The sequence below is a fragment of the Taudactylus pleione genome, unplaced genomic scaffold, assembly GCF_031769625.1.
Source record: "Taudactylus pleione unplaced genomic scaffold, aTauple2 ptg000089l, whole genome shotgun sequence".
Lineage (NCBI taxonomy): Eukaryota > Metazoa > Chordata > Amphibia > Anura > Myobatrachidae > Taudactylus > Taudactylus pleione.
The window spans coordinates 5,979,307-6,051,395 of NW_028284491.1; the positions used below are offsets into that span (position 1 = coordinate 5,979,307).

The window sequence follows — 72,089 nt, forward strand, 5'->3', positions numbered from 1 at the left end:
TTTGGGGGGGGTTAAAACATCCTTTGTTTTTTTTTGTTGGGTGCTAATTATTTAAATTTTGCAACTCAAATTTTAACATTAAAATGTATTCATTTTTTTATGAGTTGTTTTTTGGTGTTATTAAATTTTGCCGATTGTCTGCATTTTTCATAACAAAATAATTTATTAAAAATCCACATATGCCAGAGCCAAATACAAGTTTAATTGTGCTTTTTAGATTTTTGGTCTAAAATCAAATTGTGTAAGGATTATTTCAGATGCCAAAGTGATTGTTCAACCCACTATTCTCATGTTCATGTTGTTGTAAGTTGTTTTTTAGTGCCAATTGGTAATTTTGGCAAGTTCATGTAACCACTATATTTGTGTTCAAACTTTAGCATGGTATGTTAACTAATTTTCATTGAAAATCATACTGGTTTTTTTTGTGTATATTTTATTTAAAATTTTTATTAAAACACAGATTTTTCTTTCAACAGACCCAAGGAGGCGGGAGCATCACATTTTGGGCCACATTTTAGCCATGAGGGGCCATTTGGTGCAGCTACTTGTTTTAATGGACCATTTAATTTTTTTTTTGCGGCATTAATGTTTTTCTTTTTCGTTTTTGTGAATAAAAATTGTTATTTTGCAAAAATCTTATTTATTGACTCAAACATTACCTCACAAGGTCAATCAATGTGTTTGGTTTTGGTTTTTTTATTGGGTTTTTGAATTTACATATGAAAATGCAAACAATATTCCAGACTAAAAAATTTTTATTCTAAAAATTTTTTTTAAAAATGAAAGGTTTACCAGAAATTGTAGACATTTTTTGTCATTCCAAAAATTGGGAAAATTGACATTAACTCCATAATGTTTCGCTAGAATACCCTTATGTAGTTATTTAATTGTTAAAAATGTATAAATGCAACTCCCAAAATATGAAAATAAAGAGGAAAAAAGGTTGGGCAAACTATGCCAACATGTTGTTAATTTTTAGGTTAAATTTACAAAAATACCAAACCCAAAAAATAAAAAAAAAAACTTGGAAATTAATTTCAAAGGTACTATCCATTTGTGCAAGGCTTTTGTGGTTTTTTCATGTCAAACAAAATTAAATGTTAAAACAAAATTGTTTATTACACAAACCAAAAAATATACACACAAAATTTTGCAAAAGAAAATCAAGAACTGGTTGAAGATAGTGCATGCCAACATGTTGTCCAAAATCAGGTAAGAAACTCATTTGTCCAGGTGTAAAGGTCATTTGTGAGTCAGTATTGTCACAGGCGATCAATTTCAGGAAGTAAGCAGGTTGTTGTTTGGATTTTACCACAAAAAAAAAAGGTTAAAAAGCAAAACATAGGATAGTTAACACACATAATTTTCCTTATTCCCAATATCAACAAATGAAAAAAAAAAAGGAAAATCAAATACCTGAAAAAGCGTGTAACTACCGCATCACGTATGGCCCCCCCTGACACTCTCCTCCGACCAACCTCAGGGGGGCAATCCTCAGGCAAGGCATCCTCTGGCTGCATTGGGACACCACTCCTTATGGCAATGTTGTGAAATATCCCACACAGGACCACAATTTTGGAAACCATAGCCGACAAATACATGAGGTCGCCACCAGAGCGGTGGAGGCATCGAAATTGGCCTTTTAAAAGGCCAATGCAACGCTCCACCACCTGCCTGGTGGCAGTAAGTGCGGAATTATATTGACTTTGTGGCCCTGGTGTAGGAACCAAATAAGGAGTGAGCAGCCAGGGCGTGCAAGGGTAACCACTGTCTCCTGTGAAAATAAAAAACATTCAGTACCATTTCTAAGTCAACAGTGTTTGTTTTAAAAATTAAGGGTACCACTTACCCAGAAGCCACGCATCACCAGCTTGTAGGTTGCTTAATTTGTGCCAAAGCCCTGATTGCCGGATGACAAATGAATCATGTGCACTTCCGGGAAATTTGGCATTCAGGGACAGGATCTGGAGGGAGGCATCACATACCACCATTACATTCATTGAATGGAAATGTTTTCGGTTCCTAAATATTGCTTCCAGCGCTGCTGCAGACTGAAGTGGTATGTGAGTGCCGTCCACAACCCCTATGATGTGTGGGAAACCTGCAATTTTGAAAAAATTCTGCTTCACCACATTAAGGGACCCCATATCCAATGGCATATTAATAAAATGATGGAGGTGCTTAAAGAGTGCATAGTGGGAAATAGTGGAGGAACAGGTATTGGGGTGGTGCAACTTCTTGTTGAATATGCATTTCAAAGAGAAGGCATAGCACACAGTGGCCACAGACTGTTATCGCAAAATAGCGGGCTCTGCGCCTGATTCAGACCCGTTCGCTATATGCGTGCGCTCGCACTGAGCGTATGCAAATTTTAGAAATTTATGTCATGGGATGCGATCGCTCAACAAGGCATAAGCACACCCACTTTGGCTGTGGGAGCAAACGCTCTGTGTATGCAGACACACCTTAGCGTATGTAGAGACGCCCACTGGCACCCGTCATCTCCAGCAAGTGTATGAAAACATTGGTACATCGAGGACCATTGGAGGCGAATGCAGTGCTTGTGGTAGCCTTATCCAATGGCAAACGCAGGATTTCTAGAGGGGGATTTCCAAATGCTTGATTTTAGATTGAGTGTGGCCAGTCCATGAAGAGGGTAGAATTAGCACTTAACCAGCTTTAATATGCATCATACAAACTATACTGTGTATCATAATGCTAGCATATAGAGAACCAGCAATCACAGTAAGCCATTAGATGTGGCAGTAGGACCGTCCTGCCTGAGCTGAATGTTTTTATTTTAGATGTGGGCACCATTCCAGAGTATTAAAGCAAGTCCAGGAGTCTGAGGGAGCAGCAGAATAACCTAGCACTGCCCTGGACAAATATGTACATATTGGGCTCTATAGCAGCACATTCCTAACAGTGAATGTTTTCCAGATCTCCTAGTCGGTGCACAGGTTATTGATTACTGACTGATACATGTTAAAAGATCCACAGGTGATGCTAATTATTTCGTTTGTGATACTAAGAAGAACATGCAGCACCAGTAAAATTATTTTAATTACTATTGCTATTGTAGTCATGGTGTGGACTGGGGAGGGGGGTTTCCAGGCAGATGCCCCCCCCCTGCATTTGCCTATGTTACCCTACCACAAGCTCTGCGAGCATTTCAGTTTAAAAAAAAGCCAGGTGTTGTGTACTGTGACGCTGCCTGTTAATTATGCACGCCCCTGAAACGCACTCAGGCACGCCTGCATTCGCAACTCCATCCTCCCGTTATTACTGGGCTGCCCGTTACCACCCACAGCCTCTCCTGTCACTCATTACACTGGGCTGTCTTTGCACGGCGAGCAAGCGGTATGCGATCAGTGAGTAGTTCACGCACGCGCAGAACGAAGTGTGCACATGCGCATATGCAGAACATCGGGCTGCTTGCGATCGCACGCATATAGCGAACGGGCCTGAATCAGGCCCTCTATCCTTTGATAACTCTACCCCTGCATACAGGTATTGCATATATGAATTAAATAACACGTACTGTATGACAAATTACCCACCTACTGGCTGGAAAGAGCATTAGGTGCATTTTAAGGAACTGTGTTTAGACTGTGTAGCCAGGAGGCCAGTGATTTATCACCTAGGAATCTGACATCCAAATGTCATCTAAAAGAAGGTCACAGCGTGTTTTATCCTGTGTGTAACGTGAGGCAGTGTGACTGAGAGCAGCATGAGTGAGGAGGAGTAGTCTGTGCTCAGTTTGACTCTGCAGCAGTTGTTGTGTGTGTCCCGCATCCACCGCCTCCTCCAGCATCTCCTGCTCAGCCTGTGTGACATCATGGATGTGGCTGTGGCCGTGCTCTGAGTACTCCCCGCCAGTAGCAGGCGAGCTGTAGACATGACGTCACCGCATCTCTATGGCTGCAAGCACGGTGGGCGGGGTCAGCAATTCAAACTTGAGCGGGAGGCAGCCGTTTCGTGACGAGACGTTTGTGTGAGAGTGCGGCGGAGGGCGGTCACCGGGAGCATCCGGGAGCAGCGTTCGGGAACACGGAGCTGCTGCACATGCCGGTGAGTTGGCAGAGCTGTAAGAGTCGGTGATCCGGGGCTATGCCTAACCTCATGGCGGAGCGCGCAGTGATATATGTGCTGCTGTTGGGAAGGAAGAGGGTTTATTTAAAAGACTATGCTGGGACTTCTAGTTCCACAATAGCTGTTGTGAGCCTAAATTGCCCAGTCTGCTATGGGCATGCTCTATTAGTTCCATCCAGGCCCGAGTGCTGCGAGTCCTAGGCCATGCATTGTGCCAGGTGCTGTCTGTGGTTAGTGCTGCCAGTCCCAGGCTAGCTGTACATGGTGTCTGGTGCTGCTCAGGGTTAGTGCCCCCAGTCCCAGCCTAGCTGTGCATGGTGCCAGGTGTTGCTCGGGGTTGGTGCTGCCAGTCCCAGCCTAGCTGTGCATGGTGCCAGGTGTTGCTCGGGGTTGGTGCTGCCAGTCCCAGCCTAGCTGTGCATGGTGCCAGTTGTTGCTCGGGGTTGGTGCTGCCAGTCCCAGCCTAGCTGTGCATTGTGCCAGGTGTTGCTTGGGGTTGGTGCTGCCAGTCTTAGGCTAGCTGTGCATTGTGCCAGGTGTTGCTTGGGGTTGGTGCTGCCAGTCCCAGGCTAGCTGTGCATTGTGCCAGGTGTTGCTTGGGGTTGGTGCTGCCAGTCCCAGGCTAGCTGTGCATGGTGCCAGGTGCTGCTCAGGGTAAATGCTGCCAGTCCCAGGCTAGCTGTGCTTCATGCCAGGTGCTGCTTGGGGGAATACGTTGGGTTAATGTTGCCAGTCACAGGCTAGTTGTGCATTGCTGGGTGGTGCTCATATTAAATCTGCCAGACCAACTGTGCCAGATGCTGCTAAGTAATATGCTGCCAGTTCTAGGCTAGCTGTGCCGTGTGCTCAGGATCAGTACTGCTAGTACCAAGGTAGTTGTGCCAGGTGCAGCTCAAGATTGGTGCTGGCAGTCCCAGGCTAGCTATGTACTATGCCAGCTACTGGCAGTCTCAGGTGGGTTGCACATGGTGCCAGGTGCTGCTAGGTGTTCGTGCTGCCAGTCCCAGACCAGATGTGCAAGGTGCTACTCTGTAATATGCTGCCAGTTCTAGGCTAGCTGTGTGCCAGGTGCTCAGTATCAGTACTGCTAGTACCAAGTTTGTTGTGCCAGGTGCTGTTTGGGGTTTGTGCTGCCAGTCTCTGTCTAGCTGTGTATTGTGCCAGGTGCAGCTCAAGATTGGTGCTGGCAGCTCCAGGCTAGCCATGCATTGTCAGGTGCTACCAGTCTCTGGCTAGTTGCACATGGTGCCAGGTACTGCTTGGGGTTAGTGCTGCCAGTCCCATGCTTGCTGTGCATGGTGCCAAGTGCTGCTTGGGGTTAGTGCTGCCAGTCCCGGGGTAGCTGTGCTTCATTCCAGGTGCTGCTCAGGGGAATACGTTTGGTAAGTGCTGCCAGTCACAGGCTACTTGTGCATTGTCAACTGGTGCACATGTTAATGCTCCCAGACCAGCTGTGCCAGGTGCTACTCTAATATGCTGCCAGTTCTAGGCTAGCTGTGCTAGTACCAAGTTGTGCCAGGTGCTGATCAAGGTTAGAGCTGCAGGTCCCAGGTTAGATGAGCATGGTGTTATTGTAGTCAGTCCTAGGCGAATTGTACATGGGGGTCAGTGCTGTCAGTCCCAGGCTAGCTGTGCCAGGTGCTGCTTGGGATCAGTGCTGTTAGACCCAGGCTAGCTGTACTTGCTGCCTAGTGTTTACTCTGCACATTGTATTTCTGGAAAGAGCAAGCTGGGCCTGCAGTGCAATGTTTGTCATACAGTAAATATATAATCTACTCTGCAATGGGGCAGTGATTTCTCTGTGTTTGTAGAGCTTGTAAGGCGAGGACAAGTACATGTACTAGAGACCGTGTATCACAATGTATAGTGTATTGCTGACCAGTGAGGATTGTATTGCTGCAGTAAACCGCATGACTTTCTTCTTTTTTTTTTTTTTCAAAGTCGTATAATCAAGCATGCTAATTAGTGGGCCCCCGATGGAGCAATATTAACGATATCATCGTTTATATCGTCCTACAAAATCTGACTGTAGTGTGTATGCACCATAACTGTGCACTGAATTGAATAGCTCTGGGAGCTCCCTCCTAGATAGAGATATTTTCTTGTACCTCACACCAGAACCTTGTGGCCTTTTAATCCCATTTAATTGAACTTTCCCCACAGGGTACTTTTTCCAAGTCATTTTATTATTAGTCAGCAGAAAAAAATATCTAGAACAGTATATCTCTGCAACAGAAAATCTTTTCCAGGCCAATTTGCCAGGGCAGCCAGTAGGACTAAAGGTGCGTATCGACTAGGCGATTAAAATGAGCGATAGAACAATCGCTCCTTAATCGTTCACAAATCGGGCATTAAAATTACAAACTACCAGAGATGCGCGCTGTCGCTGGTTGTTTTCGACATCATTTATCGCCTGAACATGCTGGTCAATTTGCCAATAAGATTGCCCATGTTCAGGGATGAGGGAGGGTGCCCCCACTGAATGACATATCGTTCAGTTTAGACACATTACAGGATGAGGAACGACACTACGATTACAATGTTGTAATAGTACTACCGTTCCTCTATCGGCAAGTGGATACGCACCTTAACCCTTTCACCAACAAGTTGAGCTTTCGCAGTGGCACTAAAAGAATGGGCTTCGGTTTCCAATTTAATTTTTTTGCTGAAAATGAATTGTATAATAGATCTATTGTATTTTATTTTCTTTAATATTGCCACTTTAGGGTGAGTGAGATGCTTTATTTGAATAAAATGTTTTCCCATTACATCTGAAAAAGTGGTGTTTTGCCATACGCTTAATACGTGGGATAGTTTGTATACCCCCGAAGTAATAAAATTCTGCATTGTATTCTTCGTTAGGAGAGTTAAATTTTGTCAACATGCATAATTTTGACATTGATTCATATGTCGACAAAACATCTTGGTGGTCTAGTGGTAACTTACCTGATATGGCGACTCCACCGGTATCTTCTGGGTCAAAAGGTGGTGTCAGGATGACTCTGGTGGATCCTGCGCAACTTCCGGCAGTGAGTATTACTAATCCTAACCTCTCCTTCTGTTACCTAACCGTACCCCTTGTGCCTAACGCAAACCCTCCCCTTCCTACAGCCTTAAGGTGCGTACACACTAGACGATTTGCTCCATGAGCGATATCGTCTAGTGGGGTGTGCACAATGTCAGGAGCATGCTTCGTTCGTCTATATCGTTCGTCGTTTTAGCATACACACTGGCCGATATAGTGAACGATAACTATATCGTTCAGTCGTTCAAAATATCGGCAAGAGTGTACGCATCTTAACCCTAAACCTCCTCTGCCGGTCCTTGTAGAATGTTGACATTATGACTACACGCACAGAATTCAAAATTGCCTTTCATCTATACAACTGGTCTACAGTTCTGTTACCTGCTTTAGCTGAAATAGACGTTTCTTAAACTTTGTGCTTGATAAATGATAGACAACTATTTAAGTGCCATTACTACTTAGAGGGGTATTCAATATGAAACGTTAACTTCACTGTCGAAGTTAACGTTTCATATCAGATTTTTTACCTGCGTTAAAGTATCGGGCGTGCTCCCGCTTATACCCGTATTCAATATAAAATTAACTGTAAACTCCGAAGTTGGATTTGCGTAAAGTTACACATTTTTTCCTTAAAAAAATTGTAAGACCTCCCCTAAAGTAGTAAAAACATGGGAGAACACTATGGGTACCCCAGTTTTAGCCTTTAATTGAAAGTCGGGGATTTAAATAGCCGCAGCAGGTGTTTTTTTTTTTTCCGACATTGAAGAAGTGTTGCAGAAGAGCACTTAAGTTATTTTTTTAGTTTTTTTAAGTGGTCCCATCAAATTTGGGGTACATGAAAATGGGTACTATCATATTTTTATGCATTTGTGCACCTGCCGCTATAATTCTATTCTAGAAAACATCTGCCGCATACTTGCAGAATAGCCCTGAACCTATTTCCCTATTGTTAAACAATTTTTTCCCATTTTTTTTTCACCCCAATTTTTACATTTTTTTGGGGTGTCCCTATATATTTTTTTTTTTTTTTGACAGTTCTTTTTTAAATGTCAGTCCCAGGGGTGCAGGCTATTTTTTTTAAGCCTGCACCCCCTAAACCCCAATTCTGCACTTTTTCGACACCTATTCAATGGTGAAAAGTTATCCCCGTTTTTTTATCAGACTTTTCAAAACTGTGATAAGTCTTTGAAATTGAATACGGTGTTAAACTAAAACCTGCGATAATGATGTCATACCTCCGGTATTAATGCAAAAACGATGTTATCGCACCCATATTGAATACCCCTGTTAGTGTTTTGTTGGAGGGAGTGGAACAGATACTGTATCACTGAGGGGTCTATTTATTAACAATACTACTAGCCGTTCTTGTTGGATTCCAGCAAAAAAATTGAGTGCCCCTGAATGTATGTGGCAACAGGTGTCTGCGATCTGCTGTGGTCCCTCCACTTTCGATCGGAAAAGCAGCTGCCTTAGGTTTCAATCAGACCCCCACATGCACTTTAAAGGTCAGTCAAGCCTCTTATGGGAACCCTGAATACCCCTGAAAGACAGATTGTTTTGCTGCTCATTGCTAAGGGGGCTATTAACAAATTTGCTGGGGTAGCTGACCAATGATCAGTTGTAATGAGCATGGCTGACCTTTCATAGCCAACTAACAGGCTTCCAGGTGCAGATTTGTGAAAAAGAAAATATATATATATACACAGCAGGGGGTAATGGTATTGCTGATATTTTTGATAAATAGGCACCTAGTATAATCTCTATGCATAGGGAAGCTTTCTCATGCAGAGCTGGATTAAATCATTGTGCGGCCCTAGGCAAGGTTTTGGTTCGGGGCCTCCTTTGTGATAAGTTTGGTAATGGAGATTTTTGCCGTTTGACAATCATAGTTTAATGTATGAGGAGTCCCGCATTGGCATGGTCTCAAAACCCCATTATGGAATTTACTATTGGGAATTTGAGTCTGATAAATAGGACCCATAATTTATTAATCTACCTATTGTATACCTCAGCAAAACATTTTAAAATCAAGACTTGCCTGACATATTCAACTATTTAGGGACCTATTCAATTCAGCACGCTGTTGATAGTGTCGGTAAGGAGTTCCCGGACCTATTTAATTCAGCGCGCTGTTAGGTCAACTTTAAGTTAAGTAATTATATTTTTGGTGCGAAAAAGAAAAAAGTGGGGGGATGAGCATAAAAACTAGTGAAATAGACTTCTTTGGGTCTGCAAGGATGGGTCAGGTGTTTTTGGGATTGCAGGTCCATGTAGTGGGTGAGTTTTTTAATTTTTTTTTAAAAAGTTCACATTAGGAACATTAAAAAATGCTAGCACCCATTTTCAAGTACCCCAAATTTGACTGGACTATTTTCACCAAAAAATACTGCATTATGGCATTCTTCACCACTTTTGCATAGACGCTAATAAGAAGCAATTTTAAACGACTTAAGTACCCCAAACACTTTTATTAGGGGTATTAGTACACATGTACATTGATTTCTTATGTTACTGCTTCCTTTTTGGGGGTACAGACTGATTTCTCCACTTCGACAGTATTTTTCACCTGTTCCGCATTCGTCACTTTGTTTTCGTGTGGCTTGGAATTGAGTAGGGCGAAATCGGGGACGTGCACGAAAAGTTTTCGCCTCTGAAACAGACAAAGGACGGGGAAAGCTGCACAGGCAAAACCTTTCCCACTTTTCGCCTCTAATTGAATACGGGCCTTAAGTTGTTAGTCTGACTAAACTGCGAGGTAAATTGAATAGCTCTGGAACCAATTTTCCCGGCGGTGTTCATCTTGCTCTGGGGGCAATTCAATTCGGTGGGAATTTAATAGCGCCGTGAGGGAGCTCCTGGAGCTATTCAATTGACAGCGCTGTTTGGTCCGACTAATTTCTCTGGGAGGGGGTAACTGATATAGATAGATGTATATATTTTTTTTCATACATATACACGGGCATTCCTAAGGAGATGTGTGGTAGCATTTTGGGAGCTCGAAAGCATATATTATGATGGGACCCATAAATTGTCAGGTAGGACCCATTTTTTTTTTTTTTTTTTTTTTTTTAAAGTGGAGGGTACTTGGGACTCTCATATTATGTCACTCACCGCGATCGCTGCCTGGATGATCTACTTATACCTCCAACCTAAAACCTCACCTGCACAGCTGTTGAAGTTTAATTACCAATGCAGTAAGTTAACTTGTGTTAATCCCTATCACCATGATTTGCTGGTCCTGCGTGTTGCTGTATTATAGCATGTGGATCACATCAAAAGCTCAATCTGTATATCTGATTTATTTGGTATGCTTGTAAAGGTGGGTACACATTGCAAAAATATATCTGCAGATCGAGTGATGTGTAGATAATGGTCGTTCATATACACTAAACGGCCATCGTCTTCAGGAAGCTGTGGATCCTGCTGGTCGGGGGTCGCGCTTCGAGCCCCTCCCCGTGGCTGCCGCTGCGAGTGTACGGGCGATCGGCTGATCACCCGTACACGCTTGCCGATGGACAGAGATATATGCAGATATATCTATCCATCAGCTGTGCATCACAGCCGACGCAATATGTCTGCGAACAACGTCGTTCAGACGTATCACTGGTACACACTGGCCGATGTGCACCAGATATATTGGCCAATCAATTGATCAACCGATATGTCAGTGTACCCAGCTTAATGCCAGTTGGAGGATGGTTACGATCTCTCGTTCTTCTGCAGAGAGCACTAACTGATTATGTTGGTGTATCATTTTGGAGCACAGAAGCTACGTTTTCATGGACGGTGAACCAGTCACACTGCAATGCGCATGACTAGCATTAATGTACTCTTTGATCACTTTGGCCACGCATGTGCCAAATGGACTGCTGTGATGCAGTATGCTCAGATGGCTATGAAAGTTGGATACGCTCACTTCTGAATTTTATGGTTTGCCAAAGATGCCCAGTGCATGTTCAGGCGCTGAGTCTGCTAGCCTGATAATTATTATTATTTATGCTAGTATAGACAGCATGTTGTTCAATGGCTAGTTAAATAAACTAAAGTGGCTCATCTTACTATGTGTTGGCAGCTTTACAGGTAGTACACTTCCTCTCTGTATTGCAAGCTTGGAATGCAGACCACCAATAAGTAGTTAGTGTTAAGAATGTGCATTAAAATTTCTTAATTCTGTAACCTAAAATTAGTTGATGGCTAATACTAGTTAATGTTAACTGTATTATCACTCTGAGTTGCCTGTGTGTGGGAAGTGTTAATGCTCTTTTTTTTTTTTTTTTTTTATAGCATGTTTGACTTAAATGAACAGTTTCAGTTTCTGTATGTATATATAAATAATGTAAGGTAATATAGACATGCATTTTTATTTTTGTATTTAGAGCAATGGCGACCACAGTGATGAATGTGCGTAATCTCTTTGAGCAGTTAATGCGCCATGTGGATGGGCTAAATGAGGGGATAGAGCCACGTAAGTAGGAGTCTTGGATGTTTTTATTTCTGTTTTATAGAGGCTAATGTACTTAAATACATTAGTAATTAGGCCTTTCTAGTATTTGTTTTAATTAAAGCGAAGCTATTTCTACAATACATTTACTAATGATCCTGAATTGTGCTCTTTTGCAACAGATCTGAAAGCATAGATTTGACAAGTGTTTAAAATTTCCTTCTAGGAAGTGTTTGTGGATCACTGTCCTCTATAAGGCAGGGTTTCCCAAACTCCACTATAACAGTCCAAGTTGTAAGGATATCCATACTTTAGTCCAGATGGTTACATCAAATTGACACAGTACTAATTACTGTGCTCATGCATGAATATTCTTAAAATTTGGACTGTAATGGCAGAGTTTGGAAACCTCAGCTCTAGTCATGTTGAACTGAAGCAAAAAAAAAAAATATATATATATAATATAAAAAATTTTTTTTTTTTTTTTCAATCCATATTTAACATTAGAGTGCAGCTGGCATTGATCAGACATCTAATATGAAACTACATTTAATTGTAAAGGCCATCGCTGTTACATTAAACTTGCCTTCCCGTAGCTTTATTGATTGTCTGCAAAGAAAAAGCACTCTGCATTGACATTAGAGTCCACAGGTAAGATCACCCTGGATTTAGTAACAGACAACTTTTATACCAATATTCTGAATTCCTGAGTACTAAATAGTAATTGGCCTGGAGTAAGTTTAGAGAGGGTGGTGCCATGGAAGGTGACATACCTTGAGTGCCTTTGTCCTTTTTAAACTTCAAGCCAATCCCTATGAAAAGAAGCCACCAGTGTTTAACGCAAAGGGGGTGTAAACCTTCTGTCATCATTTTCTGTGCCTTAGAATTCATTCAACTTGCTAAGAATTTTGAAGATTTCCGGAGGAAATGGCAAAAGACAGAGCACGAGCTGGTGAAAAGCAGGGAGCTGCTGATGAAGACGGAGACTGAGCGTAGCGCACTTGACGTGAAGTTGAAACATGCTCGCAATCAGGTGGATGTGGAGATTAAGAGGAGGCAGCGGGCGGAGGCTGAATGTGAAAAACTGGTGAGGCAATCTGCAGAGGCTTTTACACTTTTGCACTACAATGACTGGACCATGTTTGATTTTGTGCCTTTCTGCATCAGGAACGTCAGATTCAGTTGATAAGAGAGCTGCTGATGTGTGATACATCTGGCAGCATTCAGCTGAGCGAACAGCAGAAAAGTGCTTTAGCCTTTCTTAACAACAGAACTCAAATGTCTACTGATGGCAATGGGACTCGAAGGTAAGATTACATATCTGTTCAAATGTGTTCTCTCTATCCTGCAGTTTATAATGCCACTTGTGGAACAGGCTTGTGCTGTATTGTCACGCACAATCTCCTGTCGATGCAGTTGTCAGTCTTTATGGCTATCAGAATGCAAAGTGTCAGGGAGCAGAAGCCATTGGGCACATCCATTAGTAGCTGTTTTAGATTACTCTTTCCAGGGTTGGGAAAAGTTTTTAAAAAAGGTTATTTTGCATTAATGTTTTAATGGAAAAAAAATTTAATCTTATTATATTAATACTGTAAAACATTACTATGTATTAGAAACCTTGATAATCCATGTTTTTAATGCTTTCTGATAGTAACAGTCCAAATATTAGGTTTTGTTTTCTTTCTCCTCAAGAGAGCCAGACTAATTCCGGGTACACACTGAGATAAGAAGCAATCTTGACTATGTTCAGGGTGATTTGCCTTCTCCCTGGACATTGCATGATTGCCAGAACATACTGCAGTGATTAATGAACAACTGAACGATCACTCGTTCTGTCCATTAATATGCACAGCACCGCATGCAAAATTGTCAGGTTTGATGTGCTGCACATCAAACCTGACAACATCGCATGCGAGGAGCGTGCATACACCTTGCACAATTTCATTCCGATTTGGCCAAATTGGAACGACATAGATCCAGTGTGTATCCACTCATTTCAATTTAAAACCTTAAGTCAAAGTGAGATAAGCATGAAGGAGATTAAACCACAAGGTTTTTCTGTGTATTTTTTCTTCAGGGTCCATAGGGGGATATACAGTGATATCATGGGGGGGTTGGATTGATACAGGCACTAAACCATTAAGCTTTAGCTCCCAGGAAGCATTGGCCATCTGCATCAGCCGAAGGCAAACAGTTTTTAATTTTGTGCTGGACAGGATCAGTTGCACCTTTTTGATAACCGGGTGAAGCTTCCTTGGATGTGTTTCGTGCTCTTCGGATCTACGTGGATTGTTCTAATTCCTTGAGGAAATCTGATTCTTCTTGTGTTGTATGGCTTTCACAAGCAAGGCTGGCCAGCTAACAAACAGACTCTGGTCGATGGCTTCGCATGACAATCTCTCAGGCCTACCCGCAAGCTGATTTTCCTGTTCCAAACAGGGTTACAGCTCATTCTACTTTGTCTGTGGGACCCTCGTGGGTGGTTCGACGTGGCGCTTCTGAACAATTCTGCAAGGTGGCCACATGGTCTTCCATCCACACCTTTCTCAGGTTCTATGTTTTTGATCCCTTTGCCTCTCAGGATGCTTCCTTTGGGCATCTGATTCTCCTTTCTGCTCAGGAGTGTCCCCACCCTTAGGGAAACTACTATGGGACATCCCTATGGCATCCCTGTGGACCCTGAAAAAGAAATTGGGAGTTATGGTAGACTTAAATTTGTTAACTCTAATTCTTTAAAGTCCATAGGATCCACAGGGTGCCCATCCTGACGCATCTGCCCTCAATAGGTTGTTTTTTTTTTTTTTTCTTCTTATTCCCTGTTTCCTTCATCTTCTGGGAGTTTTTCTTGAGTGGTGGTCTTCCTTCTGCTCTTTTCTGCTCCTGTCTTGAGCTTGTTTACAAAACTGTCTGCCTGTGGCTGGGGGCGGGCTATATGTGGAGGAGAACCAATGCATCCTGGGAGCTAAAACTTAACTGTTTGGTGCCTGGACCACTCCAACCACATACACCCACCATGGTATCCCTGTGGATCCTATGGACGTTGAAGAAATGGAGTTAACAAAGCGAAGTCTGCCATAACTATTAATTTAATGTTTTGAGTTGTTTACCCTTTAAGACTGAGAATGCTAGCTCTGGTTTTCTCCTGTCCCACAGCATTGCTAGGGGAGGAGTATGTGGCGTCTTAGCTGATGCTAGGCAGATTTAGTTCCTCTGATCTGGTTCACCCACTCTATTTCTCTGTATGTGAATTTACTGTATTGGTTCAGCTAACTTAAATGAAGACCACAAGCAGCAAGAATATGGCATAATACTAGAGGGTTTCCCTTTATAATAGGCTTTGTTTATTATTTTATTTTTTTATAAATAAGTCACGATGCCGTGCCTGTAGTCACAGCATAATAAAAAAAATATATATATTTGGTTTAAACCAGTTAACCCTGAGTCTGTCCCTGCAGGTTACATTTAGTCTATTGTATTTGCTCCTTGCTGCTAGATAATCTCTAGCTTTGCTGGTGGTCTTGTATCTACAGTTATATAAATTGCAGAGAGTAGAAGCAAACTTATTTCACTGTGGCGTACAGTCTGTATTGGTAAACCTTGATAAGCTTTGATTATGTTTTGGAGATTGACTCTTCTTGCACCGAGAACAGATGAGACCTTTTTGTGTACATTGTGCATAGTGCTTGCAGGTACAATATCTTATTTTACTGCTATGGGGAAGATTCAATTAGCTAGGGGTTGATATACCCAGTCTGTTCCTGAGGGTAAAATGTCTGGGACTATTACAGACCTGCGAAGGGTTCCTCCCAGTTGTTTTCCAAAAGAATTTTGTTATAAAAGATCTGAGAATGTTTCCATAGTTCTCTAATATATGGAGACAATATATTGTGCTCGCTCTGGCGGCAGGCAGGGCGCCGGAGCTAGAGAAGGCACCTTTGTGCTTGCGAGCCTGAAAAGATGCATGGCCATTGAAAAGGGGGCTTGTTTATAAGACGCATCCCCCTTTTCGCCACCCTTGGGGATGTGCCAGGCACTTAAACACACCGGGCAGCCCCCAAGCGCTGCAGACAGGGAGAATAGATGCCGGGCGCATGCGCCCGGCGTCTATTCTCCGACGATGACCAGGTCACCACACATTTCTCCACCCGCAGGACACTGCGACCCGCGGGTGTGAGGGCAGGGCACTTTTTGCCCTCCAGCGCGGCGCCCCTCTAAAACCGCCTAATGGGAACGCTATATTGATACTGTATATACAGAATACCAACTATTAGTATCAAAGGAGTAATGACTTGCCAGCAGATGGTCATATGACCACTACACTCAGAACATTGGTAACTATGTTGAACCTTCTAACTTTCCCCATTTTTGTGTTTTAGATTATCTACAATAGATGAATCTGGATCTATTCTGTCTGACATCAGCTTTGACAAAACAGAGGAATCGCTGGTAAAGAGCTTTATTGTAGAATATACAGACATGCAATGCGTCGTACTGCACTTCCCCATTTATCTTTTTAAACCCCATAAATGACCACTAAAATGTTAAGGAGTTGAGGCTTTGATTCCACGACAATACTACTTCATGTTTAGTAAACTTCATGTTTAGTAAACTTCATGTTGTAATATCCATCTTCTTAGTGCAGTCCTTTTAATTGGCCATATCCTTTAAGCTAAACAAACCTGACCTAGACTATTTCAACTTCTGCATGAGGCCAAGAAATCTGATCTCTGGCTCTACGGATAAGTATAATATTACAAATGTTATGTACAGAGTCCTCCAGCACAGAGCAGCAGGAGAATCAGACTTTAGGCGGCTTCAGGTGATGGGTCTTCTAGGGTGTACTGCATGCTTTTTTCACCTGGTTGGAATCATAGTTTCTACTTCAGGGTCCATAGGGGGTCCACAGGGTTGACCTTGGGGTATAGGTTGGGAACCAAATCCGGGCACCACACAGTTAAAGCTTTTAGCTCCCAGGATGCACTGGGTCCACTCTCCCTATAACCCCACCCCCAAGCCAGAGGCACCTCAGTTTAAGTTGGTGCCCGGCCGGAGTCGGGTCACCGTTAGCGCAGGGGGAGCTGATTAGCAGCCCCTAAGCTTATTTTATTTTTTTAGGGACAAAGTTTTTTCATGGACTTTGGACTCTTCAGAGCGGCAGCGTCGGACTGTCCATAGGACGTCTAAGCTGCCGCTCCGTCACCCCGCTGGCGCTGAGACGCCAGTACAGATCTGGGGATCTCAGCGGGACCCCAGAGTCTGTACTAGCCGGACTCTGCGGGCGCCCAGGACTGCTGCCGGATCCACGGGGAGCAGGTAAGGTCGCGGATCACCGCTTGCGGTGATCCGCGCATTTCAAATGCAGTCCTGTGCCTCCGGTCTCAGGGGACAGACCGGAGGCGCCGGCAGTGGCGGCGGGCCCCCCATACCCCGTGTGTCCACTAGACCACCAGGGACTTAACGATCGGTGCAGGGAGCCGGCGTCCCGGGGGTTAATAGCCGGCCAGGGGAGGCAGCCTTCCCTGTTACAGCGGCTCCTCCCCTCAGCTCAGCGCGCCTTTCAGTATCGTCTGGCGTCGCTGAGCTGCTTCCTCCGCGGGCCACGCTTCCTCTGAGGTCTCCAGCGGCCATTTTATCTCTGTGGTGCAGCAGAAATCTCTCAGGATGGCAGTGAGTCCAGTCCCCCTGCGTACCTCACCATCAGGTCAGTGTACACAGCGCTGTAGCCTTCCCAGACACTGAATCTGGGCAGTTGAATGCAGTGTAATAGTGCAGTATATTATATGACATGTTTATGTATATATCTGCATTGTATGTGACTTATGCTAGTGCTGACTGTACTTTATTCTCTCACCTGTCAGTGTATATCTATCCCTTTTCTTTATCTGCCCTAATACAGCTGTACTTAGGGTGGTTCTGAGACCTCACATTTATATACTTGTTAATATTTGTGTGGTTTGTCACATACTGTTGCGTGCTGCACGTTGCCATATTTTAGATGGAACTGTGTGTTGCATACGCTGAAAATGGGTCCCTGCAGCTAATTTTTGGCATCAGTCAGGACCAGTATAGTGCTGCTTAATATTTCCGCCAAGATTGGTCAGATATGTCTGACCAGGAGATAGAGCGTTATACTGCACCCATTTTTACTATCCTGCAAGTCATGTGCTGCAGGTGTTAGTGCGGAGGATTTGACTCATAAAGGGTTCTGTATGTGGCGTCATCTGGTGCCGGCCTCTTTCACGACCCCCTTGGGCGGTTTGTTTTCTCGGGATCCCCTCAATTGCGGATCGCCGGGCGGGCCCCATTGTTGTACCTCACTTGGGGTTACTTCACCATACTGGCCTTTTCATCTCAGGGTATCTCGCAGCTTCTTGCACTCTTCCCCTGTGACACAGACTACCGCTCCCTGCAGGGGTTTTTCGCAGTATATGAATTCCCCCTGGTGCCACAATAGTCTGTCATTCCCCTTGCAGGGATTACCACAACAGCCACCCTGGGTGGATGTCGTTTTCTACGAAACGCTAATTGGCGTGGTTGACGCCCTGTGGTTACTTCCCAGTTGGCTCTGCCGTGAACTGGGTACTGTTCGGGGCTCTTTCCCTCTTACACGGGGGGAAGCCTATTTCAGGTATTATTATCCCTGCTTTAGGGCTTGTAGCAGGTCCATTCTGGTTAGAGTGAATGTTGACCTACACCTGTATCATACACCCTCAGTATTGCGTGCCTTCGGGTTCCCTGTTGCTGACTAGCGGGTGGATCGCATAGCGGGACTCTGGCTGTTGCCAGATAGGAGGTGTTACAACAGTGTTTGGCCTCCTGTTCCAAATTCCCTGAGGGTCATCACGAGCCCCTCCTGGGGGGGATGGGCGTGTTACTCGTCTGATTACAGACGTTACTACACCTCCCATTCCTGCGTGGTCGGATTCTTCGGATCCGTAGGTGGTAACTCTGCCTGAAATCAGTATACTTGCTTTCAGGAGTTGTTACCCATCCTACCATGGCTATAGCATGGTTGGTTAATACTATTGCATATTGGGTTGATGCATTTGTAACGTTTTTTCCCCTCCAACACGTCGGGGGTTCAAATGTATTTGGGCGCTCACGTAATATATGCTGTTGTCATAGGTGGAAATGCCTATATTGGATACCAGTCTCCTAACTTTCAGAGTTCCGGCTGCGACTGTATCCTCCGTAATACCCTATGGCTGCGCTCTGGGAATGCAGAGGTGCAGATACCATCTTTAGGGTTGATATTGTTTGGTCCTGACCTTGACAAGATTGTAGTAACATTGGCAGTATTACTAACGACAAGTTTACCGCTTTCAGCTATGCCCACTACAAGGCCTCAGACTAAGTCTGTTAAGTCTTTTTTGTCCTCTGGGTCAGCCTAAAGGTCTGTTTCTTCGTAGACTGTCGGCATCTACAAGGGCCGACATATCCAGTACCGAGCAGGCCTGGACTGCCAGCCGATCCTGCTTCTGAACCTACGGATATCTCTTCAGTCTGACGGGACAGGCCTACAACTGGGAGATACCGATTTTCTCAGTTCGCCCGGTATTAGTGTCAAGTTGCCGCGGCTACGTGGGTAGGAGGGTACGCCCTCTTTACAAGGGCCTTACAGATCCAGAAAGCTATGCAGTTGTTGCGGTAAGCGGAGCTAATTAGGCCATCCCCACTATCTCAGTGAGGGACTGGTTGTTCTGTTTTCTTTCTGGTGCGGTGGCTGAATGGTCCTCTTTGGCCTATTCTCTGTCTCAATTCCCTGAACCAGTTCCTAAAGCTACCTGGGCTCAGGAGGAAATCCCTATGCTCCATCATACGATGTTTGGAACCTGGGGACTTTAGGGTATCACTGGATATACAGGACGCGTGCCTACGGGTACTTACAGAGACCTTTCCTCAGCATGGGCTGAGGTTTGCTGTATCACAGCAACACTTACAATTTTTCGGGCTCTGCCTGTTGGGACTGTCCTCAGCCCCAGAGGGGTTTACCAGCGTTTTGGATTTTCTGACAGTTCTTCTGTTCAGTATATCCCAATGCTCCTGTACCTGGACGGCCTCCTGCTCTTAGCGGGATCACCGGGGTACTTTACGGCCAGGTCAGGATGACTGTGGCTTCTTCAGGGTGCAGACGTTTAATCAACGGGGAAAAAGTCCTCCCTGCATCCCTCTCTGGGTATTCTTCATCTAGGATCCCTGCTGGATTCTCAGAATCTGAGAATTCTTCTGGCGTAAGACGGAATCTCCTCTCTTCCATTAGGAGTACATGGTTGTCTGCGCAGTCGACAGATGTCTTTACACTCTGGGATGCATGGTGGAATGGGCTCAGTTCCATTCCAGGCCTTTCCATAATTGGCTCATCTCCAGATGGAATGAGTTTTTTCTGTCTGATAACTGTTCAAACGATGATGCTCTCTCCGGAGGCAAGTCGGTCCCTGTCCGGGTGGCTATGGCCATCTCGTCCAGGGTTTTCTTTGCTAGGGACAGTGTCTGGATCGAATCCTTTTCAGTGCAGTTGGACGTCTGTCGATTCCACCCTGTCAATTAACTTACTCTGGCATAACTCTTGTTTCCCGGTGAACCTGAAAAGGTTCAGTCCGACAGGGTCAGGACAGTGGCTTCCTTTTTAGCAACACTGTTCGTTGGGTGGCAATGACAGGTATGTCACATATTCGGACATAGTCCGAGGGTCTCCTCCCGACCATCTCGGCAGCGTTCATTTCAGGAGCTCTCCATTGGGAAGCGGGAGTCCTCAGCCGTCACGACATGCATCCCGGGGACTAGTCTCTTCCCCAAGAGAGGTTTCATCTCCTGGTGAGCAGGGGGGGCCCCCCTGAGGTGACCCTCATGGCCTTCTGACTTTATCACACTATGGTGTTACAGTTCAGCTCTGGGGATTCTGAAGCAAACTTCAGCGACTCTTTGTCGGTGAAGTGGTCCTTCCACTTTGTGTACCTGTGTTCTCCGGTCTCCCTTCTTCCTCGAGGGCTTTGGAAGTGTTTTCAATCGAGACGGAGATGCTTTCCTGCTGGTGGCTCCTGATTGCCCCAGATGTCAGGGGTACTTGGATCTTCGGAGTCTCTACATCGATACTCCATCCCTGATGCTTCACTGCCCGGACCTGTTGTCTCAGGGTCCTTGGTTTTGCCTTGGACCTGGGTCGTTTGTCTTTGACTGTGTCCTTACAGTGGTCTTATGGCTTCCCTGGCTTTGTCATCGTTGGAATGATTAGAGCACATGGATCAGCTTTTGCTGGGACCTACCACAAACTGTGGCAGCCATAAATCTTATGGTATTGTACCTGTCGATACAATCCTCCGGTGTCCAGGATTTCCAGATATTCTGGCATTCCTTCCGGCTGGCTTGGGTTTCACACTTGGCCTGGTCTTCCTGACAGTGCGGATCTCTACACTGTCAGTATGGTTAAGATATGGAATTGCTTCACTCTGGTATCCAGTTCATCCTTTGGAGTGTTTTCTTGATTATGCCTCCATTTGTCCTCCCTAGGGACTCCTTGGGAGTAAGTAGTGGTTCTTCGTTACCTCCGGGGACAGTCAATGGAACCGCTGGTTGTGATAGCCATTACATGGTCTATTGCTTAGGCTCTCTCTTTCTCTCAGGGTGTTTATATCAACCAGGAGAGTGTCTGAATTGGGAGCGTTCTCATGTGGCTCCCTCTTCTGGAGGGCATCATGTCAGGGTGGGAGTTGCTCTCGCCCTGTGTTTCTTCTTGGTGGTTTTCAGGTTCCATATTATTCTGGAACTTATGGTACGGCCATTCTGTCCCCAGTCCTCTCGGCTGGTGTGGCCTCATTGACTGTGGTCTGGCCTCTTTGGATTTATGTGATCCGTTCAGGTTCCTTACGGAAATCGGACTCCTTATTGGTGGTCTGAGATTTCTGGTTTTCACAGGAAAGGATGGCCGGCCTATAACCAAATGTTGGCTTGGATGGCCTCGTAGGTCTTCCTCAGGGGCCTACCCATGGGTAGGCCTTCCTGTTGTTGATGCTTGTTTTTTCTCGGGCCATGTGACCCTCGTGTGCGGCTCGCTGTGGCGCCTCGGCTGTTTTGCCTTACTAGGTGGCCACGTGGTCTTCTGTCCACACCTTTTTAAGGTTCTAGGCATTGGTTTCCTTTGCCTCTCAGGATGCTTCCTTTTTGGCGACGGATTCTCCTCTCAGCACAGGAGCGTCCCCACCCTTGGTTGAACTGCTTTGGGACATCCCCAAGGTCAACCCTGTGGACCCCCTATGGACCCTGAAGTAGAAAACAAGAGATATGGTAAGAACTTACCTTTGTTATCTCTGTTTCTACGAAGTCCATAGGGTCCACAGGGCGCCCGCCCTGACGCACCTGGCTTCATATGGGCTGTGTGGCTGGTCACCGGTTTTCCGTCTCCCATTTCGGTGAGTATGGTTATTGAGTGTTCCAGTTTTCTCTCTCTTTTTCTCTCCTCCTCCGGCCTTTGGCTACTTACAAACTGAGGTGCCTCTGGCTTGGGGGTGGGGTTATAGGGAGAGTGGACCCAGTGCATCCTGGGAGCTAAAAGCTTTAACTGCGTGGTGCCCGGATTTGGTTCCCAACCTATACCCCAAGGTCAACCCTGTGGACCCTATGGACTTCGTAGAAACAGAGATAACAAAGGTAAGTTCTTACCATATCTCTTGTTTTTTTTTAAGTCCATGGGGGGGGGGGGGGGGACACGGACGACTCCGACTCCAATAGTTTTTGCCTACAAAATTGAGTTGTTGCTCTGTTCATGCTTGTACAGTCACTGTTCGCAGCCCCTAGGGCAGGCAAGCAGAAGTGTGCAGTAAGTCGGCACTTTGGGTGCCCAAAGCAGGGATTTAGAATGTTTGTGGGTGCCAATGCATATTGCGCATGTCACTCCCAAAACCCATCTAATATTGCACCCCGATCTCCCGTCACTTTGGACGGGAGATAGTGTGCAATGCAACAATTTAATGCCCCCCCCCCTCCATTGGGTGACGTTGTTGCATTCATGCTAGAACAGGACAATAAATGACTTGTACTTTTTATTACGCATGTATACTACTAAAGGGTTGCTGTTATTGTTTGATACTGATTCTGGTAACGTTACAATTTTTGGTATTTTAAATAGGATTGGGATTCATCTTTTGTGAGAAATGTGAGACTGAAGAAAAGAGAAAAGCGGGTATGTTAAACAGAATTAAATGGTCTGTCCACTTTATTTGACCTTCTCTTAATTTTGATAACTTGTGTATTGTAGCGCTCGTCCAGGCAGCAGCCAGATGGGCCTCCTGTTCCGTCAAAGAGAACCCGCTCCTTTGGATTAGCTGTGGATCCGGTTAGTTACTTTCCACTCATATTATTTATGTGTAATTTTTTAATGGTACTTTACAGGGAAAAAAGTGTATTTCTTCAGGGTCCATAGGGATCCACAGGGATACCATGGAATAATGTGGATGGAGTGACAAGGCACCAAACAGTTAAGCTTTCAGCTCCCAGGATGCCCAGGTCCTCCTCCACATATACCCTTCCCCTGGCCACAGGCATTCAGTTGTTGTTCGTTATGTGCGGCAGTACTCAGACGCACCTTTTGTAACAGGGGGGCTGCTCAGGCAGTCCCAAGCTTTTATTTTAGGTTTTCTTTTATTCTATGTTTTTGAGTTAGCAGTGCTGAGCATCTGAATTAAGACTCCTGCACTGTGATTGTCTACCTCCACAAGGCCACAACACCAGTAATGTCTCTGATTTCGGCGGGTAGCAGCAGAGCTTGCTAGCAGCGATGCTGGGGCCCGGACTGCAACTGGATGTCGGGTAAGGCGATTCCTCGCTTATGGGGAATCTCGCGCGGCAGTCCTTCCGGAGCTGGAGACACCGGAAGTCGCTGCAGTGAGGGGCTGTCCGCTCCCTCACTAGACCACCAGGCCTTATTGTCTGACGCCGGCGATCGTTGGCAAACTCCTGCTGCCATGAGGCCGGATTAAGCGGCCACCCGGCTGGTTTGACGCAGCTTAAGGTAGGTAGGCTCTTCCCCGACCCAGTCACAGATTCATCAAAGGTTTTCCAGCATCTGGGTCGCTTCCCCTACTCTCCTCGTGCATATGAGACTCGGGGCCTGATTCAGAGCCGGACGCTCTGACCAGAGCGCTCGCTCTGAATCAGTGCCCTCCTACCTAAAAATGGAGCGGCCTCCTGGCCGCTCTCATAGCTGTGGGTGACCACCCACAGCTTATGCGAGCGGCCAAAAAGATGGTCGCGATCGTCAAGACCATCGCGACCATCGGGCTTGCGACGAGACCCTGCGCTAGGGTCTCGCTGCCGCCAGCCCAAGAGTGCTTTTGGCTCTATCAAAGCCAAAAGCAATCCTACTGACATCGCTAGTGATGTCAGTGGGGCCGGCTCCAGACAGAAGGCTTTCCGTCTGTCACCATCGACAGCACGCCCCCTTTGGTGCGAGACCCATAGCGACAGCTTGGCTGTCGCTATGCGGGTCTCACGCATGCGCACGACGGAGCTCGCTTCGTCATGCGCATTAGAGCACCATTGACCTGCTTGCGAGCGGGTCTGAATTAGGCCCTCAGTCCACTATCTGTGCTCTGCTGAAGCGGTTTGGTCTCAGGAGGTCTTGGGTCAGTCTCCCTGTATAGCTCTCCTCTGGGTCAGGTATATAGTGCTCTATCCTACCAAACCTTGTGTTTGAGTAGTTGATTCAGAGTCTATTGCAACTAAATTACATATGCATTGTATGTGACTGTTTTGACAGTGTTGTGTTGCTGCCTTTTTATTTCTGAATGTCGGTTATAACTATCACTACATCTTCTTCTTTTTTTTTTTTTTTTTTTTCCTTCCATCCCTCTGTTACAGGTGGGTGGCGGTTTTCCTTTGTACTTCACATTTATTAGTTATTTGTGAAGGCTATTACATTGCATTGTTGCCTTTTTAGAATTGATATATCAAATGGTAAAGGGAAACGGGAGTTTCAGGCCCCTATGCTGGTTTCATTTAAATCCTGTTTGGCAGGCTTGTCCCTCAAGAATTTTATACAGGATCGTTATGTGCCGCCTGTTTATAAAGAACCAGCTCACCAGTCTAGTCTACCAGCCCCTGTACAGGAACTGTCTCAGGTGATGATGCAGCAAGTGGATCGTTTGGCTACTCCCACGCTGCCCCCTTTTATGGGATACCCACAGCTTTCTATGTTTGTTTCTCCCCCCCCCCCTTATACATCCTTCCTGGATGGATGTCTTTGCTCAGTCGCATGTTGCGAACAGTCCAGTAGTCACTAAGGTGTGTAGATTCAGACGAATCATCTGAGGAATTGGGTGATGCACCGGGTTCTTCTTCAGTGTATATCTTGGGAAAGGAGGACCATCCTTCTACAGTGGATGCCCCTTATTCAGTCAGGGCAGTCAAATCAATCCTAAATATTCAAGATGATGAACCAGCTCCTAGACAGAAGCCTCCAGTGTTTAAACACCATAAGGTGGTAAAAGCTGAGTTTTCCTAACTGAGCAGCTCACTGAACTTATGGAAGAGGCAGGGAGTAACCAGTTCCATGTTACGAAAAGATTAGCATCTTTGTATCCTTTCCCAACTACTGAATGTACTAAATTAAAAATACCTCCTACTGTGGATGTTCATGTGACACATTTAGTCAGGGATGCTGCGTTGCCTATTCCGTCAGCATCTGCTCTACAGATTGAAAATACTGCTTTAAGACATGTTTACATTGTTCTATGTATGGAGCTGTTACTTGACCAGCTGGGGCTTGGTTATCCAAGGTTGTTGAAGAAAGGATGGGGGCATTGAAAAGAGATGCTACCGGAGAACGGCTAACATATCTCCCACATTCGGGAATTGGCCTCCTAGCTAAAGCATCGGCAACCTTGGTTGTGGCTCATAGAGCCCTTTTTGGTTAAGGTCCTGGTAAGCAGATACAAGGTCAAGAGGGCTCTGGAATTTTTTACCTTTTTATGGAAACATACTTTTTTAGAGCAGAATTGGATAAGACTCTGGTAGCCTCAGGTCTTTTTGCCCTCAGGGAAGAGCAAAGCACAGTTCCTCTCAGGGGTATGCCTTCACTTTCTGGAGGCATCCTCCTCAGAAGTTTTTTTTTTTTTTTTTTTTTGCACTACTTCCACCCCCACCCCCTCCCTTCCCCATTGGATTCAATCAAGGCATTGGCTCTCCAGAAGGCCATTTACTACCTGCTGCAGGCAGGGGTGGTGATCCCAATTCCTATGTTTCATAAAGGAAGTGGTGGTTTTCTACTTCAGGGTCCATAGGGGGTCCACAGGGTTGACCTTGGGGGGTATAGGTTGGGAACCAAATCCGGGCACCACGCAGTTAAAGCTTTTAGCTCCCAGGATGCACTTGGGTCCACTCTCCCTATAACCCCGCCCCCCAGCCAGAGGCACCTCAGTTTAAGTTGGTGCCCGGCCGGAGTCGGGTCACCGTTACTGCAAGGGGGCTGCTTAGCAGCCCCTAAGCTTAAAAGAGTTTTATTTTATTATTTTTTTTTTTTTTACTACTCTTCAGAGCGGCAGCATCAGACTGTCCAATGGACGTCTGAGCTGCCGCTCCTACACCCCGCCGGCGCTGCGACGCCAGTACAGATCTGGGGATCGCAGCGGGACCCCAGAGTCTGTACTAGCCGGGCTCTGGAGGAATCCCTGGGCTGCTGCCGGATCGACGGGGACAGGTAAGTCGCGTGGTCACCGCTTGCGGTGACCCGCGTGTACATGCAGCCTTATGCCTCCGGTCTCTGGGGACAGACCGGAGGCGCTAGCGGTGGCGGCGGGCTTCCCCTCCATGGAGGCATACCCCGCGTGTCCACAGCCCACCAGGGATTGTAGCGGCAGCGGGAGCCGGCATCCCGGGGGGTTAATTGCTAGCCAGGGGAGGAAGCCTTCCCTGTCTAGCGGCTCCTCCCCTCAGCTCAGCGCGCCTTTCAATAATACAGTCTGGCGTCGCTGAGCTGCTTCCTCCGCGGGCCGCGCTTCTTCTGAGGTCTCCAGTGGCCATTTTCTCTCTGTGGTGCTGCAGAACTCTTAGGATGTCAGTGAGCCCAGTCCCCCTGCGTACCTGGCCATTTTGGGTGAGTGTACACAGCGCTATAGCCTTCCCAGACACTGAATCTGGGCAGTTGAATGTAGCGACATTGTGCAGTATATTATATGTCATGCTTATGTATGTATATATATTTTTCTGCATTGTATGTGACTTATGCTAGTGCTGACTGTCTGCTTTTTCTCTCACCTGTCAGTGTATATCTATCCCTTTTCTTTATCTGCCCTAATACAGGTGTACCTGGGGTGGTTCTGAGACCTCACATATATATATTTGTTAATATCTGTGAGGTTTGTCACATACTGTTGCGTGCTGCACGTTGCCATATTTTAGATGGAACTGTGAGTTGCGTACGCTGATAATGGGTTCCTGCAGCTAATCTTAGCGTCAGTCAGGACCGGTATGGCGCTGCTTAATATTTCCGTCAAGATAGTCAGATATATCTGACCAGGAGATTGCACACGATACTGCACCCATTATTGCTATCCTGCAAGTCATAGCCTGCAGGAATTAGTGCGGAGGATTTTAACTCAGAAAGGTTTTCGTATGCGGCACCATCTGGTGCGGGGCCCCTTGCACGACCCCCTTAAAGGGCGTTGTTTCTCAGGATCCTCTCCTTTGAGGATCGCCGGGCGGGCCCCATTGTCGTCACTCGCTTGGAGTTACTTCACCATACTGCCCTTTTGAACTCGGGGTATCTCGCAATTTCTTGCAATTTACCCCTGTGTCACAGACTATCGCTCCCTGCCGGGGTTTTTCACAGTACATGAATTACCTCCGATACCACATCGGTCTGTCATTCCCCTTGCAGGGATTACCACAACGGCCACCCTGGTGGATGTCGTTTTATACGAAATACTAATTGGCGTGATATACGCCCTGTGGTTACTGACCAGTGGCTCTGCCGTGAACTGGATGGTATATTCGGCTCTTTCCCTCTCACATGGGGGGGAGCCGATCTCAAGTATTATTATCCCTGCTTTGGGGCTGGTAGCCAGGCTCATTCTGGATATAGAGAATGTCGATCCTGCACCAGTATCATACATCTCCCGTTTTCTGCCCAGCGGGTGGATCTCATAGCGGGAGTCTGGCTGTCCCCAGATACGAGGAGTCACAAAGGCCTCCTGTTTCCCATTCCCTGAGGGTCCTCACAAGTAATGGAAATCCCCTTCTGGGATGGATTTGTATGTTAATCATCGGGTTACAGGCATTAATACGCCTCCCATCCCGGCCTGGACGAATTTTACGGATCCGTAGGTGGTAACTTTGCCTGAAATCAATGTACTCGTTTTCAGGGCCTGTTGCCCGTCCTACCATGGCCATCGCATGGTGATGCTTTTGTGACGTTTTTCCCCTCCAACACGTCTGAGGTTCAAATATCTTTTTGCCGCTCACAAAATATGCAGTGGTCATATGTGGGATTACCTCATGGGATGCCGGTCTTCTAACTTTCAGGGTTTCGGCGGCGACTGTATCCGCCGCAGTACCCTATGGCTGCGTTATGGGAAAGCAGAGGTGCACACTCCTTCCATGGGGAAGATCTTGTTTGGTCCTGACCTTGACAAGATCGTTGCATCATTGGCAGTATCACTAATGGGGAGATACCGTCTTTAGCTACTCCCACTACATTCGGACTAACTCTGTTAAGTCTTTGTCCTCAGGGTCAGCCTAAAGGCCTGTTTTTTCCTAGGCTGTCGGCCTCCACGGGGGCCACCTTATCCAGTACCGAGCAGTCCTGGACTTCCGGACGACCCTGTTTCTACACCTGAGGATATACCCTCAGCCTGACGGGACAGGTCTACATCTGGGGAATTTCCAGAGTGAGGTACTGATTCTCAACGGCCTCTCATTGCTCATGCAGCCTCCTCACAGGCATTGTTACACGGGCCCTTCTTCAGAACTGATCAGGGCCTTACAATCCCAGAAAGCTATACAGTCTTTGTGGTAAGCAGAGCTATTTCGGCCAACCTCACTATCTCAGTGAGGGACTGGTTGTTCTACTTTCTTTTTGGGGCGGTGACCGACTGGTCCTCCTTTGCCTATACTCTGTCTCAAATCCCTGAATCAGATTCCAACGGTGCCTTGACTCAGGTGGAATCGTCCATGCTCCATCATCCGATGTTTGGAACCTGGGGATTTTATGGTATATCCGAGTATTCAGGATACGTACCTACGGGTACATACAGAGCCCTCTCATCAGCATGGGTTCAGGTTTGCTGTGCCACAGCAACACTTGTAAGTTTCGGGCTCTGCCTTTTGGGGCTGTCCTCAACTCCACCGGGGTTTACCAGCTTTATGGATTTTCTGACAGTTCACCTGTTCAGTGTATCCGAATGCTCCTTTCTCTGGACGGTCTCCTACTTTTAGCAGGATCACCAAGGTACTTTACCGCCAGGTCAGGATAACCGGGGCTTCTTCTCGTCACAGAAAAGTCCTCCCTGCATCCCTCACAGGGTTTTCTTCATCTGGGAGCACTGCTGGATTCTCAGAATCTGAGAATTTTTCTGGCGTAAGACAAGATCTCCACTCTTCAACTTCGAGTGTGCGGATATCTACGCAGTCGACATATGTCATTACTCTTTGTGATGCGCGGTCTACCAGAGTGTCTACCTTTTGGTAGGGTGGAATGTGCTCAGTTCCATTCCAGGCCTTGCCATAATTGACTCCCCTCCAGATGGATCGAGTTTTTTCCATCGGATCGCTGTTCGAACGATGATACTTTCTACGGAGGCGAGTTGGTCTCTGTCCGGGTGGCTATGGCCATCTCGTCCAGGGTGTTCTTTGCTAAAGACAGTGTCTGGTCCGCATTCATTTCGGGGCAGTTGGACGTCTGTCGCTTCTGCCCTGCCACTTACCTTGTTGATACTTTAAGCTGTCTTGGACTTTCACTCTGGCCTAACCCATTTGTCACGGTAAACCTGAATAGGTTCAGTCCGACAGTGTCACAACAGTGGCTTCCATCTAGGCAACACTGGTAGTTGGGTGGCAATGTTAGGAATGTCACCCATTCTGACATAGTCCAAGGGTCTTCTCCTGGCCAACTCTGCGGTGTTTATTCCCGGAGCTCTCCATTGGGAAGCGGGCTTCCTCAGCCGTCACGGCGTGCATCCCGGGGACTAGTCTCTTCTCCAAGAGAGGTTTCAACTCCTGGTGAGCAGAGGGGGCCTCCCTGAGGGGATTGATCCCCATGGCCTTCTGACTCGATCACACATTACCGGTGTTACAGTCCAGCTCTAGGAGTACTGAAGCTACCTTCAGTGACTCTTTGTCAGTGAAGTGGTCCTTCCACTTTGTGTACCTGTGTCCTCCGGTCTCCCTTCTTCCTCGAGGTCTTCGGAAGTTTAATTCGAGACGGAGGGGCTTTCCTTCTGGGGGCTCCAGGTCGTCCCAGACATCACTGGTACTAAGATTTTCGGAGTCTCCTCCTCGATGCTCCGTTCCTACTGCTTCACTATCTGGACCTGTTGTCTCAGGGTCCTTGTTTTTCCCTGGATCTGGATCGCTTGTCTTTAACTGCGCCCCTACTGTGGTCCTCGGGCTTCCCTGGCTCTGTCTTCATTGAGATGTTTAGAGCAGATAGGCCAGACTTTGCTGGGATCTGCCACGGACTGTGGCATACATAATTCTTATGGTATCGTACCTGTCGATACGATCCTCCGGTGTCCAGGATTTCCAGATATTCTGGCATTCCTTCCAGCTGGCTTGGGTTTCACCCTTGGCCTGGCCTTCCTGACAGTGCGGATCTCTACACTGTCGGTATGGTTAAGATATGGAATTGCTCCGCTCTGGTATCCAGTTCATCCTTTGGAGTGTTTTCTGGATTATGTCTCCACTTGTCCTCCCTAGGGACTCCTGGGGAGTTAGTAGTGGTTCTTTGTTCCCTCCGGGGACAGTCAATGGAACCGCTGGTTGTGATAGCCATTACATGGTCTATTGTTTAATCTCTCTCTCTCTCTCTCTCTCTCTCTCTCTCTCTCTCTCTCTCTCTCTCTCTCTCTCTCTCTCTCTCTCTCTCTCTCTCTCTCTCTCTCTCTCTCTCTCTCTCTCTCTCTCTCCTCCTCTCTCTCTCTCTCTCTCTCTCTCTCTCTCTCTCTCTCTCTCTCCTCTCTCTCTCTCTCTCTCTTCTGGAGGGCATCATGTCAGGGTGTGAGTTGCTCTCGCCCTGTGTTTCTTCTTAAAGTGGTTTTTAGGTTCCATATTATTCTGGAACTTATGGTATGGCCATTCAGTTCCCAGTCCTCTCGGCTGTTGTGGCCTCATGGACTGTGGTCCGGCCTCTTTGGCTTTATGTGATCCGTTCAAGTTCCTTATGGTAAGCGGACTCCTTATTGGTGGTCTGCGGTTTCTGGTTTTAACAGGAAACGATGGCCGGCCTATAATGAAATGTTGACTGGATGGCCTCGTATGTCTTCCTCAGGGGCCTACCCATGGGTGGGCATTTCTGTCGTTGAGGCTTGTTTTTTTCTCGGGCCGTGTAACCCTCGTGGGCGGCTCGTCGTGGCGCCTCGGCTGTTTTGCCTTACTAGGTGTCTACGTGGTCTTCTGTCCATACCTTTTTAAGGTTCTAGGCATTGGTTTCCTTTGCCTCTCAGGATGCTTCCTTTTTGGCGACGGATTCTCCTCTCAGCACAGGAGCGTCCCCACCCTTGGTTGAACTGCTTTGGGACATCCCCAAGGTCAACCCTGTGGACCCCCTATGGACCCTGAAGTAGAAAACAAGAGATATGGTAAGAACTTACCTTTGTTATCTCTGTTTCTACGAAGTCCATAGGGTCCACAGGGCGCCCGCCCTGACGCACCTGGCTTCATATGGGCTGTGTTACTGGTCACCGGCTTCCCGTCTCCTTTTCTGTGAGTATGGTTCTAGAGTGTTCCAGTTTTCTCTCTCTTTTTCTCTCCTCCTCCGGCCTTTGGCTACTTACAATCTGAGGTGCCTCTGGCTGGGGGGCGGGGTTATAGGGAGAGTGGACCCAAGTGCATCCTGGGAGCTAAAAGCTTTAACTGCGTGGTGCCCGGATTTGGTTCCCAACCTATACCCCCCAAGGTCAACCCTGTGGACCCTATGGACTTCGTAGAAACAGAGATAACAAAGGTAAGTTCTTACCATATCTCTTGTTATTCCAATCTATTTTTGGTTTAGAAACCGAATGGGTCTCGGGGGTCCTATTCTAAATCTGAAATCCCTAAACAAATTTATGCGTGACCCAAGTTTTGTATGGAAACTCTTCAGTCAATTATTTTGGGGGTGGAACCTGGGGATTTTATGGCTTCCCTGGACATTCAGGATGCGTATCTGCATGTGCTTATTATGCCATCCCACCAACAATTTGTAACGGTTTGCTGTCCTGCAACAACATTACTAATTTCAGGAATTGCACTTTGGTCTATCAACGGCCCCTCGGGTCTTCACCAAAATAATGGTGGTTATGATGGCCTAACTCAGGCTTCAGGGAATCTGAATACTACCATACCTGGGTGAAATTCTGATATTGGCACAGTCTCCAGCTGTTCTACAACACAATCTCCAACTGACCATTGCCTGCCTACAGACGCACGGCTGGGTCATAAATTGGAAGAAATCATTTTTCTCCAACGCTGCGAATGATACATCTGGGGGCACTTCTGGATACTCGGGCACAAAGAGTGTTTCTGCCAGAGGACAAGACTGTGGCCCTACCATTGCGAGTACGTAAATTGCTATGCAATTGAAGGGTATCTATTCTATCAGCGATGCAAGTCCTGGGGTCAATGGTATCCACCTTTGACATGGTGGAATATGCTCAGTTCCACTCCAGGCCTCTGCAACAATTTGATTCTCTCCTGATGGAACTGACAGTATCATCTAATAAGGTCCCAGAGGATCTTTCTCACTCCGGAGGTCGTCCTTTTGGGGTGGCTACAAAAGGATCATCTGGACAGAGGTCGCCCATTCAGGATTCCGACTTTGGTGCTTTTCACCACGGATGCCAGTCTTCGCAGATGGGGGGGGGGTAGTGACAGGTCATCAAGAAAGTAATCTGCCCATATACATTCTGGAGCTTTGAGCAGTATACAAAGCACTTATGGCATAGGACCTGCTCCAGGGCAGGCCAGTCCAGATCCCATCTCAATCATTAAAGAGGCACGCAGAGTCATGAGGGAAGTGACAAACATTCTGATCGTGGCAGAACGTCATCTTCTGGCTCTCAGCAATATTCATCCCGGGAGTCCTCAACTGGAAAGTGATCTTTGGTCAATGTTACCACAGAAACTATGACACTAGATTTTTTTTTAGGGTTTCCCAAGTACTTGCCTTTCTCCCGCCTGGCCACCCTGAGAGTAAAGGTTTCTGTGGTGTCAGCTTGGTTCCAGCAAAGCAAAGGACTGTGTAGAACTTTTTGTACAGAGTGTTCTGAGTTCAGCCACCCTTTGTCCCACCGGTGGCACCGTGGGATTTGTCCTTGGTTCCCAAGTAGCTGCATATCCAACATTTGTACCTCTGGACTTAGTAGATTTGAAATGGTTGACAGTGAAGTCCACTTTTTTTTTTTTTTTTTTTCTTCGCTGTTTTTTCTGCACGCAGCATGTCTGATTTAGCAGCGCTCTCTTGTAGCTCCTCCTTTTTGATGTTTCACCAGGATAAAGCTGTTCTCCGTACACTGGCGGGTTACCTTCCTAAGGTAGCATCCTGTTTTCATGTGAATGAAGATTGTGGTTCCAGCTTTTCAGTCTTCAGACCTTTTCTGAAGGTGAAACCTCCCTGGATGTGGTTCATGCTCTCCGTATCTGTGGATCGTTCAGACTCTTAGACAATCGGAAACACACTTTGTTTATATGGTTTCACAAACTAGGATGGCCAACTTACAAACAAACTCTGGCTCAATGGTTACTTATGACTATCTCTCAGGCTTACAAGCAGGCTGATCTCTCTGTTACAAACATGGCGACAGCACATTCTACCCAGTCTGTGGGCCCATCGTGGGGTTTTCATTGTGGTGTTTCTGCTGAGCAATTATGCAAGGCAGCCAAGTGGTCTTCTGTCCACACTTTTCTTAGGTTCTGCGTCTTTGATACTTCTTCCTCTAAGGATGCTTCCTTTGGGCGACGAGTCCTCCTTTTCTGCTCAGGAGTGTCCCCACCCTTAGGGGACCTGCTTTTAGGACATCCACATGGTATTCCTGTGGATCCCTATGGACTCTGAAGAAGAAAATGAGTTATGGTAGACTTACCTTTTTTTGATAACTTTCTTCAAGGTCCACAGGGCTCCCCCACCCTGATGCACCTTTTCTTCTCCGGCCTTGGGCTTCTTTACTAAACTCAATGCCTGTAGCCAGGGGCGGGTTATATGTGGAGGAGGACCTGGGGCATCCTGGGAGCTGAATCCACATTATCCCGTGGTATCCCTGGGACCCTATGGACCTCGAAGAAAGTTATCAAAGGTAAGTCTACCATAACTCCATTTTTCACAATGTGTGCAGCAGTTTACATTTTACCATATCTTTTTCCTCTCTTTTTCTGAAACCTTTTGTATGTTAGACCAACGAGTCCATAGTAACTAAAACAACCGTGACTGTCCCAAACAATGGAGGTGTTATTGAAGCTGTATCGACTATTGAGACTGTACCATATTACACACGTAGCCGAAGGACTGGTGAGTGTGCCTGACTGGTGGTAGATATTTAGTTTATTTCAGTTCTTTGAGCTAATATTTAAATTTTCTACATTATTCCTCTCCTTACAGCACAGTTGCAGCCCTGGAATAGTGACTCCAGTTTGATGAGCAGACAATTTGATGATCGCAATGAGACGGACGGCTGCAGGACTCCACAGAATCAGGGCATAAGACTTCATGATTTTGTGTCAAAAACCGTAAGTTTTTAACCTGTAAAAAGTATCTTCTATTTTATTTTTTTTCTCTTTTCACTGTAGTATTTCTCACTTCCATTCTCAGGTGATAAAACCAGAAACCTGTGTCCCTTGTGGTAAAAGGATCAAATTTGGAAAACTTTCATTGAAGTGTCGTGATTGTCGTGTTGTGGCCCACCCAGAATGCCGTGAGCGTTGCCCTCTTCCATGCATCCCTACTTCAGGAAACACTCCTGTCCGTATTGGAGAGGTACAGCGTCTTTTTCTCTTCAGGATGTATTCTTTAAATGTTCCTGTGGTTTTTTTTTTTTAAATCTTAGTAAGGCAAACCCTGCTGTCACAGCCTCCAACTGGCTGCTGCTTGTGCTCTCTGAGCTTGTCTGCTTGCACTGGATGACAGTCTGGAGGGGTGGGCTGCACTTAGTCCTGGGTATCAGGGCAGCACTTAGTCCTGGGCACCTCCGGAGTCCACACACCAGTCTGTGGAGCCCTGCCCCCTGTCTCTCCCTGTGTACAGGTAGGCTGTTGGCTTGTCAGAGGAAGTGCCAGTGATATTGGGAGAGACTACTAAAGACCTCCCTCTTGTTATTTGAATGGTGCATGGCACACATCCAGGATGCTGGGGTTGTGGGCGGGCACCAGGTCATTCGCTGTTCCTGCTCCCAGACTGTTGGCTTGCTCTGAGGGAAGTGCAAGCACAAACCAGCACTCGGAAACTGGGCATGGAGCATTTCAAAATGTAGAAAAAACAGGCAGGGTATGGCGCACCACTAAAACAGCAAGGAAATTAGCCCTTCCCAACCCCCCCCCCTCGATCAGTTTTAATTTTCTCCTTGCCAGGCTTATTCTCACAGGAAAGCACGTCTGTGTTGCTTGCTCCAGAAAAGCTAGAGTGAGTCTTTTTGTTCTGTCTTTGTAGTCTCACTCTCTGCATCTGATCGCTATAGATCTCTTTTTTTTTTTTTTTTTTTTTAAAGAGAAAAATCTCAGGGCCACAATCTGCTGTGTGTGTATATATTACCAAGTTGCCATGCAAAATTCTCCAGTGGTCAGTTGGGGATATGCGCCTTTGTGTGTGCAGTGAGGCTGTCGAACATGGCCGTAGTTGTTGCAACTGATATGACAGTGTCAGATTTAATTAGCTGATTTCTGCTCGCACCTTCCATAGGCAGTGTTCAGAAATAGACAGGCACATCACGTGAAGCCTCCAGTGCGGCTTCCACTGGCAGCTTATATCTAATTGAATTTGGCCCAGTCTTTCCATCCAGAATTGTTCCAGCAGTTCACTGATACACAGTATGCAGTCAGCTAGATGACTACATGGCACCTCTGAATCACAAGATAGAGCACTATATTGCTCCAGAAAACGTGATTTGGAGAAGTTTTAGGTAAACACCCTTTCTGTCCCATCAAATTTTCATCTAATTTATTTGTCCGTGAGGTCTGTTTAAGATTAAAAGGGCGTTTTCAGCCAAGTTCTAATATCCTGGAAAATAGATCTCCTGGTGTGGGAAGAAAAGATGACCCATCACTGCTCTTCATTTAGTCGAGTTACTTCTGTGTTTGAAAGGTTTGAACATTTGGTTTGAGACTGCTCATTAAATTTCAGCTCTCAGCCTTGTCAGTCTTAAAGAAGATGGCGCTTTTGCTGGAAGTACAGAATTTATTTTTTTTTTTTTCGAAGAGTGCTCCATGCTCAAGCTCCTTGAAGCCTTTACTTCCTTTAAACAGCCTTACATGCTGCTTTTTGAAGTAATTGTTTAAATGAAAGACCACTTTTCTTTTTCATCTCAGCAGCAAGGAGAGTTTTGCTGCTTGGGGTTTTATCTTGGAGGCATCCATATATTATATATAAATTTTTTTAAATTATTATTTTTTTTTTATGAAGACTAGGCTGTTTTTAGAAATAAGGTATTGTCCAAATTCCACTTGAATCAGGATGTTGTCATTCCAACCTTAAGGTGCGTACACACTGGACGATTCGCTCCATGAACTAAATCTTCCAGTGTGTCCCTGGCAGGTGTGTGCCGAGTGTCATTAATGACTCTGAGCATAAACATTGAACGAAATCAAGAACTATTTAGTTCAGTGCCGGCCACCCACCCTCGTCCCCGAACATGTTCAACCTGACATTATCGTCGGGATGGACGGGAGGGTCGGACGATTAACAGTAACTACAAACTGGTGCGCGCATTGGTAGTTATGGGCCCTGATTCAGACCCACTCGCGAGCGGCTGTCCGTTCGCAAGTGGGTCGATGTTCTGCACTGAGCATGCGCACGACGGAGGGAGCTCCGTCGTGCGCATGCGCCAGACACGACGAGCGAAGGAAAGTCCTTCGCTCGTTGTCTGATCAAAGGGGGCGTGCTGTCGATGTTGATTGACAGCACGCCCCCTTTGGTGGGCGTGCCGGGGGCGTGCCTCCCTGACGGGGGCGTTCCCACGGGAACGCCTCTCGTCAGAAGCCGGCCCACTGACATCACTAGTGATGTCAGTGGGAGTGATTTTGGCTCTGATAGAGCCAAAATCACTCCGGGGCTTGCGGTTGAAAACCTCAACCGCAGGCTCCGGCTCGCAGTTTCGATGGTCGCAATGGTCACGACCATCGCTGCCTTCAAACTACACGCTCGTATAGGCTGTGGGTGGTGACCCACAGCTATACGAGCGTCCAGGAGGACGCTCCATTTTTATGGAGGGCGGCCCTCATTCAGAGCGTGCGCTCTGCTCAGAGCGTACGGCTCTGAATGAGGGCCTTGGTTCATAGTTTTCAGGCAGAAATTGGACTACTTTTTTTTTTTTTTTTTTTTTTTTGAACGATGACCAATTGTTGAAAAATCGTCCCGTGTGTATGCACCTTGAGTCAGTGGTAAGTCTGTGGAAGATGAATGTCCCCTTAACTTGTATGTTATCGGAGCTCTGAGGACCTATGTTTTATAGAACTCTGGTGCTTTTGTATAATGGATGACAATTTTGTCTTCTGATGCCCACTTTAGAGGTTGGCCTGTGTCTAAGCCGACTATTGTTTTTTGGATACAGTCTTTAGACCACCTCCTGGTCAGGTGGCATAGGACCTAGACTCTCTTCATACATTAGTTTTATGAAGTCAATGTTTTGGCATCTAAAGATGCTACTTTTAGGCACACTGTTGTGCACTGCAACTTCAAGGGACTGTTACAATTCATTAGGATGCCGTGTGTGGTGGTGTGGGTTTTATTTTTTTTTTTTAATTTTATCTCTGAGCACCAGTCATTATGATCCTTTACCTTCTGTGCTTTGAAGGGTACGCTTGCTGATTTTGTTCCACCAACCTCTCCAATGATACCCCCTGTAGTGGTCCACTGTGTCAGTGAAATTGAGCAACGAGGGCTTCATGAGGTAAGATGCTGTGATTATTTTTTTTTTTTGTTAAATATGTGACTGAAGATCCTCAGTTGTGGGTGAATGCCTATTAAAATATTTTACAAAGCTCCGTTTTGGTTTGGAATTCAAGGAGAAATATTGATATGGTGATTCTCCTGACTATATACTAACGTGTGTGTGTGTGTATAGATGTAAGTTAGTGCATCAAAGATGGATGTGAATCAGGTTGTAAGAGTGGCGGAATGAAAAGAGATCATGAAACGCATCTTGCCAGCTGCATCTAAAGGAGTGACACTAAGGGCCTCATTTACTACAATCCGCATTTAAAATGCTGTTGTGTGAAATTTTTAGCCTTGCGAATTTAGGAAATCACAGGTATTTTTGAAAAATGCTTGAATTAAGGCTCAGTCCCTGCGAAACCCACCTCCGCAGGCTTCTCACTGTATTGTATTTGTTATTTTTATTTGCACTGATCTGTTTGTGGTTTAGTAAAAGTAATGTTAATAAATAGAGCCATAAATGGTTCCTGTAGAACAGCCATGTGATAAAGCACACTGGTGCAGACTTAGGAATTATGTCTTCCTACACTCCATGCTGTTTTGTTACAATGTTAATTGCTGATGTAAACAAAATGGCGCAGCAAGAGATGGCTGCCAGACTATGTTCCCCTTGAATGTAAATGAAAATCAGCAAGTCCCATTCTTAAGGGTGCACTGTTCTGTTTTATGGACCTGTGTAAATTGATTCTGGCTGGGGAGGATATGGGTATCCGTGTGCGGGTGTACAGCATTTGTGGAACATATATTGAGATATATAGGAATATTTGACATTTGTATTGTTTTTCTCATAACTCAGACTGGCTTATACAGAATTTCTGGCTGTGATCGTACAGTGAAAGATCTGAAGGAAAAGTTTTTGAGGGGGAAGAGTGTTCCCTTGCTTAGTAAAGTAGATGACATTCATGCGGTCTGTGGATTTCTCAAGGACTTTTTGCGTAACCTGAAGGAACCGCTGCTCACCTTCCGCCTCAATAAAACCTTTATGGCAGCAGCTGGTGAGTGATTTACGTTTTGATGTCTTAAGGCTTTCTTTAAGGTGGACCTTTTGGGTGCCCCCCCACCCCCAACTACTTGCTGAATGTTGTAGGGATGACCACCAAAGTACAAATTTTGGGAAGGGGTTTTAACAAACTATAAAGTTTTAAACAAAATTTTTCAATCAGGTGGTATTCACGTCTTTGCAGTGAGGCAGGTTTTTTTTTTTTTTTTTTTTTTTAATTTTCAGGCTTTAAGTATATTAATTAAAAAAAAATGAAAAACAATCCTTTTTCTTTACCAGAAATATCAGATGAAGGTAACAGCATTGCTGCCATTTTTCAAGCAGTTGATGAGCTTCCTGCAGCAAACAGAGACACGTTGGCTTTCTTAATGATGCATCTCCAAAGGTTAGTACAAGTTTTATTTTTGTTCTGTCTTCTGTATTGCAGAGATTTTCAAAAATTATATGTGTTGTACAGAGTGTCGGAGAGTCCAGACTGTAAGATGAATGTGTCTAACCTGGCTAAGGTGTTTGGTCCAACGCTAGTCGGTCATGCAGTCCCTGATCCTGAGCCCATGACAATCCTACAGGATACAAAGCGGCAGCCACAGGTATTGTTTGAAGACTTTTGAGCAAATACTGCATGTGTCACAAATGGATATATAATCGTTCTTGCATATGTAAATTAGGTCGTGGAACGATTAATGTCACTACCAGGAGATTTCTGGAACCAGTTCATGATGGTGGAAAACATGGACCCCTCTCACATCATTGAAAATTCAAATGTTTTTAACACTCCACAGACCCCTGATGTTAAAGGTAAACTCAGTCATGAGTGTCTCTTGTTGAAGCCTGTTTTGTTAGTCACTTCCTCACTTACTAAAATTTCTATGACCAACAACCAAGCATCTGAATATTAAGGTGTATATATGCAGCAATAAGTAGAAAGAGGTAATTGCTAACCTCGCATGTAGACAATATATAGAAAAATCACTGCGCTGACATATATTCATATATTCTCTATAAAGACATATAGCAATATAACTTTATAATTAAAAATCTAAAATAAACCAATTTCAGCATAACATGGTGTTAATATTAGTATCGATGGTGTTGGTAAACAAGTAACCTAAAAACCGAAGTCAGCATGCAAAAATGGTTTATCTGCCAAAAAGTTCTAGAATGTTGGTATATGGACCCTGATATACTTGAGCTGGGTACACACTAGATCAGTAGTTCTCAAACTCTGTCCTCAGGACCCCACACAGGTCACACTTTCCAAGTCACCCAGCAGCTGCGCAGGTGTATTCATTACTCACTGACACATTTTAAAAGATTCACAGATGGAGCTAATTATTTCACTGATTCTGTGAGGAGACCAGGAAAACATGCACTGTTTGGGGTCCTGAGGACCGAGTTTAAGAACCTGTGCACTAGATGAATTAACTAATTGTTTTCCGAAGGATAGGAACGACAAATAGTCTAGTGTGTGTGCTCCCACGGCATCTTTCACATCCTCAGAACTGCTGTATATGCTGATCAATCTGAAGATGTGACTGATGGTCCCATGCATTTGAATGTGGTGTGGGAGTGATATATCGTGCGGTCGTTCACCAAATTGTGTGGGGTGTACAGACCGCACAGTATGTACTCTGGATTCACAGGTCCTCTAGTGTGTACCCAACTTAAGACCAAATAGCATACTTGGTTATTATAAGGCAAACCAAACTGCATCTTTATGTGAAGATTTCACCGATCCGGAGGGTTCCTTAGCTAGATGGTATGGACCATCTAGTGTTGTCTTCCTCCAAAACGACCACAACTCTGAAGTCTTTACATAAGGACGCAGTTTCTAATTCGAACCATGGATACCGGGGACTTTCAAATGAATGTTACCATATATATTTAACTCTCTCCTGTTTACTAGTATCTGTTGCGCTTGGCGCTAGTGACTTACCTGCTTGCATGCTAATTAAACTGCTGTTATTTCTACTTTTTCATCTATTTCTGATGCATTCTACAAATAAGAACAATTCATGTTTTTTTTTTTTTTTTTTAATGGCTTCCACATCTCCCCTCGACCCCATCCCCCTCCCGCCTCCTCCGCTACCTCTCTTCTGCCCACTCCCATCTTGCCCACCTCCTTAATCTCTCCCTCTCTTATGGCACTGTTCCTTCTGCATTCAAGCATGCACTTGTCTCCCCCCATTCTTACAAAATCTAACCTTGATCCTAACATTCTCTCTAACTACCGACCAATCTTTTCCCTTTTGCCTCCAAACTCCTTGAGCGTATTGTTTACAACCACCTCACCACATTTCTTTCCTCCCACTCCCTCCTTGACCCTTTTTCCGTCTGGCTTCCATTCCCTTCACTCCACTGAAACTGCCCTCACGAAAGTCATCAACGACAACCTTGCTTTCAAATCCAAAGGCCACTACTCCCTGCTCATTCTTATTGACCCTTCTGCTGCTTTTGACACTGTGGACCACCCTCTACTGCTGCATATCCTTCACTCCCTTGGTCTACTGCTGTCTTCTGGCTGTCGTCCTACCTCTCTCACCGTTCCTTCTGTTTCCTCTCATGACGACTCCTTCCTCCCACCCCCCCTCCCCACAGCCTCTTACAGTAGGTGTTCCCCAAGGTTCTGTTCTTTTGACCTCTCCTTTTCTCTCTCTATACGTCCTCTATAGATAAACTTATCCGCTCTTTTGACCACCATTATCTCTATGCTGATGATACTCAGATCTACCTTTCCTCACCTGACCTTTCCGTCTCTCTACTGACTGTATATCCAACTCTTTGCTGTCTCTTTCTGGATGTCCTAGCAATTTCTCAAACTTAATATGTCTAAGACTGAGCTGATTAGTCTTCTCACCCTCCCACATAACCTCAGTTCCCACTATTTCTTTATGAATAGATGGCATAACTATCTAATCTAGTCCCAAAGTGCGTTGTCTTGGAGTCATCCTGGATTCTTCTCTTTCAAACCACATATTCAGAACCTCTGTCCTGTCGTTTCAATCTCAAGAATATTTCCAAGATCAGACCCTTTCTCACCCAGGATGCCACCAAAACCCTCATACATTCACTGGTCACTTCCAGATTGGACTACTGTAACCTCCTTACTATCTGGCCTCCCCAAATCCCATCTCTCTCCTCTCCAGTCTGTGCTCAGTGCTGCTGCTCGGCTCATCTTCCTCTCAAAAACGCTCTACATCTGCCCTCCCCTCTCTTACAAACCCTTCACTGGCTCTCCTTTCCTTTCAGAATCCAACTCAAGGTTCTCGCACTCACTTACAAATCCCTCTCCAATTTACATCTCTGATCTCATCTCCCTTCACTCTTATGTCCGCCCTCTTCGTTCACATAATACACGCCGCCTTTCATGCCAATTGATCACTTCCTCCCACTCTCGACCTCCGAGATTGTGCCCTTGCTGCTCCCCACCTTTGGAACTCCCTCCCTCTCCCCATCAGATTCTGCACCTCTCTACAATCATTCAAACAGCTCTTAAGACCCACTACTTCATTAAGACCTTCCAGCTCTCATCCTAACTTGAAGCTACATCATCCATCTTCCCCGCCTACCCCATCTGTCACTCCTGTTTGTCTGCCCCTCCCTTAAAGAATGTAAGCTCTTTCGAGCAGGGCCCTCTACCCTCTTGTGCTTCTCCCTACTGTAATTTAATTTATCTTACTCTCCACTAGGGCAACTAGCACTTGGCTGCTTATGTGGTCATATGAGGTCGCTAATATAACAATGTTTATTATACATGTCCGTGTCCTGTATTGTAAGTCACTGGTTACTACTTTGTTTATGTATCTTGCGAGGCTCTGCGGAACACTTGTGGTGCCAAATAAATTGATGATCATCGCCTTATAAGAACGAAGTACGACATTTGGTATTAGAATGTATATCAGGATCCATATACCAACATTTATAGAACTTTTTGGCATATGAACTATTTTTGCATGCTGACTGTTTTTAGGTTACTTGTTTACTAACACTACTGATTCCAATAACACCATTGTATGTTTTTTGGTTTATACATAATTTTATATTTCTATAGCAGTCTTTATATACAGGTATGTATATAAATTAATACCAAAATATTCCTTACTGAAGACCATGCTCAAAAGTAATTGCTTTTGGACCAGATATAAATAAGTTTAGTTCAAAGTGCCTTACATAAAAGTTAAGGATTGGGGTGGAATGCTTTTGAGGAATACTGGGTATTAATAGTTTGGGTTAACTTGCACAATGAAATTTTAAACAAATATATATTCTATAAAAAGATGACTTGTAGTGGATTACTAAGGGACTGTAGTATGTAGGTTAATGAGATGTATTGCTTTTAATGGTCTGCCATATACTTTGCTATTTTATATCATTTATATAGTCCTAATTACCACACTTTATGTACAATCATACACAAACAAGAGCAAACACATTTATCATTTTTGTTATCTTCCTCATGATCTAGAATTATGTAATACAAAGGGCCATAATAAGTATATGCTTGTCATATTGATAGAATTTTATTGCAATATATCTTACAACGTTCATAATTTTTATGATTCTCTGCATTTTATTCTTGACTCTATGAATGAGGTTATCAAGAGCAAAACTTGTGATTTTTAGAGAACCTTTATTTGAAAAGCGTTTTTTTTTGTTTTGTTTTTTTTCCCCTTGAAATAGATCCACGTTCACTTATCAATAAAATGTTATCAAGGAGGTCTTCTGAGAATAGGGTTCAGTGGTTTTGAAACAAAGTTGAATCAATATAAACTGGGGGAAAGCCTGGTTTTTTATTTGTCTGCACGAAGATCCAAGTGTACACTGTATCTAATAAAGCTGATCCTGTCTTAATATTCCAGTTAGCATGTTGGGACCTCTTACCACTCCTGAGCAACAAATTACCAAAACTCCTTCCTCAAGCTCTCTCTCTCAGAAAGTTCGTTCTACTCTTGGGAAGAACACACCAAAGTGAGTAACAATCATCCCAAAATATCTCTGGGTCTACTTATGCTTGGGTGTTTAACTAATATACCTCCTCGTCTGTTTTGTTTCAGATTTGGAAGCAAAAGTAAATCTGTCACCAATGTTACACGACAAGGGAACTTCTTTGCCTCTCCTCTACTGAAATGAACACACTAACAGCAAATTTGCACAACTTTTTATTTTGCACAAAGGGATATGAGTGGCGCTTGTCAGTCAGCAGCTATAAGAGGAGAGTGTTGGGCTCCTCAAGATTATACCATATAAAACCACAACAAGATACAGCGCTTGTGGAGATTCTTACCATAAACGCATGGCTGGGTTGCACAGAAAAATGTATCAAAACAGAAAAAGAGAAAAAGCAAAACCAATCTATATTTTGCAATCAAAAGCATCTAGTATTCCAAATGTGATTAAAATAGTGGTAGCTTAAACAGTAATAAGAGTCATTGAGTCCTGCAGCAATAATGTATCAGTCCTGGTTATAATTCCCAGTAGGGTTAACGTTACCAAGATGACATTAGGCAAGAACTCCTCGCATTTGGTGATGTCCTTTTAGCTTGTAAAGATTTATCTATGTCCCAAACTCCAACTTCCTGGTCCGGGGTGCTGTGTTCGTAATCCTCCAGGTACTATGGATTATGGGGGGGTCCACTGTAGTAATGCTCAACGCGTTTCCGTGTGGCAACAGCCCACACCTTTGTCAGGAGCAGATGGTTTTTATTTTAATGCTTTTTAATCAGCGTTTTTGGTTTTATCAATGGTTATAAAACAAAAAACCTGCAAAACTGTAACATATAGGTAAACTGCATAACTAAATATTTTATATGAAGTGCTTTTTTTAAAAAAAAAATTGAATATTCAATTTGCCTTTTTTTTTTTTTTTTTTTTGCATAAACTTTTTAGTAAAATGGAGAGTAGCTTAATATCAGACTAGAGTGGCCAATCCTTTTCTATACTGGGGTGTTAATGAAACTACCCTCTTCATGTATACAAATATTGTTTTATTTTACTTATTTTTGCATGAAATATGCTTGTTATCCCAGGAAATCTGTCTTTAAAGGGAAGGATCACCAGCTGTCAGGACTACTTTTTTTTTGCCCTGTCAGCTTAGTCTTTTTAAATGTGTTTTAAGACATATTTTGTAAATACAGCACTGATAAATGATCTCTAACCTCAAATGTCACTAAAATGATTAGTCTGTGGTTTCTTCCTCTACTTTCTCTTAAATAAAGGGAAATGTATTACTCTTCATATATGCAAACTTGTGTCGCAAGCACACATCCATGTAAGTGTTGGTTGTACATTAACTCTACTCCTTATTTGTATTCATCACATAAGAATAATCTGTACATAAATTATGGACATGAAGTATTTCTGACTTTGTGCTAATCTGTATTTGAAACTTGCTTCATTGAAGCAAAACGTTCATGACTGGATATTGTTTACGATGGCTTTGGCTATTTATACAAATGTGTTAATGATGATGAATTTACATGTAAAATATTTTACACTTTACATTTTTCCCATGGAAACAGGAGCTTGGACACTAAATTAACCTCATAGGAATCTGAACTCCTCCCCCTCTGTCCTATTACTATTATGCTGCCTATGGTAGCTCTAGTTTACGAGTTTTTATTTATTGAGTACTATATAGCAGCCAGAGAAAAGGTATGTGGCTGTCGGGCATTTTAGTATACTGAATCTTATGCGTTCACCCATTCACAGTAACAGACCTGATTTGAGGGAAAGCAAGTACTACGGACTTGGCCACATCAAAGGGTCATTAAAACACCTGGGATATGTGGTTCTTTTATAGGAGCCAGAATCTGATTCTGTTTTTGGGATGTGAGTTTTGTACTGAGTTAAGACTTGTGGGGCTAATGCAAAATCTAGGACGACTGTCCCTTCAGTTTGTAGGTAATGTCTGGTTTGATCCCAACCTTGGGCCTGATTCAGCATTGTACGGAATGCAGCTGCAAAAATATGTACGCTGCTGCTTTCTCATAGCCGTCCAACCTCTCCCTCCTGCGTATACATCTGTACCATTGGCCTGTCACGCAGTATTTACACCAGGTCTGACCATCGCGTGCAGTGAGTACTCAAGCTGCATATGCAGTGGCTAATTTTATGCACGCCCATGAAACTGTTCAAACGGACAGGCACGCTTGTGTCTTTCCAACCGCTCCCCTGTCACCACCCCAAATGCTCACAGCCTGTCACTCACTCTGCAGTGGATTCCTCTGTGCTTCCGTAATCAGTGTGGTACATGCGCAGTGGCTAACTTTTGCTCGATCTGTGTCTGTAATTGTGTACACTGCTGAATCAGGCCCCTTGTACAAATAGCAATCGGAAACAGCATTAATGGGAAGGAAAGATCTCTCCCACTGTGGCTCAAGTCTAGAGGCCTAAAATTGTGTTCCTTTTAGCTAAGGAGGCTAAATCTAGTACCGAGCTATACAAGAAGGACAGAACAGCAGCGAGGAAATAGGATAACAAAATCTATTGGGGCTCATAAGGATACTTTGTATAGATTCAAAAAGGACAAATCTAAAAAGGTCCCAGACGCCTTAATTTTTCCAACTTGTTGAGTTCCTATCAAGTAAGTTACAGAGCAAACGCTTAGTTGTTTCATTACTTGTCCAGTCAGGTTGTCTGCAAGAGTGTGATTATCTCTGCTCTGGTAGCACAGGCATGACCATCTCAACAAAGGTCATTTCATTATTTGTGATTTGGACAATCTTGATTAGCCACCAATCTTGGGTAGTGCTCTAGTCCCCTTTACAGGGCTTGTGCTCCCCATCAATGGTAAACACTGCCTCTCCTAAGAAGGGTTATAAGGTAGTCTGACAATGTAGCATAATTCACTCCCAATGGAGTTGTCAGTGTCTGAGCTGAAATTCCATGAAATTTCAGCTTGGTCTTCTATGAAAGTTTGTTTTTCTCTTGTAGAGATTGCTAAGAGTTTTAGAACTTAGGGTCTCTATTAATGTTCTACCATGTTTCATGAAAACAGTACTGGTTTGTGAACAAAGGGCCTGATTTTGAGATGTACGCTAATACCACCACTGTTGCGAATTGGTACGCAGCGTCTGTGCGAAGTTATGCAATTGTTACTGTCACAGATATTTGTAATGAAACGACTACCTGCAGCTTTGCAAATCCAAGCAACCGCATGAAAGACTATCATTTAATTTGTCATCTGAGTAACCCTATGCTTAAACAGAATAGTTGAGATGCCAGAGCCATTTTGATTGCGTACAGGATCGCAGTCTGTGGCACACCTCTAAAGCGGTCATGACACCCCTATGTTGAAACCACCGCTCCACCATTACCTCTGTCAAACAGTCCCTGCTTCTCAATCCCTTTCTGAATAAATCCTTTTAGGAATGCATAGCAACTTATTGGTCCTCCTATGAAGCTGGGAAAATAAAGGTTCCCTGTGGAAAAGTAGTGTATTGCTAGAGGGATTAAGGGTTTGATTTAGAGACTGTTGCAATACTGTTGATTTTTTTGTAAAAGCATTGACAATCTGGGACTGTATGGGGGAGTGGCAGAAAACGCAAGTGTGTCATGACCATTGCAGGAGCATGTCAGTCTGTGATCCCATACACAGTTGTTCAGGGTACCGTCGATCATCGGACTTGAGTAAACCGGATGGCTTGCAATTGGCGGATTTATGAAGTCACCGGTGGGTGTCTCAATACAAATTTGGTGACTGCTACATATGAATATTTTCGCACAGCCACTGAGTACAAAGATGCAGTTTTGACGCCATTTGCGTCCATCTCTGAATCTGGATCTGTAGTTAGATAGGTGTACTTTCGGGTGAAGATTATTAGTTGCCTCAGTTTCAGCAATGCTGAAATAGTAATAGACAAAGCCCAAAATGAAAGTACAATAGATAATCAAAGCATATGTATGAAATATTACTATAAAATCATATGGTAGGTGGGTAATGGCTGTACAAGATGACCAAAAGACATGCATAACAATTACAGCTATTCAAAATTAAAAATGAATGGATGCACTTTCAAACAAATTGCTTGGCACACAGAAGAATTTGGCACAAAAAAACATGGAGAGTAGATTGACATGCACATTCATTATGTAGAATAAGATGAAATTATGAAGTGTCATCAAAATGCATACAGAAACAATTCAGACATGGCGTGGTCAGATGTGAAGTGTATGCTAGAGAAGGGATAATAAGATTCACGAGGAGTCGGACAGATAATAGTCATAGTGGGGGACAGCTGAAGTTTGCAATGTGTGAAGATGGCCATTTAGACTAGTACGAGGTTTGGATAAGCCAAGGCATAGACCTAGATTATTATCCTTTATTTATATGTGTGCCACAAGTGTTCTGCAGTGCTGTACATAAAACTAGATGGTGAAAAAGGTCATGACCTGCCCTGATGAAGTTGAGCAAATACTGGCTCTATCCACCTTTGCTAAATCCGTTACATCCAGGTGTAAGGACATGCAGTGCAACTTGCCATATGAGTTTTCCTTATATGTGCAGGCCAAAGGAGTTATTAGTGCTCAGCAGCTGGATGAGGGCAATGACTTCAAGTCCTCATCTGCTGTCTTGAGAAGCAGCAGATGGAGCTGCACAATGACTAGGTGCAAGTGCAGATACAGGCTTTGTACGGCTGCACCAGCAAGCTCTAAGATGGTTGAGCCATTTGGTGACATGGGGACAGCTAGAACCATCTCATCACACACCAGGTTGGCAATACAACTGAACCACAAAGTGGAAGATTAAGAGGCAGCAGACTACTGCATAGAGCCCTCCAATGGAGCAGTGGTGCCCAGGTGAATTTGGATGATGACCGGACTGGAAGAGCAGGACACGAAGCCTTATCCAGGAGGGCATGGCGGAAGGGGAGGCTGAATCCACTGCCTCCAACTTCCTTTTTTTTGGCAAAAGCAATCCAGGGCTGTGCAGAACTGGGCCTTAGCTGATTACCTGTGTTGGATGCCCCATTGGTGAATTTACAAAGTTTTACTTGTTTAATCTATTCATAGCTAACAATTCTAGTTTTGAATGGAAGGTATTTTTTCATTTTATTAAGTTATTTGTACAGCCAACACAAATGGGGGAGAACATAGGCAATGTAACTAACCTCATGATCTCAGTGCCATGAGGCAGTATTGCTAACCACTCTGACACCATGCTTACCATTGCCTGTGCTGCTTTTGGATGTTCCAATGTCTGCCCAAATGGATGTATGAGAAAATGGGATTTTGTACTAGCATTAAACTTTTTTTTCTTGAAATCCAGTGGAGATGATGGATACCTACCCTTCTTGCTCCACTTCTTCCCCGATCACTTTAATTTGTCTGCTGTGGGAGGACATTGTCTTTTAAGCTCCCTACTTGACATGCAGAGTCAGATGCTTTTCAACATGCTTTCTGACAGTATACACTGATTAACCACTGACAGGAGAAGTGAATAACACTGATTATCGTGTTACAATGACATCTGTCAAGTGCTGGGATATATTAGGCAACAAGTGAACAGTCTGTTCTTGAAGTTGATGTGTTGAAAGCAGGAAAAATTGGCAAGTGACCGGATCTGAATGACACCACAGAGGCTGCTGATTGCCCTGTCTTAACGGGTAGATTTGGTAGACACTGCAGACCTGCCAGAGCAACCAGGGGTGCGAGCTGAATTGGTGCACCAGCAGCTGTTCGCGCCCAACGAGTAACAATTGAATAGCTCCTGTCCGGTGCTTAGGAGGGCAAAACAATTGAATTCCATCCTTAGAATACTGATAAATATTTATAATTAACTAGCAATTAACATGAAGTTTCAATAAGGTTCTTAGTAGATTTTTTGCCAAAAATGTATGCCCACCTACCATGTGAAGGTGATCCTCATCAGGTGGGTCCCTAACATGTCTCATTATGACACATTGATATATCCAGGACCGATAATAGTGCCCATTCCAATGTGTAGACTGCAAAACAAGGACCTAATGTATACTAATTAAAATTGCCTAGGGCAGAGGTTCCCAAACGCGGTCCTCAAGGCCCTCCTACAGTTAAGGTTTTTAGAGATGTCCATAGTTAAGCACAGGTGATTCAATTAGTACCTCAGTCAATTTGATTTAACCACATGTGCTTAGCAATGGATATCTCTAAAACCTGAACTGTTTGGGGAGCCTTGAGGACCGCGGTTGGGAACCTCTGGCCTAGGGGCTGCTGAGAAGGTGCCATTCCAGGCAGGGGTCTCTCCTTCAAGTGTACATCAGTGCTAAGTGTGCATCTGCATTTTCTTTTGCATGACACTACAAATTTGGGTGTGCAGTCCAGCCCCCCTTTTTCCTATAATACACTTTGTGCTCTGGCACCGTTCTATTGCAGCTTGTTGTATAGCTGCAGACCTATCAGATTGCCAATGCTGTCCTCTGTCCACTGCCAAAAGCACCTGAAAGGAGCATGTGAGTGTCAGAACTGGACTATGGAGCAATGAAAGAAGTTAGCCTGGTCTGATGAATCACGGTTTCTTTTATTTCATGTGGATGTTTGGCTGTAGGTTGCATTGTTTACCTGGGGAAGAGATGTCACAGGGATGCACTAGGAAAAGGAGGCAGTGATGCTCTGGACAATGTTCTGCTGGGAAACCTTGGGTGCTGACATTCATGTGGATGTTGCTTTCACTTGTACAGCTTACCTAAACATTGTTGTGGACCATGTACATCCCTTCACGGTAACTGTATTCTCTGTAGGCAGTGGCCTCTTTCAGCAGGATAATATGTCCTGACACACTCCAAAAATTGTTGTTTGAGGAACTTAACAAAGAGTTCAAGATATTGGCTTGGCCTCCATAATTCCCCAGATCTCAATCCGATTAAGCATCTGTGGGGATGTCCTGGAAATACAATTACAAGGAATGGAGGCCCCACCTGGCAACTTACAAGACTTAAAGGATCTGCTGTTAACGTCTTGGTGCCATATTCCACAGGACACCTTCAGGGGTCTTTTGGAGTCCATGTCTCAACGGGTCAGAGCTGTTTTGGTGGCATAAGGGGGACTTCCACAATATTAGGCAGGTGGTTTTAATGTTCTGGCTGATTAGTGTATGTAAGAGCTCTCCTCTTTCCCAGTGTCTTGTTTAGCTAGTGCAAGCAGGTAAATATATGTTTTTGGGATGTTGATGTAGGGGCTTACCTTCTATCATAAATGCAAGGAGGGAACATTTATGTTACTGAAAGCAGAGGTTGGGCTGGCTACTGAGATCACTTTAAGTCTATTATTTTTGACAATTTCAGACAGCAGAAAAGTGTTTGAATCTCCTTAGCTCATGAGTGGATCCCTCCATGCATATACACACACATAGGAGTATAATTACTAAAGTGTGTGGTTCTAGAGTCCAAATAGCTATAGAAATTTCCTCTTCTATATTTTTAGATGGAAGGATACTAATATACTGCATTTCACAGGTCATTTTCCTATAACGTGTTAAGATTTTAACCAGCAAATGATGAAAACATGCTGTAAATATTTATCCAAACTTAGGTCCGTATTCAATTACAGACGCAAAGCCATTTTTGCCTGTTTTTTGGATATGTTTTCGACTGAAAACTATCTCCAAACTATTCCAGGTGGTTTTCGCCTAAGCCGAAACTCAGTGCATTTAAATAGGAGAAAAAGTTTCTCCATTGAATAGCAGGAGATAAAAAGTGCAAAATCTTTATTTTGTGGTGCAAACATGGGGAAACGACTCATAAGCCTTGGGACACCCCCCCCCCCAAAGGACAAATCGTCCCAAAAATAAAAAAAATACCTCAAACAACCCAAAAAACGCATGCCATTTTTAAAGCAAAAATGTAAAAAGTGGTGGGACAAGTATAAAAACTAGTGAAATAGGGCTCTTGGGGTGCTGTAAGGAGAGGCCAAGTGTTTTTGAGATTGCAGGTGCATGTAAGGGTGGTTTTTTTACATTTTTTAAAAGCTCACTTTAGAGACCTAAAAATATGCTAGCACCCATTTTCAAGTACCCCAAATTTGACTGGACTATTTTCACACAAAAAAACTTTTATGCCATTCTTCACCACTTTTCCAAAGACGTTAATAGCAAGCAATTAACACCACTTAAGTACCCTAAATAGTTCAATTAGGGCTATTAGTACACATCCTCAATGATTTCTTATGTCAGCCCATCTTTTCCTGGGGTACAGAGCGATTCCCCCAATTCCTCCTGCACTTTCCGCCGATTCTGCTTTCGCCGATTCCCGATTTTGCCTAATTCCGGACTGAATTAGGTGGAAAACGGGAACCCGCTCGGAGAGATTACACCTCTGAAAACATGCGAAGGAGGCGGAAAGTAGGACAGGCGAAACCTTTCCGACTTTCCGCCGCTAATTGAATATGGGCCTTAGACTGAAAATTCAGCTTCCAAATCAATTTAAGAAATGTACTTTGTTACTGGCACAGATATTTTTAACAAGGAAGGTATAACTATTAAGGGGGCCTAAAATACCAAGGTCCACACGCAGAGGATGAAAATTAATATGCTCATTTAGAAGGGCATATGTAAAATGTCTTTATGGCAGAATCTGGATAAATTGAGACAGCCCCTGCAAAAGTTGAATTTGATAATTGTGACTATCTTATAATACAGGGTTTTTCCCCTCCTGGCTAAAGACATAATTTTAAGAGTGTACATAATTGGTGGAATGTCAGTATGACACTAAGAACATATGTATTTTTTTATTTCAGGTGGATATACTGTATGGTTACTAATTTAGATGCAGCAGTGGCAAGTAGGTCTACTATTACTGGAAATGGGGTGAGGTTGTTAAAGATCTCATGAATAAGAACATTATTTGGATCAACTATCTACAGCTAGTACATTAAAAGCTGGTAAAATCATAGCCTCAGTATCCAAGCCCTTTACATTATGGGGAGAGGAATTCAGACTGATGTTGAAGAAAAATAAATTTATATAGACAATATCTAATAAAGTATTTTGCAAAAGGTCATTTACCTCTTGTGTGAGGTGGTTTCCACAATAGTGACTAGAAAAGCCATTTTAGCTATATCCCTGGATGGTAGCTCAATCTAAATAAAGCTTTACTATGCCTTATGAAGGGGGTTTTATTTTTGGAGAAAAAATAGATATTACAATACACAAATCGTTTGGAGCAAGATCTAATTGCCAAAAGGACAGGTTAATTTAATCTTCCTCACATCAGCAGTTCAAAGATGCAAGACTTCATAAATGAGGAAAACAATACAACATACTCCTGTCCCGATGGTCTGGATAGGGATACTAGACCAGGCTGCCTGTGGTCATCTGTTTTTTTGTTCTGGCTATAAGTCAATTGCAATATTGATTAATGCTCCCCTAATGGTCAGGTTTTCCTAATAGGTGAAGCCACAGACACCATCAAGTTTGTTCTTGTCTTGAACAGATGGCTCAATGGACAATCTTCTCTGGAGTGTTGATATTTTTGGACAATTTTTTTATTTAAAAGGAATCCGACAGGGACTTTCCCTTCACCGCACTTGGAGGAACTTCTGTGTGACGTGTGGGCTCATCCTGATGGAAAATTCCACGTTTCTAGCAGACTGCTGTCTTTTTATCCTCTCCCTTCTGCTTAAGGACCAAAGTAGATTCTTCTGTAACTCCTCTATGTAATAAGACAATAATTCCTTTTCCCGGTACAGCTTTACATAGGAACAGCACTAACCGTAACTTGGAGACCACCCTGATGAATACTTTTACAGTGGCAGAAGCTTCCCTTAGGCCCATTCTTGTCTCTGCATGAACCAAGGCAGTTGAAAGGTGGAATATATCTGGGAGTCTGATGAGTACTTAGGGAGGCGTCTGTAGATACAGGCTCGTCAGGGCTCGAGTTTCGCTTCAGCAGTAGTGACTTGTAGAGACTATTGGCTGCATTCCTGGCAGGTGGTCTCTGAATCAATGAAATTAAAGTTTTATTTGATGGCCCTGTCCTTTGGGGGTGAAATTAAAGGAAACATCAGCGGTGCTAATAATTAAATGTAAATACAGTGAAGTAAAATAATATAAATATAATACAATACATTCCTTATTGGTCTCTCCTGCAAGGAATCTAACATTAAATGGATAAATAATAGCCCTGCCCACTTTGGGTAAGAGCTCTATTCTTCCCTCTTCTGCTTTAAAGAAAAATGTTCCTTCCTTTCCTGGAATGCCAAGGAATCAGCCAACAGGATTGGTCAATCCAGAGATAAACAAGCTTGGATGCAGCACCATCCAGATGCCAGATCTGCTGACAAGCCTATAGCATGAAGGGGTCCCCTCACACCTCATGGATTCTGCAGTGGTAGCCTGTCTCCTTTTTTGGGACAGGTGCTTTAAAACTATTTACGATGCCTAAGTGAGGGTTATTGTTTTTACCTGGTACAAAATAGACCTCTTGGGCCTTCCCCAAGAAGATTCTGTATCATGCGTCTGCCAGCAGATCACCAGAAGCATTGTGCCCTGATGGTCCTAATCAAACTTTCTTCTGGTCCAGAAACTTTACAGATTCTACTTGCCCATTCTCAACTTATGCTCTCTTATTGTACAACTCAGGATAAGGATTTTCAAGATGGATTCCCTGAAGTTCGTGGTCTCCATCTTGCAGCTGGGAGAATTCTTAGTGTTCATGAAGATAAAAGATGTCTACCTGCATGTTCCTATCTGGGTGCAGCACCAGTGTATCCTTCATTTTGTGATTTGGGACCTGTTCTTCCACTTCAAGCCCTTAACATTTGACCTCTCTACAGCCCTCCTTGTTTTTACAAAAGTTATGACAGTCATGTCCATTCACCTGAGGACTTTGGAAGTGATGGTTATTCCCTATTTGGATAATCTTATGATCAAGGCCCCTTCTTCAGAGGTTCTCCTGGCTCACGTGCCAGTCACAAAGCAAGTATTGGTGTCCTATGGTTGGATCATCAATTTTTCAAAGTCCAACCTAGTTCCTTCTCATGCATGATTTTTGACACAAACCAACAACAGATATTTCTTACTCAGAACAAGATTCGATCTTTTCAGTCCGGTTAATGCTGAAATGGAGGCGACTGTCAGTCTATCTTTGTATGTGGCTCTTGATGAAGATGGTGAGGTGGTACAGTTTTCTTGGTTCCATTCAAGGGTGTTCCAGATTGAACTACTCTTGAAATAAAACAAATCTCACCTGCATCTGTCCTAGTGTATCCAACTACTTATCCATCGCTCTCCCAGTGTTTACAGAACAACCATCTGAACAAGGGATGACCATTGTCCATCTGGAACTGGACCGTGGTGACAACAGATGACAGTCTCAAGGGTTGAGGGGTGATCATGATTCAGTCCATGTTTCAGGGCATTGTACGTTGAAGGAATTAGCTCTTCCCAGCAATGTCTTCAGGGCAGTCTACAATGCCCTAAAAAGTTCTTACAGAATCTCATGCACATACATCCAGTCAGGAACTGCCATGGTGATCTATCTGAATCACCAGGGTGGTACCAGAAGTGCCCAGGCCTTAAGGGAAACAAGCAGGATCATGAGCTGGACAGAGCAGCAGGTTACTGCCAAACTGGGAAGCCAACTGTCTTAGCAGGCAGGATCTTCATACAGGGTCCTCTTATTTGGAGGTCTTTCAGCTTCTGGTGGACAGGTAGAGGTCTGCTGGACGTTGACATTACGGTGTCTCGACACACCATCAAGGTGTAGAGTTGCTGCTCTCGAAATAGTACCCTGCTGCACTTCACAATGATGCTATGATGTCCCTCTGAGTTTTTCCTCTAATTTACTTATTCCTTCTGAGAGCTAATGTCAGGATTCTCTGGATCCTTTTTAGCACACTGGATTACCTCATTTGGTTTTAACGGGGTTATACTGGTTTATGACTGAATACCGTTAAAAATCCAGGTCTCTAAGCTGTCTTTTTTTTTTTTTTAACAGTGCATCACTTTCATACCAGAGGTCCCAGACTTTCCTACAAGGGTGTGGCATGTGCCACCTGCTTTAACAATCCCTTTAGACCTTAACCTTGTTCTTTGGTCCTTCAAGGCAGCGCCATTTGTTTCTATAGACTTAGAATATCTGACTGGGAAAAAAAAATATTCTCGTGATTGCTTCTACACTGAGGGTTTCAAAGCTTGGAGTTTTGTCTGGCCATTCTCCATTTTTGGTGCTTCACAAGGATACAGCATATCCACAGATAGAGAGCACGTTTTGGTTGGAAGTTGAGTTCCACATTAACCAGCAGATTGTTGTTCTGACTTTGGACCAGGGGAGGTCCTTGTAAAGAGGGCTCTATTCATTTGTAGAACGTGGTTTGTGCTCTTAGGATCTATGTTCATCTGACTTCAGTCCATTAAATAATCTATTTGTCTTTTATGACTGTAAAATCCTTTTCTGCGATTCCATGGTGGACACTGGATGCCCTACCAGCGCTTTGTCTGTTATTTCTGTTCTTTGTTTTTGTTTTCTGTCTCTATCTCCTTGTAATCAGTCTCTGGACCTGATTGAGAGATGTACACAAACCCGATGCTTTGCGTGCAGCTCCGATTGATGGGGGTCTGCGCATGCACATGACCTGTTCTGTGCTCATGCTAAATGGGTCCTGTATGATTGCTCACAGTCCTCCCGTTGCCAAATCATTAGTGACATGCTGCAGCGTTTGTGGGGTGGAGTGGGGGCAAACACAAGGACTGTTCTTCAATCTGGGTCATGTCGTTTTGGATGGATGTCAAGCCCAAGGTCTGTGTCGTCGGACGCAGACTTCCTGGACCTGGCTGTCCAGTTCCGATGACCAGGCTGAGTAAGCTTCAGCTTAAACAGCCTGGCCAAAGCAACAACTGATAGTCACGATGGTGATCGGAGGCAACGTCTACGGATGCTGCATTCGGATCAGATGCATGCAGGACGTGTCTATTTCCTACAGACACCTCCTGCTGCATCTGCATTTAAATGGAGTGTGTTACACAGTTGCTTCCTTGCGGCTGTGTAATACCGTCCATCTCGAATCTCTTTTGAGGCTTTGTTAGAAATATCTGAGACTTATAGCCAACTGGAGTATGGAAGAGGTGGAGCTATTTTCAAAACATTTTTGTTTTCAAGTGCCAGGCTCCTCACAACACTAGCCCTACCCCAGTGTTTCTTACTAGCAATAAGAGATAATTGTTTTATGATCATTACAAAAATCCTGCTTATAATAAAAATAGGCTATTCTGCACTTGCATGTTGTTATGTCAAACTTATAAGGTGAGAACTTTACATAATTTACATTCTCGAAATGTTGGGGACCCATCGTTTGAGTTGTGAGACGAATGCCAGGAAATTATATCTATATACCACTGGCCATAATGGATTCATTGAGCATTGAGCCAATGTTTTATTGTCTGTTGGCCTTCACACCTTTGAATAATGTTACATCACTGCATTATTACTATTCTTAATAACATTTATTGAATTAGTACATTACAGCACTTGGCCTTCAGTATAAACTTTATTCATATTTAATTCACTTCCCTTCACACTATTTTGAAGAGAATACATTTCCCCTTGAAGTCATCTCTGACTAGTAAGTTAATCCTGTTTGTAAAAGTCTTTATACATTCTTTTAATGTTAGTTCCTACTTTTTTTTACAGTGTTTTCCTGTGCTCCACTGAAATCATTATCAATCTTCATGATGTTAACATCAACCGCTTTAAATGTCACAAGAAGGTACTGAAATGTTTTTGGCACTAGAAAGCTCCATACAGTGTCCTTTACTATGTTTACTGTCAGGCTTCACATAGGAAACCGCTTGGATGTATGAAATTTAACAACACAATCTTCCTGACATTGCTAAGCTACCACTTAATGCACTGTGCTACTTCCACTATTTAATTCTACTGCTCTCCACATGATCCTGACACTGCCCCTGCCACATGCAGCCTTCTTACATAATTGCAGGTGTATCAAGCAGTTTAAAAAGTGGACAAGTTGCCAATCGGGTTCTACCCAGTGGCGTAACTAGGGTATATGGAGGCCAGGGCAAAATAAAAAAAATGGAGCCGGACCCTCCCCCCTCCTACTATGTACGCGCGCTGAAAAATGGATGTGGTCACAAGGGCTGTGACCACTTCAAAATGGGGCGTATCAACATGACACACCCCTCTATCTCGTCACCCTGAACATTCCTTTCCATTCCATATGAAACTTAATCCAGTGCCCCTTATACAGTCCCCCCAGTATGCAATGTCCCCAGTACTGATCCCTCTTATGCAGGTCCTCAGTAGTGCCCCTAGTAGTGGTCCCCCTCATGCAGGCCCCCATTACTGATCCCCCTTATGCAGTGCCCCATGTAGTGGTCCCCCCTATACAGTGCCCCCTGTAGTGGTCCTCCCTATTCAGTGCCCACAGTAGTCCCCCCCATGCAGTGTCCCCAGTAGTAGCCTCCTCCCTAGTAGTGGCCCGCCTCCCACCCTCCGCCTGGTGCTATCAGGGGGAGGGAAGGGGCTTGGCTGTGCAGCATAGGACCGGCGCAGGGAAGCCTAGCGCCGGTCCTGAGTAAATGTGTAGTGCTGACCGCATTCACTGTGGTCGGCACTACACTGGCTAACTAGGACTGGACGGTACCGTGGCCGGCGCCGCCGGTCCCAGGGCACGAGCCCTGGCGGCCCTGCCCTAGTTACGCCACTGGTTCTACCTATCATTTTATAGAATATTTGATAAATGCTACCTCAAATCTGATTGGTTGCTATAAGGAAAGGGACTTACCGTACAGAACATTGCAGGACATGAACAAGGTTTATAAACATTTCTGCATCAGCAGTTATAATACCCAAATCAGCAGCGGGGCGGCCGATCCCAAAGGTTTGCTGCCGTTTGGAGGAGATAATGGTATGAGTGAGGGAAGGAAAAGCACATTAGGGAAGAGGACCCTGCTCATTAGAGCATCTTTGTGTGCAGACCACCACTATATGTCTAGTTTGATAGTTATCATCATCAGGGCACATTTGCAACAGCGCTATTATTAGGTGCAATGTCTGTGCATGCACAGTACTGGTGCGGGGGGGCAACAGCAGGAAGAAAAATTTTAGCATATTCAATCATTTACTTCTTATTTAGCACAGGGACGGGCTCCTGATACTTTCCTGCAAATGAAGATTCCTTATGGCCATATAATTTCTGGAAGTTCTCCCAGTATACAAGAATAGTAAAGTGGGTAGGGCTGTAACTATGGTTCACGCCATTGCAGACCTGCCCCTCTGCTGCAAAATGCTGAAAATCACGGATCTGTGATGACACAATTCATGGCACCACACCCTCCACTCCAGGATCTCCCACAGGAGAGTGCAGCAACTATAGTTTAGAAAGACTGTTAAAGCCATCCTGTAATGCTAAAGGGATAAACATTTTATTTCAGGTCTTTTTGATTATACTACATAATAATAAAGATAATAATAACTCTAAATGGAGGCAGCTCTGTACATTGTTTAAATCCTCCTCTGTCAGGGAATCAGCATGCGGCTGGCGGTACAAATTCTGACAGCGGAAGCCCGGCAGGGGTGAAAATCCCGAAGCTACCAAAGGTAAGTATCGCTATCCCTTTTTTTTTTTTTTTTACCCCCTAACCGTTACCCTCCTTTAGGGCTGCCTAACCCTAACACCCCCCCCCCCCAAGTGCCTAAACCTAAACCCCCCATCCCTGCTGCCTAAACCTAACCCTCCCGCGGGTGGAAGCCAGCGGTCGGGATTACGTCCGTCGGCGTCACATAATTCATTGTCCTATCACCCATGACCTGATATCTGCAGAACAACATGGCATTCCAAGGAACAGGTACTGATGCTTGGGTCTAAAGCTATATAGTCCGTGTCATTCATGGGAAAAGTACATGTATGAATACACGTGGGCAGGCTAAATCACATACAAAATATAAATCATTTCCATATATTATCACTGACTAGCTGAAAAGCCACAAAACATGTGGCACCATACGGTCACTGATCTGGCCTGCTTTACAGTAATGCCTAGAAAAGAGTAGCCCAGGGCTTTCAATTTGTGTATTACAGCATTCATTTATAATCTGCTCACAAGATCTATGTGTTAATTTCTTCATTTCAGCTTGTAAGCCAGAAAGTTTCTTTGCTGAGCTAGCAATGTATTAACTCCTTTTTTTGCACAGTAGATATACTCTATTATTTATTTATCAGCATTTATTTACATAATGCCATTATACTCTGCAGTGCTTTACAGTTCGGAACAAACAGTCATGAAACAAGGCTGGGTATTAACAAGCAAAGAGGGAAGCTTATATTTCTGTATATATGCACACTGGCTGTAAGATTCACTCCACTTCAGAACTCTTTAAAATTATACAACCATCTCACAGAGGGGCATATTTATTGGGACTTGGTCTGAATACTTACTTAATTTCTTACTGCTGCAATAAGAAATTAAGTATCATCCGGATCTATTAATATTCACACGCAGGACAGGGTCTCTGCTAAGTGTAAAAGTAAAGTGTTCGCTAATGTGATCACTTTACATCTGAGTTTGGGACCCAACTGTGCTACTGTGCATAAGCGGTTATCAGGCCACTCATGTGCAAGAGGCCATTGCCAGGATGGGATCCTATGGATCCCTTGGCCAGGAATTTTTGCAACTCTACCAGGACCAAGCTTCAAAAGGCTTTGCATTCCAGAGCTTAATAAATTTGGCATTCTAGCCGCCTCCATAGAACCCCCATGGGGTTGCTTTTGCAATAAAAAATTGGGAATCATAACAAATATCTGCTGTTGTCCCCTGTAAATACATCCAAGTTGTGCTTAAAATTTTCATATTGTCCCTGAAAAAAACACCAACTTTCCTGTAATTTTTTAATGTTACTACATGAGGCTCTGGGTCATATTTATAACATTTTAATTGATTCCTCTAAAGCTGAGTACATACTACACAATATTGTTAATGATTTGGGCGATTCCGACACATCGTAACGACAAATTGTTAATATCACGCAGTGTGTATGCACTATATTGTGTAGTGCGTGCTCCCATGGAGTCCATGCAGTAAAATCAAGTGATGCGGCTGACGATCCCATGCAGCGCTAGGCGGCGGGGGTCGGCATATCGTGCGATCGGGAAACTGATCGCTCAGTGTGTACGGAGTGGACTGCCCGTTATGTCGGCCCGTCGGCAACTGGGTCCTGTGACGCATCACTGAGTACACACGTCATTTTGTGTGTACCCAGCTTAAGTCAACAGCCTGAATGCAACACAAAGTAGCTCCTACTAGGTGGTATGAGTCAGGGCACAGTTATTTGGGGGCACTTATATGCCTGTAGCTATGCAGTGGAATATTTAATCATTCACATCAGTCCCAGTCCAATTGCAGATTACAGTCTAATTTCCCAACTACTAACTCACATTATGATCAGTTTTTGACAGTAGTAAAATTAACCTACAAGTATGTATTTGTACTGTGTGTATGTATGTACACTGGAAGGACGAGACTCCTCCCACCTTGATTAGCACCCCTCCCACCTGTTCCTGGGCGTTTTTAATTAGCAAGGAGTCCTTGCACTCCAAGACTGCACATCTAATGAGGCACACTGAGGGAAAGACCTATTATATATATGCTGTGTCAGTTTTGGGACTGGTATTGGGGTGCGGGGCTCTCTGGACTGGTGTGGCTGGACTGCTTCATGGCATCATAATGTACACTTTTTCACTTCTTTTTTTTTTTTATATATATATATGTAGCACTTTATACACTTTTTATTATAACCTCCTACTTAGGTAGGACTTAACACAGGCTTTCTTTATTATTCTTTAACCCTCACTTTAAATCTCACACTAGTTTGATGCTAATGCTAATGATCAATGCTAACCACGCAGCCACCTTCTATATGCTTCTATACCTAGTGGTCAATTCAATTAGGAGTTTGTTTCATGAAACTCACAGACATCACGTGAATGCGCAGCCCCGAGAAATGTAAGATTCAATTGAAAAGTCAATTTGTGGTACTTGCGCCACCTTTCTACAAGCGACCTGGGAGAAGTGCATGAAAAAGTGGGGAAACCATCCTGGACCCCACAAAGGTGGCAACTGAGATAGCATGACCATATAGAAGGCTGTTAGAGGCCGTAAGGAAAGTACTGGAGGCTCTTCAAAGGTGACAAATGGCTGATTTTTGTACTTTTTATGAATGCTTGAAAAATTGCTGAAAAAGTGTTTTTGAGCAAGTTAAAGTCTACCCAGCATTTTGGGGTATAGAAAAATGGCTATAGTAATGTTTCAGTATTTTTACACAAGTTTGTAAAAAGTTGTGATAAACACTTTTACCTCTCATCTGCAAGTTCAAAAATCGCTCTCTGTATTGTGTACTGACAGTTTTACTGACCTAAACGCGCTTCTTGTCGTCACCATGACAGGAGTCCTTCACACTGTGTACTTTTTGAGACCCTCTCTGCCTTGTGAACTGTGGGCCTGATTCATTAACGGTCGCAACTGCGATTCCGCACGCAGACGGCCGATTGTGGCGTACTGCGTATGCATCGCATTGCGCGAAGGCTCCACTGAGATCGCAGTGATTACACAGACCCATCACAGAGTGATTGACAGGAAGTGACCGTTTGGGGGTGGTAACAGGGTGTGGTTGGCGAAATGCAGGCGTGCCAGTGCATTTGAACGCCGTTACAGGATGCATGCATAAATTAGCCACTGCGATGCCATACGCAGCTTGGCCTTTTGCTGCATGCGATGAGGTTGCAATTTCTGAGTAAGGTCAGACCTTGTGCAAGTGTGCGTGAGGCTGCGATGGTACTCACTGTTACCGATGGTTTCTCAGACTTGCAAAATATTACGGATGTGTATAAGGTAAAGTGGGCGCCCTTATGTCAGGCTGCGATAGCAATAGCAATCATTAGCATATTTTTCGCAGTGGGACTGCGTGCATAATCGCAGCTGTGATCGCAGTAGCGGTCCATAATGAATCAGGCCCTGTGTCTTTATTGCGGTTTCCTATTGGAGGACCTTTGCATTTAACTTTGTGCATCTGCTGATACTACTCTGGACGTGCTTTTATTGGGAGGAAACACATCTGAGACTGCTCATCAGCCACCCTGTCCGTGCACCATGCACAGTGCTTACAGAAAGGAGACAGTCAGCACAACCTTACTGGATTCTCACTGCTTGCACCAAAACTGGCATTGGCTTATACAGGAGAGAGGCGGTCAGTATATGTTCATATATATTTCATTCTCTCTGGTTACTATGTGACAGCTGCAATATTCACAAGTTATAAAATCTTGAGCGCTTGGAACTGCTGAACAGGTGCTGTTTCTAATCAGCTGCTATTCACGGCTCATATACACAGCACTATGAGGTTTTGTGTGAGCTTGGGTATACTGTCACAAACATCATAACAGGTGTCCTCACTGACTAAGGGACGTATTCAATTAGAGGCGTAAAGCCGCGATCAGAGAAAAGTTTTCACCGATGCATAGTTTTCGCCTGTTTTCATAGTATTGCCATACTCAATTCTAAGTAGTTTTTGCCTAGGGGAAAACTCCATAGGCAAAAACCGAAGAAGAAGTTTCTCCAGCAAATGGCAGGAGAAAAGAACTGCAAAATCCCTATTTTGGGGTACAAATATGGGGACTTGGTTCAGAACCCATTGGACTTCCCCCTGGTATTTTGGGTTGAGACAGGTGTTTTTAGGATTGCAGGAGGCTGCAGCAGGTGTATTTTTTAGATTTTGTAAATCTTCACTTAAGAGACACCAAAATATACTAGTACCCAGGGGGTTAAAGTGGGCCGGAATGGGGAGGAACTGCGTTCCATCACTTCTATTTGGAGTTCCAGCTCCTCCAACCCACCTTAGCCTGGCGCTGCAGGGAGGCTCCATTTGCCGGGGACCCACTGAGATTTTGTTACCAGCGGGCGTTCGGCTCCCTCACCGCAGCGCTAGCCGGAAGCTGAAGCTCACACCTGAGCTACGGCTTCAGGCTCCCGCAGTGCACTATGGGAGAGATGTCCTGATGTCTCTCCCATAGGGGGCCATTCAGACCCGCTCGGGAGCGCAGGACGCTCGCAAGTGGGTCGATGTTCCCCCACTGCGCATGCGTGAGACCCGGCGAGCAACGAGGAATACGTTGCTCGGGGTCTCGCACCAAAGGGGGCGTGCTGTCGATGTTGATTGACAGCACGCCCCCTTTGGTGGGCGTGCCGGGGGCGTGCCTGCCAGACGGAGGCGTTCCCATGGGAATGCCTACCGTCTGAAGCCGGCCCCGCTATCATCACTAGTGATGTCAGTGGGAGCGATTTTGGCTCTGATAGAGCCAAAATCACTCCAGGGCTTGCGGCAGCGAGACCCTACCACAGGGTCTCCGTCGCAAGCCCGATGGTCGCGATGGTCGCGACCATCGTGACCATCATCATGGACGCTCGATATAGCTGTGGGTGGTCACCCACAGCTATGCGAGCGTCCAGGAGGACGCTCCATTTTCATGGAGGAGGGCCCTGATTCAGAGCGAGCACTCTGGTTAGAGCGTTCGGCTCTGAATCAGGCCCATAGTTCCAAAGAGCGGCCAGCCGGACGGTAAGTATTTTGGGGGGGTTTTTTTGTGTAAAAGGCTTAATATTGGGGATATAACTTCTGGGGCCACTACTACTGGGGGCACTTACTCGGTGGCATTACTGTTGGCAGCAGTACTACTGGGGGCATTACTTCTACAGGGGGCACTGAATAAGTGGCACTACTAATCCCCATCCCAGAATACGGGACAACTGTGGGCATTGCATAAGGGGCATTACCACTGTGGGCACTACCACTACTGGGGGAACTGCATAATGGGCACCACTACTGGGGGCACTACATAAGAGGCACCTCTACTGGGGACACTGCATAAGGGTCACCACTACTGGGGTCACTGCATAAGGGGCACTACCACTACTGGGGCAACTGCATAAGGGGCACTACCACTACTGTGGGCACTGAATAAGGGGCACCGCTACAATGAGCATTGCATAAGGGGCACTACTGCTGTGGGCATTGTATAAGGGGCACTGCTACTGTGGGCATTATGTGTATTAGGGGCACAACTACTGTATGCATTGTGTATAAGGGGCACAAATGTGGGCATTGTGTGAAAGGGGCACTGCTGTGTGTCATACATGAATAAGACACACTACTATGTGGTGTAATGTGAATCGGGTGAATCAAGATTGTGCTACTGTGTGGTGTAATTTTAATTGTGAATACTATTGTGTGACCACATCCTTTTTTAAGACCACGTAATTTTTGGCACGCGCTGTCCCTTTTCTTAAAAAAAAGCAGAGGAGGGGATGAGTTCTACCACTTCCCTAGGATCACTTTAAGCACTGCTAGTAATACTCTTCTATATTGATTCCCAGGGTCACTTAGGCCTTTTATGGGGCACAGACTAATTTCCCCAAAATATGCTGTCCTATTTGCTAGTTTCACTATTCACTACATTCGCCTATCCACGTTTTCGCCTGTTTTGGAATTGAATACCACGAAAAACTGAGACGTGCATGGAGAAAACATCGCGTCCAAACAAGCGAATGAGGTGAAATCATCGCACTTTTCGCCTCTAATTGAATCCGGCCCTATGCCGGAATTGACTGGTGATAATACCACACTGAATGGTCTGTGGGCCTGATTCACTACGGATCGCTATTCTGCTTATACGCACACAACGCAGTTGTAATATCAGCAGTGATATTTAAATGTTTGCATTCCCATTGCGATCGAGGCCTGACATAAGGACGCCCACTTCCCCATACTCACATCCGTTTACTTAGCCAGCATAGAGAAACAATCGGTACATCAGACAGTTAATGAAGCCCAGACCTTACTCAGGAATTACTTACTTCAGCGCACGCTATGAGGTTTCAGGCAGCATCTGGTATCGCAGTGGCTAGTTTATGCACAACCCTGCAATGCTGTTGAAACGCACTGGCACTCCTGCGTTCACCCAACCACCCCCGTTACCACCCACAAACGGCACTTTCCTGTCAATCACTCTGTCATGCGTCTGCGTATCCTCTGCGATCACTGTCCCGATTGCAGTTACTAGTTCGCGCACTGCGATGCATACGCATGCGCAGTACTCAACAATCGACCAATTGCGTGCGTATTGCAACTGCGTTCCTTGCTGAATAAGGCCCTGTGTACAGCATTCCTAAGACTATCTGATCTTTAGAATCTCTATCTCATAAATTTCTACCGATACTTACCTCTACTGCTAAACTGCATTTATTTATACTAGCTGGACAGGGCCGATGCGAGGTTTCTTGGCACCCTAACCAAACCTTCCCCCCCACCCCCAGACCCCTTAAAGTGACACTCCACAGACATTTACCGGGACCCACAGGCAGGCTGCAGTGTAAGGAGGGATACAGGCAGGAGATTATATATGTACGTATATATATATATGTATATATATATATATATATATACACACGCATACATATGGACCTGTGGATCTCAGGCAGCACTCACTCCAGAGAAAGCAGTCATGGGGACATCCAGGCAGGCTGCAGTGTAGGGGTAACACAGGCAGAAGATATATAGATGTATATGGAGATGGGATAAGAGAGAGGGGAAAGGAACTGGGGCAAGTCCCAGCCAGCACTCACCCAGGAGGAAGCAGACACTGGGACTCCCAGACAGACTAGCCAGGATGTTTATCACGATCTGGGCTCTCCTTAACCTGCTACCTCTGGCTCTGCTCATCCAGCATCACCACCCAGCCGTCTCTCACCCGGCAGCGGACACCCTCTTCCAGCATCAAAAAATGCAGGGGAGCTGCTCCCTCCTGCGCCCGGCACGACAGCACAGAGTTCAGGTGGGCTTTGATGGAGCCGCATACGCTGGTGGCTGAAGGACAGGCAGCAGACGCAGTCCTTCCTCGGAAGCAGCAAATGTGGCTGCTGTAAGCACCTGTTAGCTTCTGCCTCGTGAGTTCCCACAGACATCGCTTATATTCCATTGTTGCCCCCACCCCCTCCGGGCGCCCAACATGTACCTGCAGAAACTCCCCTGCACTCCCAAACGATATCTTGTATAAACTGTCCAATATGACAAATGATCTGACCAACGACTTGAATCTTGTTAATGAGATTGACACATCCTGCCTGCTGCAGGCAAGATCTGAAGATGCGATGTATGACCCGCGGGGACACTCACGATTGGGACATATTTTACATGATTTGTTATTTCAATGCGTTGAAATCGGGCAAAATATTGTCTAATGTGTACGCACCTTTTCACCAATATCGTTCATACAACACATCGTCTAGTGTGTATGAGCCTTTATAGTGTGCTGGGTGCTAAGATGGTATATCTACATCCGAAGGCCACCATCACTAAGCGTAACATTGAGGCTATCAATGCCATTTCATTATCTTCCCTGCTTGACTCGCTTCTCTTCCCTGTCCTCTCTCCTGCCCTGAACAAGCTGCTTCCCTATACAATGCCTCCCTTACTTCTGCTCTGGACTCTGGGCCTGACTCAGACCCGGTCGCAAGCGATGAGCGCGCGCAACCAGGTCGATGTTTGCCCGCTGGGTATGCGCATGACAGAGCCGGCTCCGTCGTGCGCATGCGCGAGACCCGGCTAGCGACGGGTGCTCCGTCGCTCTGGGTCTCGCACCAAAGGGGGCGAGCTGTCGATGGTGATTGACAGCTCGCCCCGTTTGGTAGGCGGGCAGGGGAGGTGGCTGGCCAAACGCATGCCATTTGGGGGTGGCCCCACTAACATCACCAGTGATGTCAGTGGGAGAGCTTCCGGCTCTATTAGAGTCAGAAGTTCTCTGGGGCTTGCGGCCATGAGACCCTACCACAAGGGTCTCGTCGCAAGCCCGATGGTTGCAATGGGAGGCCGCACAAAGAAAAAAAAACACCCAGATTCAGAGTGAGCGCTCTTTCAGAGCGTCCGTCTTTGAATCAGGGTCTCTGTTGCTCCGGCAATCACTACTCACCCTCGCAGATCCACACTACAACCCTGGCATTCCAAATGCACCAGATATCTGCAAAAGTGTTCAAGAACCCCCTGAGCGACAGTGGAGAAGATCACGCTCTAAGGCAGATTTTCTCCACTTCAAATTTATGCTCTCATCCTACAGTGTTGCCCTTTCCCTATCTAAACAGTCCTATTTCAAGAACCTCATTTCCTCCCAGTCCTCAAATCCCCAGCGTCTCTGTACCACCTTCAACTCCCTCCTCTGTCTAGCCCCTCCCGCCTCCCCTCCTAACTCACTGCCATTGACTTTGCTACCTACTTTACATCCAAAATCGATTCCTATACGTCAGGACATCACATCCCACCAGTCCCCCTGCTCTACACCTCCTTCTTTTCCCTGATCACCCATCTCCATCCATTTCACCGACTCTGACAGCCTTCTCCCCTGTATCTGGAGAGGAAGTCATGGCTCTCATCCGGTCCTACCCCTTTTCTACCTCCCCCCTTGACCCTATCCCTTCACGTCTCCTCCGCTACCTCTCTCCTTGTGCCTGTTCCCATCTTGCCCACCTCCTCAATCTCTCCCTCTCATCTGGCACTGTCCCTTCTACATTCAAACATGCGATAGTCTCTCCCATTCTTAAAAAACCTACCCTTGATCCCAACACTCTCTCCAACTACAGTCCCATCTCTCTCTTTCCTTTTGCCTCCAAGCTCCTTGAGCGTGTTGTTTACAAATGCCTTACCACCTTTCTTTCCTCCCACTCCCTCCTTGATCCTTTTCAGTCTGGCTTCCATTCTCTCCACTCCACTGAAACTGCCCTCACAAAAGTCAGCAATGACCTCCTTGCTGCCAAATCCAAGGGCCACTACTCTCAGCTTATTCTCCTTGACCTCTCTGCTGCCTTCAACACTGTTGACCACCCTCTCCTACTGCAAATCCTTCACTCCCTTGGTTTACGTGACACTGCTCTCTCTTGGCTGTCGTCCTACCTCTCAGACCGGTCCTTCTCTGTCTCTTCTCATGACTCCTCTTCCCCACCACAGCCTCTTACAGTAGGTGTTCCCCAAGGTTCCGTTCTTGGACCTTTACTATTCTCCCTCTATACGTCCTCTCTAGGTGAACTCATCAGCTCTTTTGACCTCCATTACCATCTCTATGCTGATGATACTCAGATCTACCTTTCCTCCCCTGACCTCTCCCCCTCTCTCATCACTCGTATCTCCAACTGTCTCTCTGCTATTTCTTCCTGGATGTCCCAGCGATTTCTTAAACTTAATATGTCTAAGACTGAGCTGATCATTTTTCCACCCTCCAACATAACCTCACTTCCCACTATTTCTTTAACAATTGATGGCACAACTATCTCTTCTAGCCCCAAAGTGTGCTGTCTTGGAGTTATCCTGGACTCCTCCCTCTCCTACAAACCACATATACAGAGCCTCTCACAGTCCTGTCGCTTCCATCTCAAAAATATTTCCAAGATTAGACCCTTTCTCACCCAGGATGCCACCAAAACCCTCATACACTCACTGGTCATATCCAGATTGGACTACTGTAACCTTCTCCTATCTGGCCTCCCCAACTCCCATCTCTCTCCTCTCCAGTCTGTCCTCAATGCTGCTGCTCGACTCATCTTCCTCTCCAAATGCTCTACATCTGCCTCCCCTCTCCTACAAGCCCTCCACTGGCTCCCCTTCCCTTTTAGAACCCAATTCACTGTTCTCACACTTGCTTACAAAGCTCTCACCCATTCCTCTCCCATTTACATCTCTGACCTCATCTACCTCCACTCTCCTGGCTGCCCCCTTCGCTCAATCAATGCACGCCACCTCTCATGCCAACTGATTACTTCCTCCCACTCCCGCCTCCAAGATTTTGCCCGTGCTGCTCCCTACCTTTGGAACTCTCCCTATCAGACTCTCCTCCTCTTTACAATCTTTCAAACGGGCTCTCAAGACCCACTACTTCATCAAAGCCTTCCAGCTCCCATCCTAACTTGCTGCAACATGCTCCTTCCTCCGTTTACCCCATCTGTGTCACACCTGTTTGTCTGCCCCACCCCTTTATAATGTAAGCTCTTATAAGCAGGGCCTCTTCCCTCTTGTGCTTTTCTTTACTTTACTTTCACCTACTTCTTACCCCCCACCAGGGCACCTAACACTTGGTTGCTTACGCTCTGTTGCATATCTAGGTGTTGTGGTCACTTATGTATCAATGTATATTATCCATGTCCTTGTCCTATTTTTTACTGTGTCAATTGTCAAATTATTTGTTTATGTACTATGTAAGGCGCTGCGGAACACTTGTGGCGCCATATAAATAAAGGATAATAATAATATATACCCTGGTTAGTGGTGCTATGTCCCCTTACACAAGCGGTGATGGTACAGGGTACTTGAAGTACTTGTAGGGCTCTGTATGGCTTACTAACGCTGGGAGTCAGAGAGGGAAAGTCCATAAGCATGTAACGCTAGGGAGGAAAGACATGCCAGCAGGTTGCGCTATAGTGCATGTCGTAGGTCAGGCCTTCTGCTGAGCCGCAGCTCGTCCTAGGGACCATCGGCTCTACTATGTGGATTAAGGCACTTCTCATCCAACAATGCTAACCCCCTGTTCTATGTGATAGTTGTACATGTCGGTGGTATTTATCAAGTCTTTACTGACATCTTTAAAATGTGTCTATACGGGAGAGATGTGCCCTAGCTTAGCACCCATACTTTATATACATATTTCAGCATATCATGTGCCATCGTCTTTTCTAACATAACAGTTAGTGACTGGCACAGAAGGCTGGCACTTAATGGAAAGCCACATGGTGACTACTTTTAGCCTATGGTGCTGGAAATAGGTAATTTGCATAGAATCGTTGAACTGGATGCTGTATAGTATCACTTTGGTGCCCACAAACTCAGCAAAACCTTACGGAAACAAATGTCAAACAGTTTGTTTAATGTCACGATTTTCTTTGTGCTAATAATCACAGATTGGAGCTTAACCTCTGGCCTGCATAGCAGAGATAGGAGCCAAGACTCATCAGTTTAATATTAGCTCATTAGTGCTTGATGCAACTTCTGCCAAAACTCTCATGAAAACAGCTGCAACTCTTCTAAGTTTGTTTTATCCTCGCCTCCTCTCTCTGTCGCCACTGATATGAGCATTTTATATATGTGCTTCAAAACAAATAAACATGGGTCCAATTAGGCTAGTTTAAAACATTTGAATTAGATTATTTAATTGGTTAAAGGGGAATAAACACCTAGTTTTACATTAATATTAAAACACTACCGATGCATTAAACAAAATGGTATCAAACCTTGGGCACTGTACTGCACAGCTGCTGGGATAAAGTTGTGTACCAATTCACCCAATTGGTTTGGTATAAACATAGAACATAAAATACAACCTTATAATCCAACATATGTCCAATAATCCAATTGTGTGGGATAAATACATATATAGAAAGAGAAAAATAAAAAGGTACTAATTATCAGTCCTTAAATTGAATAGATCACACCCCTGGTGTAATGATGGGGAATGGGTGAGAAAATCGTCCAAAGATTCAAAGGATGTCCAGCCTTCCAGATGTAGACACCCCACACGTAACTTGATTGAAAACAGGTGCTCACATGTATGCTTACTTGTTATAAGCTCTGTAAATACATGTAGCAGTTTCTTTATATTCACCTCTAATGTGTCCAATAAGGGAACTGTGTAAAGCCCCAAAAATAAAATATAAAATCACCAGAACTGTTGTGAAAAATTCAACAATTTATTTAAAATGTAAACAACATATACACATACCCTATAGTGTATCCACATGTACTACCGGTGCATACCTAATTATCGTAATTATTAATTTTGTTCAATGACAAGGAGACAGCACCCCAGGTGCTCCCGATCTCTCAGGGCCGGCTCGGGCACGTTCTCTCTGTGCAGCCGCACAAATGCGCCAGGACAGCAACCACGGAACTCCAGAACCCCACACTCCACCAACACTATGGAGTTATTGGTATATAAGATCAGGGAGAAGGAAGGTGCGGAGGGGGAGAGTAGTGGGAGTGTAGCACAGGACGGCACTGGGTGGCGAGAAACCTAGCTCCAGCCCTGCGATCACTCCCCATGTGTCCACTCAATTGTGTACAGTCTGATGTTCCCCAGTTAAGTTTCTGATATGGAAGTCGCCCTGGAAATGTTGCGCAGGTAGATTCCATAGGTGGTGGTGTGCCCTGTGCTCAGTCCGGCTCACCCCCAAATCAGCAGTGGCCCCAGGGACTCATGC

General features: G+C 44.9%; 1 protein-coding gene across 1 annotated transcript; it reads left to right on the top strand.

Moving 5' to 3' along the window:
- The first annotated feature begins 3,966 nt into the window (after positions 1-3,966).
- On the top strand, positions 3,967-45,489 carry RACGAP1 (Rac GTPase activating protein 1). Its single transcript, XM_088469248.1, has 17 exons — positions 3,967-4,071; positions 11,494-11,582; positions 12,443-12,645; positions 12,726-12,865; positions 15,935-16,004; positions 22,681-22,734; positions 22,810-22,887; positions 34,131-34,245; positions 34,336-34,463; positions 34,546-34,710; positions 37,739-37,834; positions 38,675-38,873; positions 39,158-39,263; positions 39,336-39,468; positions 39,547-39,676; positions 43,738-43,846; positions 43,933-45,489. The coding sequence occupies exons 2-17, from the start codon at positions 11,498-11,500 to the stop codon at positions 44,006-44,008; spliced, it is 1,887 nt and encodes a 628-aa protein (XP_088325374.1). The 5' UTR covers positions 3,967-4,071; positions 11,494-11,497; the 3' UTR covers positions 44,009-45,489.
- Positions 45,490-72,089: the final 26,600 nt, after the last annotated feature.

What these genes read in the sequence shown, in the direction of transcription:
- RACGAP1 (XM_088469248.1), top strand. Translation starts at nt 11,498, where the DNA reads ATGGCGACCACAGTGATGAATGTGCGTAATCTCTTTGAGCAGTTAATG. An exon ending in GATGGCAATGGGACTCGAAG is followed by an intron (nt 12,866 to 15,934) that starts GTAAGATTACAT and finishes TTTGTGTTTTAG; the next exon opens with ATTATCTACAATAGATGAAT. An exon ending in AGCAACGAGGGCTTCATGAG is followed by an intron (nt 37,835 to 38,674) that starts GTAAGATGCTGT and finishes CTCATAACTCAG; the next exon opens with ACTGGCTTATACAGAATTTC.